Source organism: Canis lupus, chromosome 3, assembly GCF_011100685.1.
Source record: "Canis lupus familiaris isolate Mischka breed German Shepherd chromosome 3, alternate assembly UU_Cfam_GSD_1.0, whole genome shotgun sequence".
In the NCBI taxonomy this organism is placed as follows: Eukaryota; Metazoa; Chordata; class Mammalia; order Carnivora; family Canidae; genus Canis; species Canis lupus.
In genome coordinates this window covers 83831085-83892032 of record NC_049224.1, presented here as the reverse complement: position 1 = coordinate 83892032, position 60948 = coordinate 83831085, and the positions used below count along the sequence as shown (strand labels likewise).

The 60948-nt window shown below is 40.9% G+C and overlaps 2 long non-coding RNA genes across 2 annotated transcripts; one reads left to right on the top strand and one right to left on the bottom strand.

Moving 5' to 3' along the window:
• Positions 1 to 2910: 2910 nt before the first annotated feature.
• LOC111095304 lies at positions 2911 to 30664 on the top strand. Its single transcript, XR_005356447.1, has 5 exons — positions 2911 to 3315; positions 12828 to 12972; positions 15920 to 15969; positions 28941 to 29725; positions 30593 to 30664. It is a non-coding gene; the product is annotated as an uncharacterized LOC111095304 (long non-coding RNA).
• Positions 25539 to 28476, bottom strand: LOC111095305. Its single transcript, XR_005356448.1, has 3 exons — positions 28367 to 28476; positions 26427 to 26592; positions 25539 to 25782 (listed from the first exon to the last, which is right to left on the bottom strand). It is a non-coding gene; the product is annotated as an uncharacterized LOC111095305 (long non-coding RNA).
• Positions 30665 to 60948: the final 30284 nt, after the last annotated feature.

The window sequence follows — 60948 nt, the reverse complement described above, 5'->3', positions numbered from 1 at the left end:
GAGAAAGGAAAAAATACAACACGACCCAACAAAACAAAACACTAGCGCATAGTCGTGAAGGAAATACATAAGCCGAGGGAGAATGAGCAAAGGACTCTAATGCTGGGTTTGGGGTCAGCTCTGTGTTTTAAATTAAAATCTGAAAATAAATTGCCCTCACTTAAGAAGAACTAAATAGCTAGCTCCTTGTGGATTGTCCACAGCTGCTCAGATGCTGATTATCTTCTCTGCAGGCATTTTGGGGAAATACAATAAACCCCACTGTTTGGAAGCTTCCTTTCATACATGCCACCTTGTCTGAAGGGCATGGTCACCTTAGACAGCTTGCTGGAGGGAGGGAATTTAAATATTTGGGCCTTTTACCTGCTGTTTACCGTAGCCATTTCTGAAGGCTGGGATCTCCAGAAGACCCAGGTTTAGGTTGAAGGTTTAGGGTAAGAAGACTCCACAGCTGCCCATGTTCCTTTTGGCCACAAGAGTAAGTTTGATCTGGTCGTGGTGTTTTGTGGCCTTTGAGTTCTAATGAAGCCACTTTGGAACTCATATCTTATTCTAGCATCTATTCTAGAATTAAATCTTCCTGGCTATTTAAGGATCTTGTCCCTCTCAGCTTCATTTGGGATCATTGACTTTGCACTAAGTTGTGGTAGAAATATTTTTTTCGTGGTCCTTGTTCTTTGTCTCTCCTCCCTCCATCACATACCTTTTCAGTCTTGGCTCCTTCAGTATATACTTTCTACTCAGCGTGTCCTGGTTTTTGATGGTGCACCGTGAGATGCCAGCAATTAGGAATGAGCATTGCTCCAGGAATCAGAACAGAAGAATTGGGTTCTAGTCACTAGTATACTATATTCTATCACCTTGGACAACTTCTTTAAATTCAAAGTCTTTAAAAAAAAACTTATCTGTAAAATGAAGCTTATAATCTTCATCACAAGGGTGTTGTGAGGATCAAATATGAATAATTTAAAAACCTATGAAGATAGAAGTCTGCTGTGCAGTTAAAGGATACATCTCTATTGCCTCTGTTTTAACTCAGTTTGGTATTTAAAAGAATAGAGATTTCTTTTATAAACAGATTGGCACTGCTAGGGTTTTGGCTTCTAGTTTCAGGTTTGAACTGAGTTAAAATGGAGGCCATCATTCATCACTAGACTCCAGAAAACTCCCTTGGATCTGTAGTTCTGTGGTGTCCTCCCATTTTCTCCCATTATTTGAGCCAAGTAAAAGAAAGCCATGGACTGAGGCCAATTTTTTATAGAGTGCACTTCAGACAACTCAAAATCAACAGTTTTCCTTGTTGAAGGCACCCAGGAAAGCAAAACACAAGGAATCATAGGGCTTTACTATTGCCTTTTGAGGCCGATGGTAAACTTTATGGTATCCTCATAAAATGCATGGTTGAGTACAACTGAAATTGTATTTCATTATAGTTTATCATTGTCTGATGGTGGATAACACTGCCTTTTGTAACACTTGACATTTAGTATATCTGTGGTTGAATAACTGAACTCTGTTTCCCTCCTCCTGGTGGTTTAGGATTTATAGGCAGCTAGAGAACCTGAGGGTGGAGTTGATGAAGGATGTAAGACTATGTGAAGGTGGCCATGGCTTTTCAGAAACCCAAAGGATCCAGAAAAAAAAATGTTTTTAATGATAAACCCGTTGCTCAGAATGCACTTCACATAAAGATTGGTGGTAATATCAATAATAATAGTAAAAATAGTAGTAATAATAATATGAATAATAACTAATGCATATTTATGGCACACTTAGAATAGCTCAGGCTTTGAGTTTATCATTTTATGTGTATTTTCTCACCTGAGCCTCACCTCACATTCTCCCTGTGAGTTGAGCAAGGTTATTATCCCCATTTTACCAGGAAGGAAGTTGAGTGTGAGAAACAAACTGACTTAACCAAGCTTTGCCCATCTATTGGGGCAATCTTGTTTCAGTCAAGGGGCAGAAGATAACTAGCCACTCATCAAACCCATTTTTGCTTCTTCTTGATCTCACAGGTACGCTGCATTTCCTAGCTTCAATGCAGTTGGGTGTGGCCATGTGACTGACTTCTAGCCAATGGGAAGTGCTGTGCAGAAGCCCTACCAGAATTGACCTATACAACCACACATAATCCATCCTTCATGCTCTTTTCCTGCTTGATGTCTGGATTTAGGGCACTTCTGACCTCAAAGGGACGGCAGAGACACAAGACTGAAGAAACCTGGGACCCTGAGTGACCCCATGGGGGAGAGTTGTCTGCCAATGGGGAACATAAGCATCTGAAGTTGAACTGTATAACTTAGAAATACATTTCTATTATGTTATTGAAATATTGGTGTTTATTTGTTACATCAGTTTTTTTAGGATTTGTCCTTCGTCCCTCATTAGTATATACCTGGAAAAGATACCTTATTCAATAGCACACTGGTCTGTACTTCCACATATTGTAATAGAAAGAGGTTCACTTGTGAGAAAAAACTAAACCAACAGATCTTACATCTTCAGTGCACATGTGACTAAGAATCCCATGATGTCTTAGTCTGTTGGAGCTCAACATGTTTTCCTGTGACATACCTTCAGTCTTTGGTTCCATCTTTCTTTTCCCCCTCCTTTCTTCTCTTCTGTTCTATTAAGTGCCAGTTGTGTTCTGTTTGGGGATGCAAAAACTAAAATGCTGTTTGGGGATGCAAAAACTAAAATAAATAAATGTAGTCCCTGCCATGCTGTTTGGGGATGCAAAAACTAAAATAAATAAATGTAGTCCCTGTCTTTAAGGAGCTTAGAGCCAAAGTGTGAGTCAAGATATATAAATATATATCTTATTACACGCTGTATACTACAGTGTGGTAAGGACAGGACACCTGTACTATGAGATCACAGAGGAGGGATACTTGACCTGATCAGGGAGGACTAAGAAGGGCTTGGAGAAGGTGAAGACTTACAGGGAATTTTCTGGGATGTGGGACTTTCAGCATAAACCGTAGAAATTCTCAGGTAACTCTAGATGAGTTAGTCATCCTTGATGACTGTCATTATCTCTTCTCAAAGGATGACTAGGAGTTTGGGGAAGACCATTCTAGATCAAAGGGCAACATGAACAAAAGCAAGGAGGAGAGAAACAGCATGAGAGGTTCTAGGAGAACTGGAAGCAATGTAGAGTTGCTGGAGGACACAGTATGTGACAGTGCTGGGGAAAATGAGGCAGAGGGTCAGACAAGAGGCAGACTGGGAAGAGTTTTGAAAATCATCTTAAGGAGCATGGGAGCCTTTTAGGCAACTGAGCAACTGATGGCAAAGACTGAAAGCCACAAGGTAAGTAAGGAAGTCGCTGTGGAAGTCTAACCAGAGCCAGAGGAGAGAGGAGAGGCAGTGTTGAGAAGTATTTAGAAGACAAAAGTCTCTAGTACTTGGTGGTGATGGGATAGAGGGATCTAGAGAGAAGAGAGAGAGCAGAGCCTGGATGACATGCAGGATTTCCCAGTTACTAGAAATTCAGCAGAGAAGCTTCTTTTCTCCAAGCCTGTGTGTCGAGCTGTCTGCCAGCTTATTGCCCCATGGCCACTCCCTCCCACAGACCCCCTCTGGGAGAGCTGCCCTCCCTTTGCTTTCTCTGCAGGGGGTTTTCTACAGCCCTCTGGCACCATGGTGCTAGTGTGCAGTGACCACTGAGCTCACTCAGTGAAGAGGCTGTGCAGCTACCTTAGAAAAGGGGGCTGGTGCTAAGAAAATGAAAAAGAGCAGAGTAAAAGAGAAATTGAAATTTAGAGTAGAAATTTATCAAGAGCTTGGCTTCAGGAAAAGGAAACTATTTTGCCTCTTGCTTTGTTCTCCCAACGCCTTCACATGGAAAAGAAAACCCCCAGGACCTCTTCTCTCCAGACTCTGTTACATTCACAGTGACCTGCCACCCATTTCCACCCATCACTTGGGAAAAGTTGTCTCTTCTCAGGCCTCCAAGTGTCTGCACTGGGGGCCTGATCCCCATCATCTCTGTCGGGACCGGTAGAGTGCTTACACTGCACCGGGCTTTGGACTTTACCATTTTTCACTCATGATCTCATCTGAGCTTCCTCTCACATCTTTCTTGTAAGGTTGATGCTATCACAGGCAATTGGAATCACTAACAATGCAATGCTTAAAGCAATTAAAGATTTTCTTTACCTGATTATGAGTTACTTGAGGTCAGGGACTGTATTACTCACTTTCACATCCAACATAGTTTCCAGCCAATATTAGATGCCTTAGGAATGTTTGTAGGATTGGTGGGAGGACTGGTTCCTTGAGGGAAGAATAAAGCTAAGGGCAAGAAAAAAATGCAGCCTTGGTCACCAGGTGCCTAATAACATCTTAAGGATTCTGGTGGTGGAGAAACTAAAAAGCTCTCTCCCCAAATTTCTGTATTTTCCAGTATTTGACTGAAGAGCTACTGTAATCCATTACATTCTCTGTTTGGAAAAAATAACATATTTGCACAGTAAAGTACTGTTGTTAGATCTAGTTCAGGGCAGAAAAGAAAAAAAAAGTACACTCAAGTGCAAAGAAAACTGAATAGGAATTGATTGCTAAAAGTTATGTGTCTAGTTACATGACCAAATTAACCCAAAAGCTTGTTATTGTGTTATTTGCTATGGCTGTGACTGAGGTCTGTCCTGACTAGATCTATGGATCTAACGAGTCTGGAACATAAATGACAATATTCCGTATAAGTTTAGTCATTCAGTTGTTTAATAAAAAATTATTGAATGCCTATTGTATTTATAAAAATATGTTAAAAGGGAATCAGAGAAACAAGACAAATATCTTGTGGATACTGACCTTGAGAAATACATATTTCAGTTGGGATTTTAAAGAATGCAATGTATTTATTTAAAAAATGATTTCTCTTCATTTGTCTTTTATTTTGAAATAAACTTTAAGGGACAATTCACATATTTTATGGCTGTTTGTTTTGCTGTATACCACTACATTATGCAGTCGTGGTGATCAAGGTACTTTTAAGCACACCAAGTACAATGAGGAGATGGAGATATGGAGAAAATTGGTGGTTTATCCAAAATATGTGTTAGAACAGAGGCCAGAATTTCTTTTGTGCGAATCTAGCTTTTCCTCAAAGTCCAGTCTTAGCAGGCAAACCCTGACTAGTGTTGAAAGTGCTGGAGCCTGATGAAATGTTTGTAATCAAGAAGTGTTTATTAACATCATTTTTCTTGCATTATTATTAGTCCTTTGCACAGTCTTACAAGTGAAAAGAAAAAAAATGTTTTTGTCAATTTCAGCTTCTTTCTGACTTAACAGAAGCGCATGTGTTAGTGTTCATAGCCATTGTGAGGTTATACCCTACTTTGAGGTAAAAAACATAATAATAATAAAAAGCAACCCTACACTATCAGAACTGAAGCAAAATGAAACAAAACAGAACAAAAACCAACCTGAAAGTAAATCACTATGACGTTTGCCAATTGTAGGCTCTTCCTTTGGATATATGTAATTTTGGTGGCAGTAATCTCATTGATTTGTACCTAAAATGCAAATATAACACTGGCTGTGTACTTGGGAGATGCAAATTAATCAGTAAGACAAGTTTTAAATGGGAAATTTCTCTAAATGTAGTTGGTTGCAAAGGTGTAAATTGCTAATTTGAGGTCAGTTTAGATTGACTGGAGTAATAATGAGATCAGGGGAAAAATCGACACAGGAAAATGCTGCAGGTGAATTAGTGGATACATTTGTTGGCCCAAGTGGGAACCTCGGAGCCCTTGAAATTCCCTCCTTGTCCAGGAAAATGATAACAGAGCCATACCCTAGGTGTAACCTGTTGCAGGGATAGTGCCACTCCCCACTTTCTATTCATCTCAAACTCGGTCTTTCTCTTTCCAAAGGAGTAGCAGTCCATGCAGTGGACGTGTGATTAGTGTAAAACTAGTTTCAATCAGTTTCAAAGGCTATTTGTGCCTTTGAAAAAAAAACATTCTTTGGGTCTCAGTGATTTGCACAAAGTATCCGGTTAGATGAAAGCTTACATGGGCCAAGAGAATACAAGACCCAGGATAACTGATGGGGAGAGCTGGAAACCTCATACTTTTACAGTGGAAAGGAGAAGGTGCCTCAAATAGCAGAGGCAGTAAACTCCTACTATAGCATCAGCAAGACACTAGGGGGCCCTTGGGTTTACAGGGGTCATGGTCCACCATAACCAAAGGGTCATGACATCCTGTAATAGTCCTTTGTGGTTCTTATTCTTTTCTTTCTTTATTTTCTAAAAGGATTTTCTTTTCTTTCTTTCTTTCTTTCTTTCTTTCTTTCTTTCTTTCTTTCTTTCTTTCTTTCTTTCTTTCAGAGAGATAGGGAGAGAGAGAGAGAGAGAACATAAGTATGAACAGGAGGAGGCAGAGGGAGAAGCTTGCTCCCTGCTGAGCAAGGGGCCCCATTGTGGTGCTGCATCCCAGGATCCTGGGATCATGATCTGAGCCAAAGGCAGATGCTTAACCAACTGAGCCACCCAGGTGCCCCTCCTTTGTGGTTCTGTGTTTAATATCTACCCCAGTCCACATTATTATGACTGTGTTTTCTCAGTCATTCCTTTCCCTTTCCAGCCTAACAGCTTCTTGAGATCTCAGCCTCTCATTTTGCCTTTCTATAAAGCCAGTCTCATAGCTACCTGGGTGATGTTTTTTAAAAATGGGCATTTGAGCATACCGCAATCCTACACAGTATACTTCAGCATACTGGTGTGGCACAGGAAGTTCTTCACAAAATGATCCCCAGTCACCTTACAGGTCTCTCTCTCTTTTTTTTTTTAATCATTTCCTTTCTCTCACACAAGATCTGGCTATTTCATCTACCTCAATGTGTATCATAAAGTTGTCAACACTAGTTATCGTCTTCTTTTCCACCCAGAAAATTGTTCACTTCTGGGATGCTTTCCCATCAGAGGTAAACTCTTCTTCTCACAGGTCTTATCACACCACACCTCTCTGGGTTGGGGATGGCCTCACAGCAGGAATTCCATGACCTCCTGCTCTGAGCTGATGCTAAGGAGCAGCCAAGGGGACAAAGTAGACGTCACAATGGTGTTATATGGTGACAGACGGTATTTACGCTTGAGGTGAGCATAGCATAACATATAAAGAAGTTGAATTACTATGTCATACACATGAAAGTAATGTAACATTGTGCATCAACTCTATTCAAATACAAAAATAAAGGAAAACCATAAAATCAAGAAACCCTCAAAGGGACAAATTAGAAAACTCACACCACATGGGAACCAGAGCTTTAACGGTTTCACTTGGAAAAATCTAATCGTCGCACATGTAAGTGCCAAGTAAGGCCTTTTGTCATCATCATCATCACCATCATCTTCATCATGACGATCATCCTCACCACTTGCTTACTAATGATGAGGCGCTGAGCCAAGTGTTTTTACATGGACCATCTCCTTTAATTTTCACAATACCATTATCTCGTTATTATTATTACCTCCATTTTATAGATGATGGAAATGTGGTTTGGAGAACTTGTATGACTTGTCCAAGGTTACATGGCTAGTAAGTAGGGGAATAGAAGTTGACCCCTTGTTGTTCAATTGTCCTCTTAATATGCAGTGTAGCTTTTTATTTTGATCTATCTTTAGGGCAGGAGGATTGAGTAGGTTGTGTTCCTTATAATGGGAAAATATCTGCCTTTTCTCTTTAAGTTTATAGATTATGTCTCTTTCATACTTATATTCCTGGCACCTATCACTGTCCCCTAGCATATATGAGTCAACACTTAATTGACTTATGAATGCATTCTGGCCAACATGGCTATTCTGCTGTTTTAGAGTGGGTGGGGTTACAGATATGTAGTACAATTATCTTAAACATAAAAAGTTTTCTATCTTGAGACAAGAAACCTGGACAAGATGGTGTAGGGCCCAAAGGGCTTATTTATTTATTGAATCCTAATTTGGTTTTTGGTTCCATTTTTGTCTTGAGATTTGTCAAAAGAATCAACATCCAAACAAACCCAATGTTCACAGGTATCCTCAGTATACACCAAAAACTTCTAGGAAATGATGATTTTTTTTTTTTCTTGAAAGGCCCAAAAAAAAAAAAAATAAAAAAAAAAAAAGAAAGGCCCAAGATTTTAAGTTTACTTTTAGTATTTCACTTAAAACTGCACCTAAACTTGCTGGAGTGATTCGATCAAGGAAATGTCACACTGTGGTTCCATCTACCAAATTACTTGCTAACATTGCAGCCCACTTAACAGTGTGGACATGGTACAGGGGGAGAAAAAGGCCCACCAAGATCCGAGAGCTCTTCAGTGGCAGGAGCACTTCTTTGAGGAGAGTGGCTTTGAGTGCTCTGTCCTGTAATATAAAATATCACTCGGCAAGCTGCACTCTCTGATAATTTTTATAGCAAAACATAACGTGCTTTTCCAGGAAGGTCAAAAATGTCAATAAAACGGTACAAATGGACTTGCCTGTGATTCTCCATTCTGAAAACAGTCCGATCTCTTTAGTGCATTGGTGCTGAGGCTTGAAAAGCAAGTATATTTTCAAAGGGACTCTTGAGGTTGCCCTAGTCTTTTAACCAGGGCACCCACCTGTGTGGCAGGATGTCCTTTGGGGGATAAGTAGTACTTTGACCTTGAGTCAGGGTATGTGGGCACATAGGAAAGAGTAGATTACATGGCTGCCCCTGGTTTCACCTTTGTAGTGGGTTTTACAGTGGTAAAAAGAGGTTTGGGGTAAAAAAAAGAAACTTCACATATTACCAAGGGCCTGAGTTAGTTTTCCACTGATGCATACACAACATATTACCACAAATGCGGCGCCCAAATGCAACACTCGTTTATTGTCTCACAGCTCTGTAGGTCAGGAGTTGGGGCTCAGTTGGCGAGGTTCTTTGCTTAGAGTCTTATAAAGCTGAAATCAAGATGGTGGCCAAGCTGTGCTCTCGTCTGGAGGGTGTGAAGAAGAATCCACTTCTAAGCTCATTTCGGTTGCTGGAAGAATCAATTCCTTGGAGCATAGGCTCTTTGGGATGTAGGAATCATTTCTTGCTGGCTGCCAGGTGGGGGTCAATGTGGACACCTTCCCCTCCAACTTAAAGGATATCATCAACTCCATGCCGAAACCTTCTCACATCTGGACTTTTTCTGACTTACTCTTCTTTGACCATCAGAGAACATTTTCCAAATTTTAAAGGGCTTGTGTGATTAGATGAGGCCCATTCAGACTATCCCTGTGTTTTCAGGTCAACTGAGTTGGGACTTTAATTACATCAGCAAAATCCCTTTATAGCAGGATTTGGATTAGTATTTGATTGAATAACTGGGTTCAGAAACCCTGAAAGGCCATTTCAGAATTCTGTCTACCACAGGACCAATGTGAATCATTTGCCCTGCAGATGCTGTTTAATTTAAACCTTTTAACCGGCTCTGACACAAGTTAGTTGCCTAATACACTCTCCCAGGAAGTGATGAAGCTGGCTCTTGATCTCAGCCTCTTCTGACTCTAAAACTGATGCTGTTCCATAGTAATAATAACAATATTAGTTATGAACAGCACTCTGTATGTGCCAGTACTGATTTTTCCCTTTTCATATATGAACTCATTTAATCCTCACAACAACCCTGTAAGCAGGTACTGTTATTGGTCTCATTTTGTGGATGAAGAAGCCATGGAGGAGCCGGTCAGGCTCTCATTAGTATAATTTAACCAACTACTCTAGTTAATCTCAACTTCTTTCTTCTAGGTTTCTTTTTTTTTTTTTTTTCCAGTGTGGTATGTAGGAATTCAGAGGGAAGTGCTCATGGAGTTCCTCGCTTGATACTTTTCTCTCAGTTGTGTTTTCCTGCACAACAGGATAGGAGGCCTTTTAAGACTTCCATTTTGTTAAAAGTAAAACTTGCACTGGTCAACGTTTAACAGGCAAGGAAGACTTTATTCCATACTACTCTAATAGGAAAGAGAGGCCAGAACTCAGTGACAGCTCATTTCTGCTGAAACAAAGTCTGGGAGAATTTTTGGGAGTTGGGATGAGGGGATTACAGACCATCAGTTTGCTAATTGCATTCACCGAAAGGAAAAGGAAACTTCCTTATATCTTCATGACAGGAAGTTAGGCTGTCAAAGTGAAGCTCCTACCCTTCCACAGAAACTGGGAGATTTCCTTCCTCCGTGATTACATTTCCAATGGGTGGCTCCCAGGTCCTTGAGAAATTCTTGGGCTGTAAAGCTGGCAAGAAGCTTTTAAAAAGATTTACATCTCAAAGGAGCAGAGAGAGAATTTACAATGACAAGTTTTCTAAAGCAAAGGCTTTTAGAAGAGGGAGGTCAGAACCTAGAGTCAGGAAGAAATCTGTCTAAAGTTTAGTCAACTGAGGGGAACTGTAAGAGCATCTTGGCCAATTGTGGAGACTAAATATTTTAATGTAAACTATCACACTTTCTAATCTGAAAAGTAATATTCAAGTGTTGTTTCCTCCAGGAAGCTCTCCTTGCCCCCATAAATTTAGATTCTGAGTTTTCCTCTCTGATTCCAGAGTTCTTGATTCATCCTCCATCATATGTAATATTATGTAAAGCTGCCAATTAGCCTATGTGCTCACCAATAACACTATAAACAGATGTATAAATAAATACATAAATAGCGTATGTGTAGACTCTAAATAGGAGCATAAATAGACAGGGTACTTTATTTACACAAATGCTATAGACTATGTTGAAGAAGAAATTTAATAACTTGGAAAAATGTCCACAGCACATTGTTATATTAAACACAAAAATTATAAAACACTATGAAACATAGGTTCCCAATTAAGTCATATGACAAATAGACAAAACCCCCTGAAAGGATATACACCAAATTAATGTATTAATCTGTGAATAATGGGATTCTAAGTGACTTTCTGTTTTCTTCTTTGTGCTTTAGCATCTTTTGGATTTTCCTCAATGAAAATATATTACTCTGTCACCAGGATTAAAAACACAATTTTACACAAGAAACTGTGGACAAAAAAAACAAAAAAAAACAAAAAAAAAAGCTACAAAGACATTTTTTTTTTATGATTCCCCAGCTGTAATCCAATAGAGGCAGACCTAGTGCTTTGTAGTATTTCCTGAGTGATTTCTTGTCTTTCTTTTGATGTGCTATCCTTCCAGTGGTCCAAATCTAAGCAGACAGCAAGGTGACAAAAAGGATTCTGCTCCTCCCAATCCAGTGGTGTGTGCGTGGGCTGCCAACGTGTAGGGGAGAGGGGTTGGGAAGGTTGTAAAATAGAATTGTGATCAGCCTTTCTTTCTTTGGTTATATCTGCATCCTCAGCCTTGACTTAATGCTATTAATTGATTCATTAATCGATGGGAGCACTTATTTCTACCTATGTACCTGGCTGAGAAGAGTGATTCAGAAATGGCATGAGCTACATTGTGAGATAAGGAGTTTGCTGTCGTAAGAGGTAATCAAGCAGAGTCTGAATGTCACCTAGGCGAAGGACTGTAATGGAGAGACTTTCAGCCTCCTATAAACAGTGAGTTACCTTTGTTAGTTCTGAGACACTCCCTCAAACTTCTTCAAGAAGAGGGGGCTTTCAGCAGGATCCTTGTCCTGGAACAGAATAGGAAGCACAGCTAGGCTTCTAGGAACTGCATTGGGGGTGTTGGTAAAGTCATTGAGAGCCTAGGCGGTCACTCTGTCGGGGGTTGTGAAGTTTCTCTGTTCCCTGCTTTCTTCTGCACTTGCATTTTGTATAATCTTTGAGAGCCCCATCTTTAAGGCACAGACTCTGTCCTCCAACAAACTATTGGAGTCAGTGCACCTAGGTAAAAAGAGAAGGAAAGAGAGAAAGAGCTGGAGAGACAGAGACAGAGGTAGAGATCGATTCCCATTCAATCATGCATTTGTGGTGAGGGGGAGGAAGGATTGACAGCATTATCAACGGCAATTTGAAGTAATGAGAAATTGGGGAGCCTGGGTGGTGCAGTCTGACTCCTGATTTCAGCTCAGGTTATGGTCTCAGGGTCGTGAGATTGAGCCCTGTGTCGGGCTCTGAGCTCAGCATGGAGTCTGCTTAAGATTTTCTCCCTCTCTCTCTGCTTGCCTCCTCACTGCTCATATGTGCATTCTCTCTCTTTCTCTCAAATAAATAAATAAATCTTTAAAAAATCAAGTAATGAGAAATACATTGATTGGTAGTCATGCTCAAACCTTCCAAAAGGATGTACCTCTATATGAGGCAAATTTTCACACTAGTTACTGTTTACTGAAATCTACTCCATCGCCTCTCTTCTGGAAGCTGGTAACTTGAGAATTCTCTCCACGCCCCTGCATAGCTGATCAAGAAAGCATTCTGAAGTTGTCACTCTGAAATGTTTTTCAAATTATGCTATCTGGAATCCAAATGGCCTGTCTGACTGTTTCAGCTCAACTGTTCTGACTATAGGTGCAAACTTGTGTTCTTAAGTTAATCTGAAGCCCTTTCCTGTATTTATTCAGTGGACAGAGTCAGCTACCTGGGGAATCGAAGACATCTTTGAACCTTTAAAAATCAGTAACAAATAAAAAAAACAAAACAAAACAAAAAAAAACACTGGGAGTACAATTCCCGTCCTTTGTGTCACAGTGAGGCCCCGGCTTACAGCTGCAGGTTCTTTCTATAACCTTTAACAAGACCCAGCCTCCTTCATCGGTTGCCTTTTGCCTGGAGCAGCTAGCATTTCCTTAATAATTTATGCCACCTTTTTCATTTCCGTTCACTTCATCACTTAATCAGCAGAGTTGTAATTCCTGTTCCCCCAGTACATCTTCATTTTCGACCCGTTCCCTTTACAGGCTCCGAAGGCTCCCCCGTTCTTGGCATGGTGTGTCTGTTCTCCAGGCGCTCTCCTGGGTCTCTGGCAATCTGCTCTCTGCTAATTGGTGCAGATGGGAGTAGGAAGGTGAACAGAGCACACGGGGGAGGAAGCAGATTCTCCCGGTAAGTAAGAGGCCCTTGGGGACCAAGTACTTTGGGGAAACTGCTTTAACACTGTCAGGCACAGTGAAAGAGCCATCTATGGAGTCCTGTTTCATGACATTTTTCTTATCCTTCAAAGGGGTACATCCAAAGGCTACTCTGGTGTTCACTCACCCTCTTGAGGTCTACACCTGAGTAAGCTCAGAGGGATAATGATAAATATTGCTCGTTGCCCCTGAAATAATGCTAAGCACTTTGTACATATTAATTCTTTATTCATCACAAGAAATCTCTGAGTTATGTATTATTATTCCTGCTTCACAGATGAAGAAACCGAGCCTCAGAGACAGCAGACAATTAGCCATGTGTCTTAATCTACTTGGGCTGCTGTAACAGAATGCTGTAGACTGGGTGACTCATGAACAACAGCAAGTTAGTTATTTCTTGCAGTTCTGGGGGTTGAGAAATGTAAGATCAGGGTGCTGGCAGTTTCATTTTCTGGTGACCCACTTCCGGATTCGCAGATGGCTGTATTCTTGCTGTGTCCTCACATGGTGGGAGGGCCGAGGGAGATCTCTGGGGTCTCTTTATTAAGGGTACTAATCCCTTTCACCAAAGTTCTACCTTCATGACCTTAATCGCCTCCCAAAGGCCCCACTTCTAGATTTTTTTGGGAGGGCATAAACATTCAGTTCATAGCACCAACTTGGGTGCTGAGCTAGGATGAGACCTCAAGTCGATCTGGCTTCAAGTGTTCCCATGTATTCACCCAACTGCCACAGAAAGGTACAGTTTGTCTTTAGATCCTTCTTCTATCCCTTCGTGTGCCCTCTTTTCTCATTTCTGGTACCCATTGTCTCCATCAACTTTCCAAGGGCCTGTGCTGTGTTATGTGATTCCTTGTCAATGGTCGTCATGGAAAATATCTGGTGGACTAATGCTTACTGGAGTAGTAAGATGGTACCCCTAATGTGTGTATTCAACCAGAATTCACTCTTGCGAACCAAAAGCTAATGTCATAATTTTTCATCACCACTTCTGCAAGCAGGGGAATTAGTCTGGGGCCAGACATCCTGTATCAGATTGGTGGTAGTGCCTGTTTTGCTGATATAATGACAAGCGCATCGACGGTGCCTCGTAAATGCTTATTGAATTGCCTTTCAGTGAAATCTCAAGTCTTGGAAACACTTCAACATTTTGGTATGCATGGAATCAAGTGCATCATGGTAGACTTCTGGACATCTAGGTTGCAGATCATCAGAGTTTGGGCAAGTTCTAGATCTCCTAAGATTTTGATTTGGGACCTACTCAGACCAAGCCGAGGACATGCTTCAAAAAAGATCCAGCCTACTTTAGTGACCCAGGGGTTCTGTTGGGTGCATGTAGGGGGCTGGTGGGGGCTTGGGGTAATGGGACATGGGTGCAAGAAAGGCTAGCAAGAAGAACATAGGAATCTGGTTCAAATTCACTCATTTCTGCATCAGTTCTACAAATATTTATTAAGAGTCTAATAATAATTAGGTACTGTTCTGACCATTGGAAATAAGGTAGCAAATCAAGCAGATAAGGCCATTGCCCACATGGATTTTGCATTCTGGTATGGGGGACTGGTCATAAACAAGTAAACAATTAAGCATGGTGTTTTCAGATATTGGTAAGTGCTGTGGAGGCAAACAGATGAGGTGACGAAAACAGACTGCTGCTTCTGACAGGGCAGTCAGAAAGGGCTCCCAGAGGAGATGATAAGACCCCAGAACTGAGCGACTAATGGGAGTCTCCAATTAGGACAGGCTTTACAGGGGCCAAGGCAGCTCACTTTTATGTGGATATTGCTCTGTTATTAGTCATATCCTTGTGGGCCCCTCCACAATGATAGTCTGTGATATGGGGGGGGTCGCATTTTCCATCCATGAGAGGTTTACTCCTGGCTAGGTTCAGGATAGCCCATAGGAGGGAAACAGGAGGAAGAAGAAAGAGCTGGGTTTGGAAGCCAGAAAAAGACATCAGCAGGTCGCTGAGGAATCTTGGGCAAATTATTTTCAGTTTTAAGGATCTCAGATCACACATCTATTAATGGGTAGGGTGGGCTGGGAGGGCAGTGGACACTGCAAGGAAAACATGCTACTTCATCTTTATGGTTTATCTGTGAGTTTCCCCCTTTGATTTACCCATTAAAAATATCCCATAGCTATTTACATTTATAAACATAACTAAAGCCTCCAAACCATATACCTTTTATGTACCCTCCTAGCTGTCACAGCAATTTTACAAAGTAGCTATCTTTATCATCTCCATTTTATAGATAAAGAAACTGAGTCCAGACAGAATAGGAAAAGGAGAGGAGTCTAGCATTTTTTTTTTTTAAAGATTTGGTTTATTTATTCATGAGAGACAGAGAGAGGCAGAGATACAGGCAGAGGGAGAAGCAGGCTCCATGCAGGGAGGGGCATGTGGGACTTGATCCGGGGACCCCAGGACCACGCCCTGGGCTGAAGTCAGGTGTTAAACCTCTGAGCCACCCAGGGATCCCGAGGTCTAGCATTTGGTGACTTGAAGGCACGCTCTTGTTTGATCATCATACCAAATGCCTGCTGGATCTCCTAAAGTCTCTTTACAAGTATGGAAACTGAGGCTTAGTGATGTTGTATGATTAGCTCAAAGGATGCAAGGAAAGGGACAGAGCCAAGATCTGACCCCAGCACTGTGCTGCGACAAATGTCCCTTCTTTTTCCCACACATCACGTGTAGCTGGCAGATGGGTGTTGATGCTTTACCAAGAGGGAAGACTGTGGACTCCTCTCTGCTCTAGTCGATACATCATTCCTAGAAGACTCTTGACATATTTCCAATTATAACGCTGGACTTTGTAACTGTCACATGAGTTATGGGACTACCATGTCTAATTGTACCCATCAATATCACCAGTGAGGAAATAGTACCAACCTCATAGATTTTTTTTTTTTTTCAGGAAGACTGAATGACATGATAGATCTAAAATACCTCATCCATGGATACAAGGTAAGAAGGTAACTGATAAGTGGTCCCATTGTCATTATTGGGAAAGATGACTTTTTTTTTTCTTTTGTCTTCAGGCCTGAGCTCAGCAGCTGACAAGTACTTAAATAAAAAAAAAAAATATGTGTTTGATGAATAAACAAATGAGGGAAGGAAAGCCACAATTGGTTAACTTCCTGGAGTCTGGGGACCTGACTTCTAGTCCAGCCTCTGCTGTCAAGCCTATGAGACCACCCAAAGGTCACTTATCATTTCTGGTTCTGAGTTTCCTCTCTTGTCTCAGGGAGAGTGGCCTCAAATTGTCTCTATAATGCCTTCTAATCGGGGATTGATTCTTATATTATTTAATTTGGATCCAATAAAACCTGAGTTTATTCCCTGACTTTTGTCACTCCTTAACAACCCCATCTGATGCCTCATTTGATATCAAATATACCTGCTTTCTTGCTGTCCAGGTGGAGTTCTTTGTGTGTAGGCTCAGTTTCACATTTGGGGCTTTAGGACAGGAGGGGATATCCCTCCTTTCATTTTGTTTTATGTTACTGGTTCTCAACTGGGGCCCCTCCTGGCATTTGACGGTGTCTGTAGACATTTGTAGTTGTTACAGCTCGGAGTGAGGTGCTTGTGGCATTGAGTGGGTAGAGACCAGAGATGCTGCTGGACGTTCTACAATGTCCAGGATAGTCCCCCACAGCAAAGTATTATCCAACTCAAAATGTGAATAGGATTGGGAATAAAGAGCACTGTTTTATGTGGAAAATATATTTGCAAGGGATGAGACTCTCCTAACACTGAGTTTAAGTGCACCACATCCTGTCATCTGCCCTGGAAGCAGGATGTCGGCAAGTGGAAGTCTGGGCTTAGTGATTAAATGTACATATAAAAATCCCCTGGTGTTTTGCAGGATTCAAAGACACATTGAGGGAGGCCATTACTGTGCGTCAGACTCCTATATAGTGCAAACACATTATCTACCTGTAATGAAGGATTTCTAAGAAGATATGGGCTGTAGCCTCTACAGGGGAATGTCTTAGCTGGGGGCATGTGGATTTTAGCTGCATGAATAATATCAGCATTAATGGGAATCATTACGCTGCCCTGCACTGAAAATCTACCCCTGAATGGGTAGCAATATCCCACAGACAGAGGCCATTGAAAATCTGTTTCACTGGCAGGATATGTGGAGGTCTGTGTGGGAAGCAGCATTGGTTGCCAGCTCCTGAGTGGCTTTAGGCTGACTGATCTGTGTAGAGAGAGAGTAGGGCAAAGAGGGCAATGTTATCCAGCGACAGCGTGAGCCTGGGGTGACACTGGGACAGGCCAGTGGTCTCTGGCTCATCCCCTTTCTGCTCATGTCAGAATGTTCTGGCTCCCGTCACTTCCCTAGGCCTATAGCCATCCTTCCATCCTCAGGAAGGTAGGCTAATAAACTCACTCTCTCTAAGCTGTCAAGGACTCAGGGGTTACCTTCTGCAAGGTAATTTGTGGTTTAAAGGAATGCATTCAATGAAATACGAGGCACCAGGGCATAGATCGTTGTTTTTCTGGAGTGTCTGCAAGGATGTCCCCAAGGATATAATCTATTCCTGCATGACTCCTTCAGATCTTGATTTAAACTGCTATAGAGTCATTTCTTGAACATCACAATTTCTGGAAGCTTGCTATGTAAAGCAGTGAAGAAATGGAGATGCAATGTTGGAAGTGGGTGGGGAATCTGGGAGCCAGGCCCCTGGGTTTCTCCCTCATACCCTACCACTGGCTCCTGAGGCACCTCTCTAGAATCACTTGGGCTCCGTGGAGCAGTGCTCCCTAAGCTTTTCCCCATCGTGGCCCACATAGACAGAGATACTGTTGATTTGGAATCCGGAGTATCATCCTGGGGAATGATGCTCTAGGCTGGAAGTGAAGACCCAGCAGATCAGTTCTGTGCACTGTCTGGCCTGGGAAGCTGTGCTGGGGAGCACGGCTTAAGAATCACTGTCCTTGGGTGACCTTGACAAAGCCTGGCCACTCTAAAACCTCGAGACTGAAAGAAGTAGAAGCTTTCAGTCACAGTGTTAACAGGTACTATGCAAGAGTCAATGGGATTGAATTCATTCTTGAATACATTAAGTAAATATTCATGGGTATTCAGTAAATATTCACCTACTCTGTGCCAGCTACTCCTCTAGCTCCTGGAGAGACAGGGATTGAGAAATGCCTATCTTAAGGAATTTATATTCCATTGGGATGAGGGTGGGGAATAAGTAACCAATAAAAATATATAATGAGTGGATTTCATAAAATATTGCAGGATGAGTATGAGTATGAGTGTGTGTGTGTGTGTGTGTGTGTGTGCGAGCGTGTGTGGTTAACTAAAATAGAATGGTCAGAAGAGGTCCTTCTAAGAAAATGGTCTTTTTTCTTTTTTAAGATTTTTAAAATTTATTTGAGAGAGAGAGAGAGAGAAAGAGAGCACGATGGAGCGGGGTGGGGAGAAGCAGAGAGAGAAGGACAAGCAGACTCTGCACCAAGAGCAGAGCCCAACCTGGGGTTTATCCCACGACCCTGAAGTCCTGAACTGAGCTGAAATTGAGAGTTGGACTCTCAAAAAAAAAAAAAAAAAAAAAAAAAAAAAGGGTTGGACTCTCAAATGATCAGGGGCCCACAAAAATGTCTTTGAGTTGAAACCAACCATGTGAGGTGCTGGTGGAAAAGAATTCTAGATACGCAGCACAGCAGCTGGGTCAAGGTCCGATGTGAAACTATGACCGGCATGCTCAAGAAACAGCAAGAAGCCTAATTTTTATCTTTGAAAACTTTTACCACCTCCACCAGGTTTTCATCGATTTTAATAATTTCAATAGCTTTTTGCATTTGATCCTTACCCAAAGCCTCTGTGGCTTGTTCTATTCTATCATTAGCTATTTTTAGACACATGGAAATGAGGTTTGGGGAAGTGAAATAACTTGGCCAGGCCATGCTGCTGGAACGTGTCAGAGTGGCAGGGCTAACCCTAGACTTGCTGGTGATTTTGTTAACTCCTATTTACCTAGAAACCAAAGATTATATGAAGATTTATAGACAGACAACATTTTGATTTATATTCAAAATGTTTAAAGGAAAGATTTGATTTATTCTTTGTCTCAACCCCATGTGGTAGATACTATTAGGATTCCCATTTTATCGATGAGAAAACTCAGACACATAAAATGCTAAATCCTTGAACAAAGTTATGACTAGCAAATAGCACAGGTGGGGTTCAAACATCAGGCAGACTGAGTCCTAGGCCCACAGTCTGTTATTTTTAAAAATGTTTTATTCAAATTTAATTTAGTTCACATATGGTGAATTATTAGTTTCAGGGGTAGAGTTTAGTGAGTCATCAGTCCATATAACACCCAGTGCTCATTCCATCAAATACCCTCCTACCCTCCTTAGTGCCTATCACCCAGTTACCCCATCTGCCCACCCACCTCCCCTCCAGCAACTCTGTTTGTTCCTTAGAGTTGAGTCTCTTATGATTTATCTCCCTCTCTATTTTCACCTTATTTTATTTTTCCTTCCCTTCCCCTATGTTCATCTGTTTTGTTTCTTAAATTCCACATATGAGTGAAATCATGTGGCATTTGTCTTTCTCTGACTCATTTATTTCACTTAACATAATATCCTCTAGTTCCATCCATGTCATTGCAAATAACAAGATTTCATTCTTTTTTATGGCTGAGTAATATTCCATTGTGTATATAGACCACATCTTTCTTATCCATTCGTCTGTTGATGGACATCTGAGCTCTTTCCATATTTTGACTATTGTGGACATTGCTGCTATAAACATTGGAGTGTCTGTGCTCCTTTGAATCACTATGTTTGTATGCTCTGGATAAATACCTAGTAGTGCAATCACTGGATCTTAAGGTAGCTCTATTTTTAACTTTTTGAGGAACCTCCATACTGTTTTCCAGAGTGGCTGCACCAGTTTGCATTCCCACCAACAGCGTGAGAGAGCTCTCCTTTCCCTGCATCCTCACCAACACCTGTTGTTTCCTGAATTGTTAATCTTAGCCTTTCTGACTGGTGTGAGGTGGTATCTCATTGGGATTTTGATTTCTATTTCCCCAATGCAGAATGATATTGAATGTTTTTTCATGTGTCTGTTATAGGCCCATATTCTGAAGATGACCTGGATCTCCATGCCAGTGTGTTCAAGGCTTTTAAGGGATGGGGTAGGGTGATGGAGCCTTTTCTCACTTGAAAGTCACAGATTTCACTGGAGCTGCTAGTGGTCTTGCTTAATTCTGGCTGGGATCTGTCAAAGCCTTCAGGATGCAGTGCTTTTTTGTATTTAAACACAAGACTCTATGTCTATTTTCACTGTGAGGCAGGCTTTTCTGCCAGCTGGTAGGGAAGTCCCAATCTTCACTACTTGGAATATCACTCAAACAATTCTCTACCCACCATGTCTATTTATTGAGATGTGTGAACAACAGAGGAGAAAGAGACTTAAATTTTAAAACACTGGATTTCTCCAGCCTCCTTTGAGTGTGGCCTGCTAAGCCCCTGATACAAATTAGGAGCATTTTGTAAATGCAGAAGTTACGATCTCACATTCTGCAATGACCTTTCATAATCGCTTCTTCATTGTGTTATAACAGTGACAAATCCCAGCCTTGTGATGCCCAACCTCCAATTCAGAAAAGCTACAGATTTCCCAAGTCTTGACCTCCTGAGGCATAAGAGAAGAAACTTCTTTCAGCCATTTTCACCCCTCACTTGTAGGTGATCTAAGCTGAAGTTCAGACAAAGTTTCCTGTATCTCTAGTGGCTAAACTCTGTACGAGGACCCCAGGTTCATGGCATTGAAGAGATACACCATTATAGCTGTATCTATATCAAAACACACAATATCAACTGAAAAAGGGCTCACTTTTCAGAAGAGACAACATATGGACTTGGTCTCCTAAATCAAGTGAATTTACTTAATAATCCAACCTTGCAAATTATAACTCTAGAGAAGAGGCCTTTGGGGCTCTCCATGGGTAGTTTTCACCAGGTGATGGTGATGCCCACATATGCTTGGGTACCTCCACATAGTTCTTACCAGAACATAGAGAGAATATACTAGCTACCATTCAGCCACCTATGCCCTGTCTCCTAAAAGCTGCATGGCCTTGTGAAGGTGACTGGCTATCCCAAAGCTTCAATTTCCTTAATTATATAATAGGAATACATATATATATATATATATATATATATATATATATATATATATATATATATATAAAACCCATGCCATAGGAAAGATTGCTGTAAGGTGGTTCCATCAGCATTCAGGAGTTGGAAGCAATTCTGGTTGAGTTACAGGAGCAGGAGTGATTGAAAGAATCACCTGACATGATGGAGAACCAGACATGGAGTCTGAAAGAACAATAGCCAAAGTCAAGACCCAGGCTGGTGTGGGAGGGGCATTGTCATAGGTAGTGGTGGTATTGTTGCTTCTTTCTCTCACTGATTCCTTGTTCCAACTCTCAGGCCAGACATAATTGGATGCGTATTGGAGCATGTTCTTGACTTTGGGAGCTGCCTCCCTTACAAAGTCTCAGTTGTCCCTGACTTTGTAAGGGAGGCAGCTTCCAAGTAAGAGTCAGGCTCAGCCTCCTGGCGAGACTCATTAGGGGGAGAATTACATAAACATAGGAGGAGAAATCAATTGATGGAAAGCCAAAAGTAAATACAAATGTTCACCGTCTGAAGATTCCCAGACAGTACCCAGCACACAGTTGGCTGTGAACAAATGTGAATTCCATTTTTACCTCTTTTGGATCAATATCTTTACTGTTGATGGTCATATTAATGGAATTTATAAAGCACATTCAAGTGATTTGTAGCACTCACTCGCTCATTTAATGTTTCTTTGCTTGTTTTTTTTTTTTTTTTTTTTTTTTTTTTTAACAACTAGGAGAACTGTGCCTTAGGCCTCTAAAACAGTAAATATTTGAAAGACTATAAAAAACAGTTCATGCAGAACTCAAAAAATGTCAGTTTATTTCATTTACATGTTATGTAGACTTTGCTATAAGTTCAGAAACTCTCCCTCATTCTTTTCTGTTTGCTATGTAAAAACTCAACTTACGCTTTCAGCACTTTGGATATGACAGGGCTTTAAATATGAGCCTTATGAGTGCTGATCAGTGGACAAGGATACTTTGGAACATGATTTGTGTGTCTAGAGCTACTCTGCTTGTTTTCTTCCTTAATGACTAAGTCACTCCCTGGAAATAAATGAGTCATTTGCAGAGACACATGTGGACTCCCAGGCCCTTGGGGCGCTCTTTGAGCGACTGGAGAAAAATAGACTAAATGTGTTGATGCTGAGTCCAGTTCAATTCATCTGCTTTGAGTTTGCCTTTGGCTATTCAAGTTACTAAGAAGCAGGATGACTTATTATTACAAGAGCAGAACTGAGTTCAAACTCTTTTTTTTATCACTCACTAGCTGTGTGACCTCAGGCAAGTTATTTAACCTCTCTGAACCTCAGTTGTCTTATCAGAGGGTAAGTCTGGGAGTTTTGTAAAATACTGTCTATAAAGTGTCTGGTAGAGTGCCTGGTTCATAATTTATTCTTAACCAATGGATGGCACAGAGACCACTGAGGATAAATCTATGTTCTGTTCTACCAAAGCTATTGTATTTTCTTTCTACTAAAGACATAGAATAACAGCATCATAATGACAAAAACCAAACTCTTTAAGAGCAGGGATAGTGTTTAATTAATTTGCCCTCCTAGGGTTAGTAGAGTGCGTTGCGCAGAAAACAAAATCTGTGCACTTTTGTAAATAAAGATTTTATTTATTTATTTATTTATTTATTTATTTATTTGAGAGAGAGAGAGAGAGAGTTAGCGTACCTGGGGGAGGGGCAGAGGGAGAGGGAAAGGGAGAAGCAGACCCTCTCAAAGCAGGGAGCCCTATGTAGCCGATCCCAGAACCCAATCTTAGGACCCCAGGATCATGACCTGAGCCAAAGGCAGATGCTTAACTGACTGAGCCCCCTAGGTGCGCTCAAATCTGTGCATTTTTAATGATTGATGATATGACCAGAACTCGTAGATGGGTCTTTAGGTTTGATTGGAAAAAATTCTGAAGGTAGACGTTTGTGCAACAGGCTCCAGACAAATTGTACCACATAACAGGGTATAGTTAAGGAACAGGCTTTATATGGGAGATTTATAAAACAAGGGTTAGCAAGAAAAGAAAGTACACTGTCCCCAAAACCCTCATTATCCCCTAAGGGAGTCAATCTGGGGATAGGATACTCTGCTGAATAAACTGTGGGGATAAATTTCAGGGCAGGAAACATGTCCCTTATTACTATTGTTTATTATGGGACGCGATGTCTGAATGCTTGTGTGTCTCCTCCACCACCTCAATTTGTATGTTGAAAACCGTGCCCAGTATGATGATGTTAGGATGTAGGCCTTTAGATGATGCTTAGGTCCTGAGGCTGGAGACCTTTGAATGGGATTAGTGTCTTATAAAGAGCTCCTTCACCCTTTCTACCATGTGAGGACACATATGTATCAGGGAGAGGGCTTTCACCAGCGCCTGACTGTGCTGGTGCTTTGAGTTGGACTTCCAGCCTCTGTAACTGTGAGAAGTAAATGTGTGTTGTCTGTAAGTTACCCAGTCTGCAGTCTTTTGTTAACAGCAGCCCAAACAGATGAAGACAGGAAATCTAACATGGGAAAGTAGCCTTATCAAGTGATTGTGCTGTAGATGGAAAAGATGAATAAGCTACTTGGAATCCAGATACTCTGGATTTGGGTGCTATTGTTTACAGAGGTTGTTTAGGAAAACTAGCTTCCTAGTACCTATAGATGTTGGGACCTGTGTGCCATTGCACACCCTCCTGCTATGGGAGGAAGCCCCTAGTCCCATGAGCAGCTGGATTATGGGGAAGCTGCTTGCTTGGGGAAGGAGCAACCCCATAACTAGCTAGTTCATTGTCCAAACAATTCAGAAAGAACCCCTGAATCATTTTTAGACAGTCTTGTTTATAATACTACATAGAACTATATGCAGACGCCCTATTTTGACTCTACCAATGAGATAGTTTAATAATAATACTAGTATTATTGTTGCTTGATAATATTAATATTTTACGTTTCTTCTCAAGTGCTTCTGTTTAAGTGTTTCTTTCATTTTTCTCTAAATTTTTTTACCAATAGCTATTATATCCCAAGGTCCTACTTTATATCAGTGAGGTGACATAACATCCTCCCAAGAACCCTAGAAGTTAGACATGATTACGTCCATTTTGCAGATGATGAAATGAGTAGCGCATAATAGAAATGATTTTCTAAAGTCCTTAGAGCTAGTACCTGGTCAGATTGGCTCTCCTTCCAGAGGTTGGGCTTTGTCTGTCTGCTAGTTGCTTCCCTAGAGATCCTGATGGGTTGAGAAGGATTGTGCTTTTGCTTTAGCAAGGGAAAGCACCATAATGCAGTGGTTTTCTCTTACCTTTGTAAGAGAAAGAAAACCTTGGTAAGGCTCAGAAGAGAGGGGATCCTCCATACACTGGGTGGTGAACACCAGAATGCCAGTGAACTGGCATGCCCAAAGGGGCAATTATGTCCATCTACTGTGTCCTTAGGCCACACAGACCAGCAAGAATTATGGGCTGGAACGTCATGGATAGCTGCCAAAATTATCCATACATATCTACAGGTCTGCTAGTAATTCACTACCAGTCAATTGGATTCAGTTGGTCAACCAAATTAACCTAAACATGCTCTCTGGCACACTGGCTTCCTTAGTCATTAATGAGAAACATTGACAAGAATTAGGTACCCAGAGAGAGCATGCCAAAAAAAAAAAAAAAAAAAAAAAAAAGTGAGCATGACCATTTTAACTTCGCATAAACATTGTCATAAAGAATGTCTATTGTTTCAGCCCAATCTATTTCCCCTGTGGAACTTCGAACTGTATCTTTAACTGGACATTTATCATGTCTTAAGATATTGGACATCCTACCTGAAATCTTGAAATTGTTGCAAAGCCTCAGCCTGACACTTAAATGAGAACCTTTAGCTGATGGGGAGAGGAAAAAGCAAGGTGACCAAAAGACACATTCTGGGCTTCAAAAGAATTACACATTAGCAAAACTCCATTCTGTTCCAACTAATTATTGTGATACAGAAGAGAGAGAGAGAGACAGAGACAGAGACAGAGAAATGTAGTTTCATCGATATTTCTGAGACATTTGAACATGCAAAGGCAGAGATAAGAAACTCTTAGTCTCTCAGTCGGTAACTTATTGATTACATGAGTTGTTCACTAATGAGCCAACCGCAAGAAGGCCAGCTCCGAAAAGCTTCTATCCCCAAACGTGCTGATGTGTTTAAAATGGAATGTGTGTTTGCAAGAACACCTACCCGTGTATAAAATGAGGGATAAACCTCTTTAGAACCTTTGACTTATTTCTTAGGCTCACAACCATATATTATTCATGGTGATAATTAATTGTAAGGTCTATTCACATCACAAACACAAAAGAGACAGAGTTCAAAAGGATGATGGAAGTTCATTGCCACAAGTGTTTTTCTAAGGGGAGAAGTTTGTTGCTTGGTTTTTCTGACTTGTGCTCTGCCTGGGAATGAGATGGGCAAGGGATTTCCTTAGAGACTAAGAGCTTCACAAGATCATTGTGATGGAAATTTTTAGAGAAACAGGTCACCGCCTTTCTTGGACTATGGATTGAAGCCCTGAGTTGGCAATACAAAGATGGTAGCTGCCACACGAAAGAACATCTTGATTCTTTAGGGTGGAAAAGGTGAAGCTGTAATGTACACACAGACACATACATATTAATGAGTCACTCACATAGTGGGGCACCATTTGGAATCTATATGCAATTCTCCAAGCTGAGGAAGTAAACCCTTTTATCCACCCCACTGTTTGGGGCTCCCCCAGATTCCTTGTGTGCTGGGCCTTGGAGTAAGGAGGTCTCCCAACTTGAGAATGTTTCCCAAGTGAAGTTTGCCATAAATCACATTTTAACTTGCATTTCTAATTAATGTCTCATAAAATGGCACGTGATTATATAGATATTAGAATGCCGGACACTGATCTAATCATTTTATATTTACACACTAATTTAGTCCTCACAATAGCCGGTGAGGGAGGTACGATCCCAGTTTCACAAATGTGAAGACTGGATCACAAAGGGGGCGCTTGCTTCCTTGCTCAATCATAACCCTGCTGCAGCATTTCTGGGAATGCTCAGCCCACTTTTTTCTACTTTAATTTCAGCTCTCCCTCCAGAACCTCCTACTTGGCTAACACTGCCTCCAGAGCAGCACCAAAATTCCATCGCTGAATTAGGGCTTTTCTGGTTTCAAGTGAGACATTACGTAGAAATGGGATTTTTTTCCTCCCCTTCAACTCATAAGCCGAAATGTCCAGGCATAGAGTCTGGCCTACTTTTAGACTCATCTATTTCCAGATGCCCCAAAGATATTGTCACGATACTGTCTCCAGCCCTGAGAGCCACCTTCTTCTGTCTTGGCTTCAGCATCAGGCAGGGTTTTTTTCAGAGCTGGTGGGTAATGTCTTGCATTCAGCTAGCTGAGCAATGCTGGCAGACGGGCTGCAAATAGAAGTTGTCTTAATAGCTCCTTCACCCATGACCCCAACTGAAGTCGGGATAGGAACCTAAGACTAGAAGCCTGGTTGAGGTCATTGTATTCTGAAAGTTGACTTATAGAAATCCCTTCAAATTCAGCCCTTTAGTTTGCTGCTGGTGAAATTAAAACCAGAAGAAGAGGCTTGGTAGAGTGGAAACTATATCGGATTTGGGGGTCAGAATAGTTTTAAGCCTCATTTTTATAGATGTTACTTTAGAGAAGTCTTGCTCTATAAACGGAGTCCTAAGAGATGGGTCATACTGGGTGATCCCTCAGGTCCTGTGCAGCTTTCAGCATCCATGACTCTATACAAGATGGCATGATGCTAGGGGACCTTTTAATGAGAACATTTTAACTGTCACCCAGACCTCCTGGCTTCCAATTCCACATGAGATACAGAATCTCAGGCACTCTTTCCAGTTAAGAATAACAAAAAGGCTACCACTGGGCTTTAGAAGGGGCTAAAGCCAGGAGTTTTCTCTCTAGGGTTGAAAAGTATTATGACTCAGTTTAGGGGGGAGGTGAAGAAAAAGCAACAAAACAGTGAGACATTGGGATCTCAGTCTCATTTGTTACCTTTACTGCTTCTTGCCTAAAGGCTTCCATTCTCTGATCGATTCCTATGGGGTTAAGCAGGGTGGGGAATTGTCCTGGATGCTGCATAGATGTAAGGGGTCTCGATCCTAATTGTGTACTATAGACCTACACGGGAGGGGTAAGAATAATCTAAGCCATGTGATCAGTCTGAAGCTGTAGGAATCACCCACCTGGAGGGGCTTGGTGGGAAGTGGGGACTGTGGTGTGAAGGAGGGGACGGTGGGAAATCAAGGATGCCAAGAGGCTGGCACAGCACAACAGGGGGGAACTGGAAAAGCCATCCTTAGGCAAGTTCAGGCCTAAGCTATTCAGATATATTTTGTTATTTTTATTTTTATTGTTTGTCCAGTATTTCCTATAAACAGAGATTCAGATAATTTACATTAGACAAACTTACAAGCAAGAAAGTATCAACTGGCATGCCATTTTGAGTGATTTACCAAAATAAATTTAATTACCAATATAACTAGACTAGAATGCTAGCAAATCTATTCTGGAAATGAATTGAAGATTGGAAGGTTGCCTGGTGAACACAGAACTAAAACACAGAGTTAGTTTTAGGATATAAATGTTTAATGACAATGAACTAAGATAGCCTGGAGTATCTCTCCATAGGAGGGACACACAGGGATTGGAGGGCTCAAGGCCACTGAGCCAAGGCCCCTCTCTTCTGCCAACACTGGGCTTTCACTCTGCTTTCCTAAGCTCCAATGGGCCCCTTCCCTGTTCTGTCTCCTTGACTCCCTCATTCTTCAGATAAGCCAGTTCCTTCTATTGTGTTCTGTCCATTTTGATTTGCTTACCTGTTTACCCCCAACCATTTTGTCTCTAAGGCATCTTTCTCATGTTTGGCATCTCTTAGTGTTGCCTTCATAGTCAAAGTCTCAGAATTTGGGCTATATGTTGTGGTCACCCCTATTTCTGTCACTTATAAAGAAATTTTGGTCACCAGTTTCCTCTAAGAGTTTGTGATTGTTCCATGGAAAGAAAAAAAATTAACCTGCATTCATCTTAACACTATTTCTCCCTGTTGCCAACTTGCTGAAGAGAATTTTACAGCTTGCTTTTAATCCCCACTCTTTGAGGTAGGTTCTGCTATTGCCAGATTTGTTCCTCAGGTTGCTATGGGGCTTAAATCACCTTTGGAGTCCCGGACATCCTTGTTAGACTTTGCTCCTTGATTGGCAAAGTGAGACTGGAAGCCAAGGGATCCAAGAAGTTTTTTCTCCTAGTTTCTGTAGTTCTTCTCTGGGTTTTGTGACATCATGGGGGTTGGATTTGTAATAGAAGGTTGGCAGTGACCTTTTAATGGGTCATGAAGGGAATGAGAGGGACTCATTCTCATAATCAGTACCACATACTCTTCTAAAAATGTATGGAGCTGCAGCTACCCTGCACGAGGGGAGCATGTGTGTGTATTGGAGGTGGTGGGGTCTGGGGTGATACAAGACAAAGTGTCAGCTGAGAGTTCATGAGAGCTGCATTTCTTTCTTCTGATTACCTTTTGTAGCCATGCTCTGATAAACTCCAGCCTCATAAATAGAATGATGGCAGTGATTTTTCCTGAAATGGGTGGGCACACTCTCAGAGGCTGCAAAGAGTGACACTAAAGTAATGGGAATGGAACTGTGTGAACAGTTAATTAAAACAAAACAAAACAAATCTCCCACCTACATGGGAAAATTTACTAATATTTATATTTCTTTTCTATTAGAGAATTTTTATAGCTTCCCCTGGAAGACAATTAACAGGATTTAAAAGGACGCATGGAAACCCTACAGTAACAGATGCACCCACAAAGCCATGATAAACACACTAGTTTAAAATGATGCTGGAAGAGTTTTAGGTTAATTCCACAATGGCTGTAGCATCCTCTGCCCAGGAAGAGGAAATGCCAGCTCCAAGAATTACTGCTGCTGATTACAACATGGAAGAAACTTAAACTGTCAAGTGACAAGAAAGCTATACATCAAAGGATGGTATTGAGAATAAACTTTGACAGCAATACAAGAAAGGACATTCATTCAAAGGAACACCTATGGTTTCTTCATCGCATAACATAGAAGTAGGAGAACTCAAAATCCGATCCAAAAGCCACAGAGGCAGTCTGAGCTTAGTGAAGGGCCAGACATGGTCGGGCTCCTTTGTTTCTCCATAAGGTTCTGGCCAGGAACCATCAAACTAGTGGCTTCCTATCCTTGCTCTTCAATTTCCCCATTTATAGCGCTGGACCCAAGGGGTCCTCTCCTTGCATTGAAAACCTAAAAGGCTTACTTGATCTTTCCAGAGCCCTATGGCATCCTCGGATGCAACACATCATAGACAGTGGTCAGTATTATCACTTCAGGTGTGCAGCTCCAATGGCCTTGACACTCAGGATGCTTTGCAGAGTTGTGTGTTGACAGGTATGGGAGCAAGTCAAGTACAAAGTGATCTGAGACACCCCAGTGAGATGGGCAATGTCCATGTGTCCATCCTCCTGATAGAAGCCAGAATGAGGTGGGATGCATTTAAAGATTTCATTTATTTATTTTGAGAGAGAGAGAGAGAGAGAGAGAGAGAGAGAGATTAACCATGCGTGGGCATCCAAGCAGGGGGAGGCGCAGAGGGAGAGGGAAAGAAAATCCCAAATCAACTCCATGCTAAGGGTGGAGCCTTGCTCGGGGCTTAATCCCACAACCCTGAGTTCATGACCTGAGCCAAAATCAAGAGTCAGATGCTTAACCGACTGAGCCACCCAGGTGCCCCAAAGATACATTTAGACTTTATTCTCTGTCTGCAGCTCTGAGACTGCTTTTTAGAGGCCACTTGCCTTTAGGTAAATATTTTGAAGGTTTACGATTGTTGTTTAAATTTTTTTGGTTATAAGGGAGCACAGGGCTTAATGATATTCACCTCATATCTCATTCGTTCAGTAAAGGGTGGGGGATCTACATTCCACAGAGACCTATTAAGGGAAGTAATTTTATTAAAATTCTAATTATTATTTTAAGACATATAAATTAATATTCTTATTTGTGAAGTGTTCCCTCTCCCTGCTTAGGATGCTGCATCTACAATTAAAATATAATAAAGATGATTAATAATGAATAAACATAAAATTAAAATATCATAAAATACGCAATTAAAAAACACTAAAAATCCTAGCTGAGCAGAATCATTAGAAAAGGCTAATCATGACTACAGGAGAAGTGCTTCTGGAAGATGATGTTGCTAAGCATTATTTAACCAGTGAGAGTTAAAAAAAATGCTTAATTCATGACTTATCACTGATAATGATGTGAATCTTGTTAGAGCCTTGATGCCCTAGATGAGCAAACCAAAATGGCCCTGGGTCATACTCTGATGTATCTTTTGACCTTCCAGTTGCTTCTGTGTCATAAGAAGGCCCGTCTCAAACTTGAAGGATGGTGGCCAGGTGTGCTGTCAAGGGTGTACCACTGGTAATCATAAATTTCACTGCTATTTTATTAAATTTAATTCTGTTTATTGACATGCATGCATTATTCAGAATAGCTCTCTAAAAACTGGACTCTGCTTCAAAATTCTACCCTGTACCTGAAAATAGGGGCCTGTGGTGTGACAGAGGAGCACCGAACAAAGATACCAAAACAAAACAAAACAAAACAAAAAAACAAAAACAAAGATACCTGGCTGGGTCTGATGGTTTCCTATTTCAAGGCCTCAGTTTTCTTATCTGTAAAACAGGGAGGGTAACCTCCTTCTCACTGGATTGCTGGTGCTGGGAGAAACACATAAAAAAGGTATGTGAAGTATAAAAAGTATAAATTCCCAGAAACACTATCAATACTTCTGCCATAGTTAATACAATACTCCGTTCCAGGTCTGATGTTTGGGCCCCATAACTCTGGATGATCTTTTGGAAGAGTGTGTTGATTCCCTTTTCTTCATGATTTGTAATCTTCTGTTTCTTTTCTTTAATTGATCTCACATGGTATGTTGCCTTTGTTTCTTGGCAACCCCACACCCTTTCTGAAAAGAGACAGGATGCAAATAAAGACTTTAAGTATTATTTTCACGGGTTTAGGGAAAGCCTTTGACCCATGAAATATCTTAATCAGGATAATAACCCATTGTGTAGGGAATTTATATCTTTCTCTTAGGAATGGATTCCTTTGTGTCTTTCAAGGTGCATTGATTTCCGAGATGCTACTGGTAAAATGCCCCGGGAGGGAAAAACATGTAAATTCTTGCCTGTACCTTTTATGCACCAGAGAAGGGAGTTTTACTTTCTTTCTTTCTTTCTTTCTTTCTTTCTTTCTTTCTTTCTTTCTTTCTTTCTTTCTTTCTTTCTTTCTTTTTTTTTGGGGGGGGAGTTTTACTCTCTAACTAGTCAGGTGGCTGAGAGAGTGAGGCTTTGATAGTGGTCAAAATAATAACCACTATGCCAGATGTTGTGTGAGGTGCTCTGCATGACCTGTCCATGGCCTTCACCACAATCCCAGAACATGGGCATTGTTCGTCCTCTTGGACACATGGGCAAGTAGAGGCACAGAGAAGTTAAGTTACTCGGTTTACATGGTTGTAAGATCACACAGCACGTGAGCCTGGAAGCTGGGATCCAGAGTGGAATCTTAGGGAGAGGACAAAGACAGGCAGTGGCCAAATCTCTACCCCAAGCTTGCCTCGGAGCACTACTATGGTCTGATCCAGATGCACTGGGCTCGCAGACTTGGGGAAATACATGTTTTTATTGGGTTGTGTCTCATGACGTATATTATGTGATATTTGTACTCATCTCTTATCATGGTGCCATTTGCTGCTTCATCCAAGAAGCAGGATAAAATAGTTTGTTACTCCTTATTTTTTTAACCATTACCTCTAGTTTTAACGCATACAGTAAGAGCACAGCATTTTTACTTCAGTTGTCTCCTCTGTGAAGTAGAAATAACAGTATCACCTACATACTTGGGGAGTCAAATTTGGCAAACCACGTAAATGCTTAGCCTAGCATCTGGCAAAATCATGCATTCCATAAATGTTGGCTATTACTGACTAATCCTCTCAGCTACTGGGAACAACTAGATGCCCACAACTTGGGGTTTTTATGATCAAACTCACCATATTTCACGAAATGTTTCATATTAGTGCCTATTATGTACTGTTTTTGTGCCTCCACCCCCAAATCCCTACGTTGAAATCCTAACCCCGATTACGATGGTATTAGGAACTGGGGTCTTTGTGGCCATGAAGGTGGAGCCTTCATGAATGGGATTAACGCCTTTCTAAGGAGAGCTGAGAGCTTGCTTGCCTACTCTCTGTTCTTTGCCACGTGAGGATATAATAGAAGATAGTTTTCTACAAGTCAAGGAGTGGGCCTTTGCTAGACACCCGATCTGTTGGCACCTTGCGCTTGGACTTGCCAGCCTCCAGAACTGTAGGAAATAAATTTCTGTTGTTCATAAGCCACTCAACCAGTGATATTATATTATAACAACCAAACAGACTAAGACATGGTGGAAAATGTAATCCTGGGCCACAAAGCTCTATTGCTTTAAAGCTTCGTGTCTTTAGAATTGATATTCAGTGAGATTCAAGACTCTACCCCTTCCTCTCTGCCTCCCCAAGATGGCATCTGAGTTAGTGGGAAGGAGGTTTGCATGTTTGGCTTCTTTCCTGGGTTTCTACAGGGTTTTCCACATCATTGGGTTGGTCCCCATAGTGGGAGTGGTTCAAAGCTGGGTGCAACAAGAGGGGATTGGCAGGTGTCAGGGAGGCATCCCCTCTCTCCATGTGGGCTGGTTTAGGTCTGGGCTTACAGTTGGGATGGTGGTCTTCGGTTATGTGTTGCACACACACACCCCACCCATGCTCCACTAGCATTCAGTTTTACTTCGCTTCATGGTGAGGAGGGGCTGTCATGACCCCTCCCCCCTTAGATTCTGCTAGCCCTAAGTGCCCCTCATCCGGACTGCTGTCCAAAGCAGTGTGTCAGCATGACACCTCCGCTCACCTCTCTGCTTCTCCGCTTGGGGGGGCCCAGAAACACAGAAAGCCCTTCAACGCTCCTTCAGAACATAAGGATGGGGTCCCTTCTTTTGATGAGGCACATTTCCATCTGGTTCCCTTGCACCCCGTTGAGGGGGACTAATCTCTAAGCCTCCCATTTTCAGTCATCTTCAAATGAAAGGTGAATGTCAGTCTCCTTATTTTGAAATCACCCCACACCTCAAGGAGATTCTCTTGCTGCTTCCACATCCTCAGGGAACACTTGGTAGAGAAGCCTCTACTCCTCTGACATTTGCACTCTGCTCTTCCTCAGACTCCCCTCTGCCTTGCCTTTTCTCCTGAAGTGGTTGCAGATATGAGGTACACTGAACTGTTTCTACATTTGGGGTCACAGCCTCTCTGTCTCTATCACTCTGTCTCTACTGCCTGAAGGGTTTATCTAGCTCTAAGAAAGGTGCCCCTTTAAATGTCAAGACTGAAAAGTGGGGTTATTTTCTCATTTTTTTAGCCCGTTACCATTTATTGGATATTGCCACACACCAAGCATTGGGCTCTGTGCCTCATGGACGTCAAATCCTGACAACTTCTCCTGAGAAGTAGGCATGGGAACTCTACTGCTTTTACAGAGGATGGGGATGAGGCTTGGTAAATTGAAGTGACATGGTCAGCTAATTGGTGGTGGGATGGGGACTTTCATCCTGAAAGTAGCTCAATGAATAATTGAGAAGCTGAATATTTCATATGGGACAACACTGGATTGTATATTTACCCAGATCTCTCTCTTTCTCTCTCTCTCATTCTGTTTTCTTTCTGCCTGACATGAAGAAGATTCCATCCTCAAGCCACAATGAATTAATTATCCACTGTTGCTTCCTGCTCCCATGTCTTATTGCATTGTTCTTTCTTGGGTCTTATTCTCTTTATCTGGAAAGCTCCAACTCATTGTTCAGTGCTCACTTGTAAAATGTTACTTCCTCTATCACATCTTCCCCCCACACCTCCTTGGGAAATGAATCATAAACTCATTTTGTGGGAACATAAGGCATTGTGTGGATTATACACCTTATTGTAACCCTTGTGCTGTGTTCGGCAAATCTCTTGTCTTCTGACAGTCTTTTCCTCCAGGTTAGGACACTTCGGAAATTTCTATGTACTTACAATCAATATGTGCATTTAATTTTGCATTTCTTTTTTCTCCCCTCCCCTCTCTGAGTGTCAGTGAGATGTTTTCCCATAATGACGTTTTAGAATTAGGAAAAAGGGCCGTGCTCACCTTTTAATCCTGCCTGCTGTGTTGTGAACTCAGGAGTGCAGGCATAGGTAAAATGATTTTTCATTTTTTTTAGTTCTGAGTACTTGACAATTTGTCTTGTACATAATAAGCTATTGAATAAATGAATGAGTAAACAAGTGAGTAAATGGGGTAGCAAAAAGAATGTGATAATAATAAAATTTATTTAACTTATGGCTTCACTGTGTATCAAGTGTTCACTTGGAAATTTTCTTTCAAAATTCTGTAACTTGAAATTTCTATTCAGGGAACCAGACAAATTTTCAACGATGGTTTGACTTCCCACATATGACTGCTACTTCCTGATTATATAACTCTCTATCTCAGTCAATTGAACCTCAGTTTCCTTATCTGGAAAGATGAGATAATAGTATTTAGCTACCTCAGAGATTCGGAAAGGTTTGTATACTGTTAAGTACTATGCCCATGTAAGATATTTCTTTTAGGATTACTGGAATCTTCATGTGTCTTGGAGCCATTCTAGACTGCCCACATAGCAGTTACCCTTTCTTCCTTCTCCCAGCATAACTTTTTTTTTTTTTGTTTTTTTAAGGTATTCGCTCCTTCTTAGCCACTTGCTTTAGCATGAGCTGGTCACAATTCCTATTAGGGTAGCAAGGGGATTTCTATTTGCCATGTGAGTAATGTACTAGGAAAAGATGTGGAATCCAATCAATGAGATGTGAAGGGAAAAGATTCTGAGAGTTTCTTGGAAAAAGTTTCATTGTTGGTAAAGTAGATCTGCAGGCTCTGACTCTAAGAATTATGTTTGCTCAGGTTCAGGGAGAAAACTGCAGTCAGGGGATTATAAGCCTCATTAATAGTAATAAAGAGCATGCTTTCCTCAAGAATAAATGGACAACACATACATAAATAAAGTCAAGAGAGAACCATAGGGAGTAATTGTCTTTTTTCTTCCCGTGGACATTATTATCTGGATGGGACACTGACTTCAGTCATTGTGCTACCATTCAGAGGTCAGGTTGACAATAAAGATTCTGCAGAGCCATGGATGGGAGGGAATAAGAACCCATATGATATTTTGAGTCTCTGAATCATCAACGCAGAAGTCTATCTACCCTGGACTACCAGTTATGAGAGAAAATATATTATCAGATTATTTCAGTCAGCTAGAGTTCATATTTCTGTTGTTTGCAACCATCAGCATCTGTCTTTACTCTTGCAGACCCCAATTACTATTGTTTTCCCCAAGAAGCAATTTACTTCTTACATCTTTTTTGCTGCTCTGCAATACTAATATTTTCACTATTTTTTGTGGTGTCAATTACTTCTATGCAAACCTCTTTCTTGCTTGGCTTAGCTTGGCTCCCTCTCTAAGGCAGTTCTTGATCTTTCCAGGCAGTTATACTCCAGTGATTCCTCAACTCAGTAGGAGTCTCAGTAGTGAAAAGGCATCGATCCATGGTAAGACACATTGCTGTCCATCACCCAACAGACCCTTAAATTTGGGCTGCATGTTACCTTGGTGAACTTCTTCATTCCTTTGTTAACTTATTTATTTACAAATACATGTAGAACACCTACAGGGGTAGACACTAAGTCAGGCTCTGGGGATCTAACAGCCAAGAGATGGAAAGAAAGATTGTCACTTAGAGGTTAGAGAGAATTGTTTTGGCTGATGATGAAAGAGATGATGTCTGAGAAAGTTTAGGATAAAGGGAGGAATATCACTTGCTCTTGACTGATGCCACCTCAGAAGGAACCAAGAGTTTTCTAATTATGGCTAAAATTAGGAAGAATGGCTTAAGTGAGAAGTCATATTTCTCTAGCTGAAAGCTAAACTCATTTCCTTTTTTCTAAGTCTTCTGGAGAGAACACACCTCTAGTATTAATGCTACTAAACAAATACAGGAACTGGAAGCCAATGGGTGATAAGTATTGTTAGTGTGTTTAATGGCTCAGAGAGAAGAAGTAGGAACACAAGATGAGGGGTTAAGAACTGGGACAGAGGTCTCACAGTTTTCCAACCAGCCAATGCTTTGAGGTAAGTCTTTGATTCTGGGTATTACATCTCGAAGAGCGTAGGACTCGATGTTGCCTAAGCTCCCTCTGACTTCTTGCCATATGAAATTTTATCATTGTAAATAATAAAGTTTAGAACTAACCATGAGACAACAAGTACCCTCAAAATTTACCCTAGGCAAAATAAGGAAAGGATTTAAAAAGATTAAGGAAGGGATTTAATTGATAAATAGAGATATTATTTTTACTTAAAAAGATGAAGATAAATTTGGGCAACATGTTTAAGGTGTCAAAGTTTAGGTTTTTAGCAATGATCACCAAAGCTCATACAGATCCTCAAATAATTGTTCACCTCCTCTATCAGGCAACAACAGCTTGCAAATCAGCACCGACTGGCCCTTTTCCTGTTGTTGAGGAGTTTTCCTTCCATATATCAGGAAGAGAAATGGCTGTAACCAATTAGCGCTTCAGTTATGGGTTCATAAATCCTATTACTTTCTTTGTGCTCAGAACTTGGTATATTTTACTATTTTGAGTCTCTTGAGTATGGCTGTTCAGAGGTAAGGATGAGTGCCATCTTCCCAAGTTCTGCTCATCAAGCCGTGAACCCATATCCATTAACAGTGAGTCCATATTATATATTGCCTAAACTGGGAACACAGTGATGAGTGAATGAGGACACTATTAATAATTTTGCTGGGGAATAAGTATAAAATGGGATTGGCTTGAACATAATGGGCCTTATGTGTACCCTTTCCATCGGATACCAGTTATTCAGAAGTGAGGAGATTATATGTAATATGAAGATAGAGATAGCTACCCACATCACCACTCCCAGCAAGGTGCTATCATCCCACTAGCCAACACAACAGTCTACAAATGCCTCTGTACTACACCACCCACACATGGTGAGGTCTTTATGAACCCCTTTAAATGTTTGATGTATTTACTTTGTTTGAAATAACAAGTGTTGGATGGCTAATTGCTCATAGGAAGTCCCTTCAATTTGTCACTTTGCTAAAAATTAAATAAATAAATGAGTCATCCCAGCTTTATCCTCTATTTGATATAATTAATTCTAATCTTTTGCATTTTCATTTTCTCCGTGTTTAATTCCATCATTTAAAAGACACAAGCAGAAGAGAACTCTTTTAAAATTAGTAGAATAATTGTGCTGCTCATGCTACTCTGTGAAAAGGCTGTTTTAAAAAATACCATGACCCGATCTCAAACAGTAAATGGTTTAGAAGTGAGACCTTCAAAATCAGATTGAAGGGATCACATTGAGAATTGTTTTTATCTTGGCTTATATACTTTCTGATATGTCCTATCTCTCTAGTACAGCTTTTTACTCTTGGAGAATATTAAGCATGGGTTTCTAGTTAATTAGTTAATACTATGGATAGCTTCATTTTTATATTTCCAACTCATTGTTTCTGGCATTGAACAGTATCACAAATAAATTTCAATTTTACAGCAAATAATCAGACTATTGAGATAACCTGAAAAATGCTTCAGTAATTGCCTCTTTGCATACAAGGCTTGTCACTACCATGGAGGAAGAAGAAATTTCAGGGCATTTCAAGGCACCCAAGTTGAAGGAAAGAGTCCTGATTGCCCTGGCTCATAAAATGTAATTTGCAGAATCTGCTTGATCCAAAAATTGTAAGCGCCTTTTATATCCATAAACTCTCTTCTTTCTGAGGGGCTACCACTCCCTGGTGGTAAGGTATTCATAGAGACGTTACAGATAGTAATTATAATAAAAATAGCACTCTAAATTTGCATAGCAGATTATAATTTACAAAGTAGTTTTGCATACTCATTATCTCATATGACTCTCTCTACAACCATTGAAAAAAAGTGTTTTTGGCAGAGAATGCTATGAGTTCATAATACCCTATATTCTTTTCCTCCTGGACAAATGCAAGATATTTTCCAGGTTCCTTTGGAATTAGATATGTCCATGTTTTGGCCAATGGAATGGGAAAAAGTTATATATGTAATTTTTAAGCCCGATCAATTAAAAACTCCCGACCATTCCTCACTCATACTTTGATTTCTCCCCATTAACCAGTTGGTTGCAAGTATCTAGAAAAGGACCTCAAAACATAGGACAGGGGTCTGAGAGACCTACAGCTAGTGGGTCAAATTTGGCCGGCCACCTGTTTTTATATATAAAGTTTTATTGAAACTCAGCCATGTTGCTTCATTTACACTTTGTCAGTGACTGCTTTTGTACTATAATGGCAGAGTTAAGTTGTTGTAACATATGGCCTGTAAAGCCTAAACTATTTGCTGTCAGGCCTTTTACAGACAGTGAAGGAGAAGACAGATCCATGAGATAGAAGGAGCTTGGGTCCTTGAATTACTGTGTGAGACTTTACAGGCTAAATACCTATACTGAACAGTAACATGAACAGGAAATAACCTTGCGTTGTGTTAAGCCACTGAGGTTTTAAGGTGTTTGTCTCAGTCACTATCTTATGTTTAGCAAAATAATTGTCATATTCATTTATTGATAAAGTAATGAGGCTTAAAGAAGGTAAGTTACTTATTTAAGCTCACAGAGTCAGATATTAGTAGCTATAGACAAATAATTTAGAATTTGAACTAACCTAGGTCTTTTGATTCCAATGTCATGTACTTTTGACATTTCAAATGTCACTAGTGAATAAAAACATGTAACATGGGGAACCAGGGTGGCTCAGTTGGTTAAGCATCTTACTCTTGGTTTTGGTTCAGGTCATGATCTCCAGGCTGTGGGATCGAACCCCAATTCATGCTCTGCACTCAGCAGGGGATGTGCTTGTCCCTCTTCCTCTATTCTTCCCCTTCAACTCTCTCTCCCTCTCTTTCTTGTAAATAAATAAAAAAAAATCTTTAAAAAAATCCCATATAACATAATACTATAAAATTGAATACCTAAATGCCTGAGGTGTCATATTTTTCTCATGGTCAAAAATGGTTAATATGTCTCTCAAAGTATCTGATAGGATATAAAAAGCCAAACTGGAAGAAGGAATATTGGAACATCCTTGTTTTGTAAGGCTTATAAAATTGAGACGTGGTGGTCAGTTGACTTCCAAAAATAGTTATATGAAAACTGTGATAGTAAAGTAATATAAAGTGTTGTAAATAATTAAAATAGGTCTTCAAATTTTCTTCAATGTCTCTCTTTCAGGCTGTGTCAACAGAAAACAAATAAATACTTCAAAAAAGAAACCAGCAACAACAAAAAACTTCCTTAGGGTAGGAATAAATAAGGCTATTAAGAAAATCACTCAGCCTTCAACTGCTGGTTGTGTGGATTTCACCATACCGAAGAGAAGTTTGGGAATTTGGATTTAGGTAGCATCTTGGATATTTGTAGTCATATTGCAGTACTATTAATTAAGTGACGGGCACCTTCTGTTGGATAGAATCCTACTAAAAATCTAATCCCAATTATTTGGCTCTTTGTGCATTTGTTCCTCCTCTTGTTTGGAGGAATTCAGAATTGATGCCATTAGGAGATTTTTGAGATGAGGAGAAAGTGAGGACAGTGGAGACATGGACTGTCAGGATGCTATGTAGATAGAGCTAGTAATTAAAATCAGAGATCAAATTATGCAATTACCCTAGCTCTCCACAGGAGGTAGGGTGGACCAATTACATACAAACAATTTATATTACTAATCTTCCTTTGTACACCATGTTGTCATAATCTGAATAAAGCCTGGGGTTCCATGAAGGCTAGTCTAACTGCAGGGTCATAGTTAAATTACTATAGCTCAGCATTCTAAAGGAAATAAAAATTATAACTTTATTTGATTTTTTTGCTGAGCGGTGTCAAAAGTCTCCCCTTCATCATCCATGACAGTATTTCTTAAATTCTTTCCCTACATTCCTCTTCTACTTGCTTGCCACAGTATCTAACCATGACCAACTTTGTTTTCCTTATTGTCTCTGTTTTCTGTGAATGCTTCTCCATATCCATTTCTGTGGACTTCATTTTTCTGCCCCAGTTCCCTTTTTTTGACTACTCTAGAAAATGTTTCCTTAGTGGGTAGATGAGGTCTGGGTTGAGCAAAGAAAAATAGTTATGTATACTCATCATTAATTACTTTTGTCCCTGTCATATTAGAAAGGCAAAAATGGAGAGAAAATATTTTGGGACAAAGTATAAGTAAGTTAGAGAATCTTTGTCTAAAACCAACTAGGCTTTCACTGCATCTTTAGCAAGATCCATGAGCTTTATTGGATTAGGAAACAATAAGCTTTGATCATCTTTACTTTCAGGTACATGGCCTTTGCAAAGACCACTGAAGTTTACATCAGGATAGCTGGAGAGCAGTTATTAAACACCTAATGTTTTTTTTTTTTTTTTTTTTTTGTAAAATGTACTGTGAACAATTATTGGATACATTCTAAAATATCTACCTACCCATCACCTATTTTTTTTTAAGATTTTATTTATTTATTCATTCATGAGGCACACAGAGAAAGAGAGAGAGAGAGAGAGAGAGAGAGGCAGAGACACAAGGCAGAGGGAGAAGAAGGCTCCATGCAGGGAACCTGATGTGGGACTTGATCCTGGGACTCCAGGATCATGCCCCAGGCCAAAGGCAGGTGCTAAACCACTGAGCCACCCGGGATCCCCCCCCCCCCCCCCCCAGGGATCCCCCCCATTACCTATTCTTAACCACCCCCATCAACCTCTGTTGACTCTGGCACAAAGACATTCTAGTCAAATGAGCCAGTTGAGAAAGAACATTTATTCAAGCCAGACATGAAACAAAGTGGTTCAGAACAAATGAATTTGGAACTGCCTTGCCAGTGCCTACTGTCACAAAATACTCATGGGATAAATAAGATCAATACATCCTGGAGGTGATGTTCAGGGACCTTGGCCTTGACAATCACATAAGTACACATGAGGAAGTTGCATGGTTGGAGATAATCCGGTTAAATTCATTGATGTCTGCGGTAGCTAAGAGACCATGAAAAACTCAAGGTAAAGGAAACGGTACATAACAAAAGCTACTCTTTTCTTCTGCCAGCTTTAAAGGGAAGTGGTTTTGAATTTGGGAACCTACTATGATGAATCCCATGTCAGTACTCTTTTTGTGGGTCAAACGTGGTTGGCTATCAAGGGTTTCACATGGTTCAATCTAATGTGCATTTTCCCCTTGGTGGAAATAGTTTGTAAGATAATTTAGAAGTTGCATTTAAATGGCTATGTTTGAAATTCCTCCTTAGAGGAGGAAGCACACTGCTCCAGGCTAGAGCGTCATGTGGATTTGAAACTGTGTTTATGCATTTCTTATTGTGTTACCTTGGAAAAGACATTCCACTTATCTTTGTGTCAGTTTTCATAGCTGTCAAATGGGAATTAAATATTTATAGAGATCAGAGGCTTTGAGGGAAGGAGCCAGTGCAGTAACCTGTGGAAAAAGAGCCTAGCACAGGGGCATCAAACAAGTAAACTTTCCCAGAAATGTGCTACTGAGGTTCACACAAGCTACTGCAGTCAAGTCACATATGGTTCATTAGAAGGAGGTGGATACTGGACATTAGTTAACACCTTCTAGAGCTTACTGGGCATGAATAAGATGATTACCTTGGAGTGACTTCTATGTGCTGGGCATTGTGCTTGGGGCTGCAAATGGAGGCGAGGTCTTTGAGAAACACTGTTCATTCTCAGGGTTTCTCATTAGCTTCAAAGGCATTTGCTGGAATCCTGACATGCACACGATTAATATGGAGGCAGCGGGTATCCAGAAAGCACATTTAAAAAATATTAGCAGAACCTGTTTGATTTGGTTTTAGAAAGAGGCATTGATTTAAATGGGGAAAGCTTTTGTTTCCTGTTTTTTTTTTTTTTTTCTTTCCTCTCTCAAGGTTATGTTTGTGAAATATTAGGCTACAAAGCATGGACACAATGTCATACATTTTACTCATTTATGCATTCCCCAGATGCAGCACCATGTGTGACCTTGCTCAGCTATCCAAACTGTAAAATAAAAGATTACCTAAACACTATCGGATATGTAAAAGAAATTACTTGGCGAGTCAAAGCCGATTTCTCAATGCTTGTTTTTCTCTTTCAGCTGAGCAGACAATTTCCTTTGCCTTGGCCTGAAATCCCCTAGATGGCACTAGAGAATACTATATTTAAGTGGTTTATATAATAATAACTCTATAAGTAGATGAGGAGAAGTAATTTTTATTTTTCTGCAAATAAATGTTAATGAGGAGTTGAACAGGATGGAATGGAATGTGCAGGGTTAGCATTTGTGCATTCTGTAGTTAAAAGGTATGCTAGTTGCTCCTTGAAAGTGAAAAGTGGTCATTGTAACGGTGGATGTCTCAGAATTGGTCTTTGGCATTTTAATTAGAATAAAATTCATTTGGTGCCGACAAGAAGACTTATAGAAAACCCAGAGATCTGGAGCTGATTGTTGACCCAAATGACATTTATTTCAGAGTCACACAACCCAATATCAGCATCTCATAGGACAGGAGGGGATGAGTTTAAATGGGAGTCCTGAGCTCAAATGGCTCAGGAAATGGGCAGGTAAAATGAGTGGAAGGGCGCCTGAGATGCTCAGTCAGTTAAAGTGGCCAACTTCTTCTTTTTTTTTTTTTTAAGATTTTATTTATTTGGGGGGAGGAGCAAGATGGCGGAGGAGTAGGGTCTCCAAATCACCTGTCTCCACCAAACCACCTAGAAAACCTTCAAATTATCCTGAAAATCTATGAATTCGGCCTGAGATTTAAAGAGAGACCAGCTGGAATGCTACAGTGAGAAGAGTTCGCGCATCTATCAAGGTAGGAAGACGGGGAAAAAGAAATAAAGGAACAAAGGCCTCCAAGGGGGAGGGGCCCAGGAGGAGCCGGGCTGAGGCCGGGGCGAGTGTCCCCAGGACAGGAGAGCCCCGTCCCGGAGAAGCAGGAGCTGCACCGACCTTCCCGGGCGGAGAGGGGCTCCCAGGGAGTTGGAGCAGGACCCAGGAGGGCGGGGATGCCCTCGGGCTCCCCGGGACAGTAACAGCAACTGCGCGCCCAGGAGAGTGCGCCGAGCTCCCTAAGGGCTGCAGCGCGCACGGCGGGACCCGGCGGGACCCGGAGCAGCTGAAGGGGCTCGGGCGGCGGCTCCGCGGAGGGGGCTGCGCGGCCCCGGGAGCAGCTCGGAGGGGCTCGGGCAGAGGAAGAGGCTCCGTGCGGAGGGGGCGGCGCGGTTCCAGGAGCAGCTCGGAGGGGCTCGGGCGGCGGCTCCGCGGAGGGGGCTGCGCGGCCCGGGAGCGCGAATCCACCAGCGCAGGCTCCGGAGCACAGGGCGCCGGGACACAGCCCAGGATCCCGCCTCCCCCGGGACAGGCAGAGGCCGGGAGGGCCCAGGACAGCGAGGACGCTCCTGCCCCAGCTGAGCAGATCAGCGGCCCCGCCCCGGAGCCTCCAGGCCCTGCAGACGGAGTTCCTGCCGGAGCTGAATCCAGGTTTCCAGAGCTGCCCCGCCACTGGGGCTGTTCCTCCTGCGGCCTCACGGGGTAAACAACCCCCACTGAGCCCTGCACCAGGCAGGGGCACAGCAGCTCCCCCAACTGCTAACACCTGAAAATCAGCACAACAGGCCCCTCCCCCAGAACACCAGCTAGACGGACAACTTCCAGGAGAAGCCAAGGGACTTAAAGTACACAGAATCAGAAGATACTCCCCGGTGGTTCTTTTTTTTGTTTGTTTTTGTTTTTGTTTTGTTTTGCTTTTTGATTTGTTTCCTTCCCCCACCCCCTTTTTTTCTCCTTTCTTTTTCTTCCTCTTTTTCTTCTTCTTTTTTTTTTTCGTTTTTTTTTTTCTTTTTCTTCCCTTTTTTTTCTCTTTCTCTTTTCTTTCCTTCTTTCTCTCCTCTCTTTTTCTCTTTTTCCCAATACAACTTGCTTTTGGCCACTCTGCACTGAGCAAAATGACTAGAAGGAAAACATCACCTCAAAAGAAAGAATCAGAAACAGTCCTCTCTCCCACAGAGTTACAAAATCTGGATTACAATTCAATGTCAGAAAGCCAATTCAGAAGCACTATTATACAGCTACTGGTGGCTCTAGAAAAAAGTATAAAGGACTCAAGAGACTTCATGACTGCAGAATTTAGAGCTAATCAGGCAGAAATTAAAAATCAATTGAATGAGATGCAATCCAAACTAGAAGTCCTAACGACGAGGGTTAACGAGGTGGAAGAACGAGTGAGTGACCTAGAAGACAAGTTGATAGCAAAGAGGGAAACTGAGGAAAAAAGAGACAAACAATTAAAAGACCATGAAGATAGATTAAGGGAAATAAACGACAGCCTGAGGAAGAAAAACCTACGTTTAATTGGGGTTCCCGAGGGCGCCGAAAGGGACAGAGGGCCAGAATATGTATTTGAACAAATTCTAGCTGAAAACTTTCCTAATCTGGGAAGGGAAACAGGCATTCAGATCCAGGAAATAGAGAGATCCCCCCCTAAAATCAATAAAAACCGTTCAACACCTCGACATTTAATTGTGAAGCTTGCAAATTCCAAAGATAAGGAGAAGATCCTTAAAGCAGCAAGAGACAAGAAATCCCTGACTTTTATGGGGAGGAGTATTAGGGTAACAGCAGACCTCTCCACAGAGACCTGGCAGGCCAGAAAGGGCTGGCAGGATATATTCAGGGTCCTAAATGAGAAGAACATGCAACCAAGAATACTTTATCGAGCAAGGCTCTCATTCAAAATGGAAGGAGAGATAAAGAGCTTCCAAGACAGGCAGCAACTGAAAGAATATGTGACCTCCAAACCAGCTCTGCAAGAAATTTTAAGGGGGACTCTTAAAATTCCCCTTTAAGAAGAAGTTCAGTGGAACAGTCCACAAAAACAAAGACTGAATAGATATCATGATGACACTAAACTCATATCTCTCAATAGTAACTCTGAATGTGAACGGGCTTAATGACCCCATCAAAAGGCGCAGGGTTTCAGACTGGATAAAAAAGCAGGACCCATCTATTTGCTGTCTACAAGAGACTCATTTTAGACAGAAGGACACCTACAGCCTGAAAATAAAAGGTTGGAGAACCATTTACCATTCGAATGGTCCTCAAAAGAAAGCAGGGGTAGCCATCCTTATATCAGATAAACTAAAATTTACCCCAAAGACTGTAGTGAGAGATGAAGAGGGACACTATATCATACTTAAAGGATCTATTCAACAAGAGGACTTAACAATCCTCAATATATATGCTCCGAATGTGGGAGCTGCCAAATATATAAATCAATTATTAACCAAAGTGAAGAAATACTTAGATAATAATACACTTATACTTGGTGACTTCAATCTAGCTCTTTCTATACTCGATAGGTCTTCTAAGCAAAACATCTCCAAAGAAACGAGAGCTTTAAATGATACACTGGACCAGATGGATTTCACAGATATCTACAGAACTTTACATCCAAACTCAACTGAATACACATTCTTCTCAAGCGCACATGGAACTTTCTCCAGAATAGACCACATATTGGGTCACAAATCGGGTCTGAACCGATACCAAAAGATTGGGATTGTCCCCTGCATATTCTCGGACCATAATGCCTTGAAATTAGAACTAAATCACAACAAGAAGTTTGGAAGGACCTCAAACACGTGGAGGTTAAGGACCATCCTGCTAAAAGATAAAAGGGTCAACCAGGAAATTAAGGAAGAATTAAAAAGATTCATGGAAACTAATGAGAATGAAGATACAACCGTTCAAAATCTTTGGGATGCAGCAAAAGCAGTCCTAAGGGGGAAATACATCGCAATACAAGCATCCATTCAAAAACTGGAAAGAACTCAAATACAAAAGCTAACCTTACACATAAAGGAGCTAGAGAAAAAACAGCAAATAGATCCTACACCCAAGAGAAGAAGGGAGTTAATAAAGATTCGAGCAGAACTCAACGAAATCGAGACCAGAAGAACTGTGGAACAGATCAACAGAACCAGGAGTTGGTTCTTTGAAAGAATTAATAAGATAGATAAACCATTAGCCAGCCTTATTAAAAAGAAGAGAGAGAAGACTCAAATTAATAAAATCATGAATGAGAAAGGAGAGTTCACTACCAACACCAAGGAAATACAAACGATTTTAAAAACATATTATGAACAGCTATACGCCAATAAATTAGGCAATCTAGAAGAAATGGACCCTGGAAAGCCACAAACTACCAAAACTGGAACAGGAAGAAATAGAAAACCTGAACAGGCCAATAACCAGGGAGGAAATTGAAGCAGTCATCAAAAACCTCCCAAGACACAAGAGTCCAGGGCCAGATGGCTTCCCAGGAGAATTTTATCAAACGTTTAAAGAAGAAATCATACCTATTCTCCTAAAGCTGTTTGGAAAGATAGAAAGAGATGGAGTACTTCCAAATTCGTTCTATGAAGCCAGCATCACCTTAATTCCAAAGCCAGACAAAGACCCCGCCAAAAAGGAGAATTACAGACCAATATCCCTGATGAACATGGATGCAAAAATTCTCAACAAGATACTGGCCAATAGGATCCAACAGTACATTAAGAAAATTATTCACCATGACCAAGTAGGATTTATCCCTGGGACACAAGGCTGGTTCAACACCCGTAAAACAATCAATGTGATTCATCATATCAGCAAGAGAAAAACCAAGAACCATATGATCCTCTCATTAGATGCAGAGAAAGCATTTGACAAAATACAGCATCCATTCCTGATCAAAACTCTTCAGAGTGTAGGGATAGAGGGAACATTCCTCGACATCTTAAAAGCCATCTATGAAAAGCCCACAGCAAATATCATTCTCAATGGGGAAGCACTGGGAGCGTTTCCCCTAAGATCAGGAACAAGACAGGGATGTCCACTCTCACCACTGCTATTCAACATAGTACTGGAAGTCCTAGCCTCAGCAATCAGACAACAAAAAGACATTAAAGGCATTCAAATTGGCAAAGAAGAAGTCAAACTCTCCCTCTTCGCCGATGACATGATACTCTACATAGAAAACCCAAAAGTCTCCACCCCAAGATTGCTAGAACTCATACAGCAATTCGGTAGCGTGGCAGGATACAAAATCAATGCCCAGAAGTCAGTGGCATTTCTATACACTAACAATGAGACTGAAGAAAGAGAAATTAAGGAGTCAATCCCATTTACAATTGCACCCAAAAGCATAAGATACCTAGGAATAAACCTCACCAAAGATGTAAAGGATCTATACCCTCAAAACTATAGAACACTTCTGAAAGAAATTGAGGAAGACACAAAGAGATGGAAAAATATTCCATGCTCATGGATTGGCAGAATTAATATTGTGAAAATGTCAATGTTACCCAGGGCAATATACACGTTTAATGCAATCCCTATCAATATACCATGGACTTTCTTCAGAGAGTTAGAACAAATTATTTTAAGATTTGTGTGGAATCAGAAAAGACCCCGAATAGCCAGGGGAATTTTAAAAAAGAAAACCATATCTGGGGGCATCACAATGCCAGATTTCAGGTTGTACTACAAAGCTGTGGTCATCAAGACAGTGTGGTACTGGCACAAAAACAGACACATAGATCAGTGGAACAGAATAGAGAATCCAGAAGTGGACCCTGAACTTTATGGGCAACTAATATTCGATAAAGGAGGAAAGACTATCCATTGGAAGAAAGACAGTCTCTTCAATAAATGGTGCTGGGAAAATTGGACATCCTCATGCAGAAGAATGAAACTAGACCACTCTCTTTCACCATACACAAAGATAAACTCAAAATGGATGAAAGATCTAAATGTGAGACAAGATTCCATCAAAATCCTAGAGAAGAACACAGGCAACACCCTTTTTGAACTCGGCCATAGTAACTTCTTGCAAGATACATCCACGAAGGCAAAAGAAACAAAAGCAAAAATGAACTATTGGGACTTCATCAAGATAAGAAGCTTTTGCACAGCAAAGGATACAGTCAACAAAACTCAAAGACAACCTACAGAATGGGAGAAGATATTTGCAAATGACATATCAGATAAAGGGCTAGTTTCCAAGATCTATAAAGAACTTCTTAAACTCAACACCAAAGAAACAAACAATCCAATCATGAAATGGGCAAAAGACATGAACAGAAATCTCACAGAGGAAGACATAGACATGGCCAACATGCATATGAGAAAATGCTCTGCATCACTTGCCATCAGGGAAATACAAATCAAAACTACAATGAGATACCACCTCACACCAGTGAGAATGGGGAAAATTAACAAGGCAGGAAACAACAAATGTTGGAGAGGATGCGGAGAAAAGGGAACCCTCTTACACTGTTGGTGGGAATGTGAACTGGTGCAGCCACTCTGGAAAACTGTGTGGAGGTTCCTCAAACAGTTAAAAATATACCTGCCCTACGACCCAGCAATTGCACTGTTGGGGATTTACCCCAAAGATACAAATGCAATGAAACGCCGGGACACCTGCACCCCGATGTTTCTAGCAGCAATGGCCACTATAGCCAAACTGTGGAAGGAGCCTCGGTGTCCAACGAAAGATGAATGGATAAAGAAGATGTGGTTTATGTATACAATGGAATATTACTCAGCTATTAGAAATGACAAATACCCACCATTTGCTTCAACGTGGATGGAACTGGAGGGTATTATGCTGAGTGAAGTAAGTCAGTCGGAGAAGGACAAACATTATATGTTCTCATTCATTTGGGGAATATAAATAATAGTGAAAGGGAAAATAAGGGAAGGGAGAAGAAATGGGTGGGAGGTATCAGAAAGGGAGACAGAACGTAAAGACTGCTAACTCTGGGAAACGAACTAGGGGTGGTGGAAGGGGAGGAGGGCGGGGGGTGGGAGTGAATGGGTGACGGGCACTGGGTGTTATTCTGTATGTTAGTAAATTGAACACCAATAAAAAAAAAATTAAGAAAAAAAAAAAAAGATTTTATTTATTTATTTATGAAAGACACAGAGAGAGAGAGAGGCAGAGACACAGGCAGAGGGAGAAGCAGACTCCCTGCAAGGAGCCTGACTTGGGACTTGATCCTGGGTCTCCAGGATCACACCCTGGGCCAAAGGAGGTGCTAAACAGCTGAGCCACCCAGGCTGCCCATAAAGTGGCCAACTTTTGAGTTCAGCTCAGGTCATGACCTCAGGGAGGGTGAGATTGACTGCCAACAAGGAGCCTGCCTGGATTCTCTCTCCCTCTCCCTTTCCCTCTGCCCCTTTCCCTACTCGTGTACTGTCTCTCTCTTTCTAAAATGAATAGATCTTAAAAAAGAAGAAAGTAGATGAAGAAGAAGAAGAAGAAGAAGAAGAAGAAGAAGAAGAAGAAGAAGAAGGAGGAGGAGGAGGAGGAGGAGGAGGAGGAGGAGGAGGAGGAGGAGGAGGAGGAGGAGGAGGAGGAGGAGGAGAAGGAGGAGAAGGAGGAGAAGAAGAAAAAGAAATGAGTAGAGAAGCCTGGATGTAAGGCAATGGGATGTGATGGCATTTGTAGCAGAACTGCAACTGCCAGGCACATGTGTGCCAGGGGAGAAAAGCACGCCGGCAGGTCCAGTGTGGCCCACAGGCTGTGAGCTAATTTTTGCAAAAGTAATCCTCATTATGTTTAGGACAGGAATCTGAAGCTGAACTAGTGTGTCCTACCCAAGGTCACAGAGTTATTGAGTGATAGTTAGGCCTTCATTTCCATTTCTCAGATTCCATTTTCTCTCCATTTTAATTGTACCATATTGTACCATTTTTCTTTCTGGGACTTCCTTTCCAAAGTCCAGTGTCCTTTTGCCATGTGACAGCTTGGGTGGGCTGAGCTGCAAGTGGCCTGAGTGCTCCCTGCTCAAGAGTCCTAAGCAACAAGTGATTACGTACCTTCCCAAAGGAAATCTGAGCTAGAGCAGCTCCAGGGTTTGCTACTCAGCAGCTCGGGGATATTAGCACAAGCCCAGGATGTTTCCATCTCCCTTTACGCTCAGTTTTCACTGCTGTGGGTGAAAAGTAGCTAGCGCAGCTCCAGGCATCCCATACAGACACAACTATATCTGGTGGAGGAAGAGGAACCGTTCCCTCCTTGGGTCTCTTTTGCAGTGTGAAGAAACCTTTCTCAGAAGCCCCCAGCAAACTTTTGCTCACATCTCACTGGCCTGAACGGGTGCCCTTGTCCACCAAACCAGTGACTGTTAAGGTTAAGAGACAGGTGTCCTCCCCCAGTGGAAGGATTTGGAAACGTACAAGGATATTTGTGGTTTACCAAGAGACTTCACATCTACGTGAGGTATTTAGGACCCAGGGCATAGGAACAAGGAGTGTCCTGCAATATTCAGATCAGTCCCTTCGAATGAAGAATCGTCTTGCCCCCGTGACAATGTTGTCCTTGTTGAGAATCACCGGAGCCCAGTCAGGACTTGCTACCAAGTCACAGGAAAGGACTCAACCACTGAACCAAGTAGGACTCTGGCAACGGGAGGGTAACTAATGAGTAACAATCTGCAACCCTTTCTCCCAGTTACCACTTCCAGAATTCCTCCCAAGTCGCCTTATGGCCAAATGCTCTAGGAAGGCCAGCCTTCCTGGACCTTCTGGTAATAGACTACAATAAAAGAAAATAACATGATAATCATCAGGAGTTTGCTTGGATAACATGATTGAGGAAAGAGCTATTACTCTTCTTCAAAGCTCAAAACAAAACAAAAGGAAAGGAAATTCAGCTGTTATTTGCCCCTGGGGTGAGGACAGGAAGGAGTAGATACTTGGTGAGGGTGGATGGGTTTATGTGTTGGTTTTTGCATGAGTGGGGGAGTTAGGAGGCCACCTGGAGCTAGAGAAAGGCCCTGGAGTTCTTGTAGGTTTCCTAAGTGTCATGGGAAAGAATGAACACAGCTGAGGCATAGGCATCCTTTTATGGAAAGAACCCAACCTTTGATGCTATAGAGATCATGGACAACACATCCAGGCTTGTTGTGAAATGTAAGACCTAGGAAAGTGACCGAAGGTCTCTGAGGCACAATTGTGGTCCTTTGAAATATGGTCAACAACAATATCTACCTAGCAAATTGTTGCCACAATTATATGGGGGAGCAGAAGGCAAGTCCTTAGCATGGTGCTCAGTAACCCACAGAGAGTTGCAGGGTTTAGCACATAAAAATACAGGACTCCCAGTTAAATATAAAGTACTCCCATAGTACATGGGATATACTTACTCTAACAAATTATTTGTTGTTTATCTGGACTTTATATTTAATTAACTGGGTATCCTGCATTTTATCTGGTTATGCTATCCCCACACTCCCTCTCTACTCTAGGTTCTCTCCAGCCAAGGAAAAAACCAAAAGAAGTCAAAATTAAATCATTCTCCCGTTCCCATGGTTGAACCTTAGTGGGAACCTGAAGCACCTATACCTTCCTGTAGGGAACAGGCACCCTTCAATCTCAGGACAGGGGTAGCATTGTGTTCCGACTGGGACAGGAACAGGTCTCAAAAGCCATCTTCATCTTAGGAACTTTGGGCTCTCTCTTCTTCCAGAGAGTTTTTCCCGCAGTTGGCTGTTCCATGTCTGCACAGATCTGCAGTAAATACTGTACTGCACTGCTGAAAAGGGAGGAAAAACATTACCATCTGCATCTACAGCTTGCAAATTACAGCTTGCAATCACCTGCTATTAAATAAAGACACTTTAACAATATTTTGGGTTTTAAATTAGCAATTTACATCACAAGACTCTGAAAATACTAGTCTTTTAATACTGCAATTTTCTTTCCTTTTAACCAGGCATCAACATGTATTGAATGTTTTAAAAAAGCAATACAGAGTAATGTTTATTTAAACAATAGCCACCAATGGTATGAGACACTCGGATGGAAATCCAGTAGTTCCTCACACAGCGGGCGGCTTCATCGGAGGACCCTGATGGAGAGGCAACTCTCTCATTTACATCATGGGGGGAAATTGAGGCATTGCCTTTTTTTCTTTCTTTCTTTTTTTTTTTTTAAACTACTAGGCCACACCAGGCTCTGCGTCATGTAAGAAAGTGGCCTCAAGCCGGGAATTAGAGGCAAAGTCTTTGTTTGAAGGAGACTTGAAGCGAAAAGGCTGGAAGGGAAAGAGTTCAAGTGGGAGTATTTCTTTTTGTCACTTGACATCAAGGCTGAATTGGAGGGGATTGGCATTTGTACAAAGCACACTGGATGCAAAACGAGATGGGATTTGGAAACACACAAAGAGAGAAAGATGAAACAGCTTTGTGCCTCACGGACACTACTTACATTGACAGAGGGTTGTATCTATATCTAAATATAGTGGTTTCTCTTCAAGTTCTTATTATTGGACCTTTATTCCTCCTTTCTCTTGACATCTGAGTTAGGGAATGGGAACACGCCAGGAGCTGGCACGAGTTGCAAGGAGATAAGTATAAGCTCTGCAGTGTGAATCACTGGGTTGTAAATTCCTCCACACAAACAAAAAGCATTCTGGAGCATTAGAACTATTAGCAGGCAGCCTGCTCGCCTGTGTATCCCCGGCCCTTGCATGCATTCAGCTGCCCTTGACAAACAGCTGCTTCTCACAGCTTTACCAGCTTCAGGGTGGCTTTCGGGACCGGTTTCTCTTTAATCCTAAAAGTGGATACTATGCTTGTCTTTGTTGTTCACATCTTGCCATTTTGCTCTTTGAAACCCAAGACACTTGTGTACATCTGAAATTCTTGCCTTTTCACACTCTATTGAGCTTTGATTTCTACATGTGATATGTGCTCAATAAGTCCTAGGTATCATCAACATCATCATCATCAGTAGTAGTAGTAGTAGTAGTAGTGGTATTAAAGGTTTAATGCCATGCCACACAAAATTCTAGTTTGAAAGGGAAAGAGCGTTGGAGGCAAACACTTAGATGTCTGCTCATTCCATGAGCAGGCAATAGGTGATTGGTCTAGAGGTGTGGGCAGTGCTAGTTCCTTCCCAGGTTCCATTAATTACACTGTTGAGCTTGGCAGGTTCAGCCATGAGTCAAACCCAACACGGCTCCAACAGAGCCAGCTCCTGACGGTTAGTGATTTACTTGGAAAGCAGCAAATTGAATGGCTCTTAGACTTTTCCAGTCCTCTTAGGCTTATTGGTCACCTCTGATGCCATTTATCACAGTATCTTGTTATCTCTGTTAGGGTCTGATGTTAGTTCCTCTGTTTAAGGATTAAATTGGTTTCAATCTAATCTCCTAAATAGAATTCAGATGATTTGGGGCCCAGATCCACTCTTCCCTGGCCAGAAGGCTTTGTTCAGGTCCTTTTATTAGGTGCTATTTATAGTACCATTGGCTGATAGAATCAGAGGATAATGGATAGATTTTATTTCGCGTTGATTACATACACGTTCTTTTTAAAGGCTTTTAGAAACTAAATGTACAACTTATCGCCAACGTGTCACACTGGAGTCACTCTCATTTGCTTAAATAGAACCTGTAAAGGATCCAATTCTCCGTTGAAAAGTACATAAACATTCTTGAGTGACAGAAAAGCTTTGAATGTGTATTCCTAGGTGTTTGGGGTTCTTGACCTACCTCATGCCTTTTAATGAATATCCTAAGTGTGGATAGCACTTAGAGGTAATCATTGTCTCAAACAACAAAAAAAAAATCACCAGCATCTTTGGATAGTTAGACTTTGAATGCTTTCTCGGTGGTGTGTGTTGTTTTCTATCTGTGTGTCGGGCACAGATGCTGTGGTGTGAGGAATACAGTTCATCCTCAAATTTTGCCCTGCCTGGTCCAAAATTTGGACCTCCTCTAGCGGAGTGAGGATAGAACAAGATTGTCATGAGAACCTTTTGCGAACTTGAACTACACAGTGGAAATTCATCCTTGTGTTGATGTCAGGGAAAGACCAACACCTGTCTTTGCTAGTCTTATAGCAGGATATTAGTCTGTTGTGTGTGTATATGTGTGCGTACGTGCGGGTACACGTACATGCATGTATTGTCAGGTTTGTTTTAAATGCTTTTGTTGAATTTTCCTCGTACATAATGTTTTCCGAAATACCTACAGTAATTTTTTTTCAATGACGAGTCTTGCTAATTTCTTGCTTCTATGAGATGTTCTTGAATCATTGTGAGGGAGGGAGGGAGGGAGAGGGAACAATCTAGTTGAGAGAGCGATCAACTAACCTTTATTAAGACTTCAAAACATTTGTATGTACACTTCCTTAAAACTCAATAGTTCACTGGTCCTGACATTTTACAAATCCTTGGATACTTGTTAACATTCTTCATATCCCTTTTTTATGATCTCTCTGCTGGAGAGAAGACAGTTTACCTGTCTTAACTATCTTTAAACCGTTAGCTAATTAAGTAAAGATAATTTCATATGATGGTCTTTGCAATTGCGTTTACATTTTAAAGAGTCTCAATCTAACCACTGACTCAGGCTCTACATAATGAATTTGGCACTATAGGACTGTAGCTGAGAAAAGCACATTTCAGAGCCGTAGTAAATGGGAAGATGCAGAATGTTTCAATCCCCAATGCTTAGTTTTACTAATGCCGTCAACATTTTTAGCCCATCTATCTCTCTCAAGAATTGCTCTCAGATTGCCAAATTGATTGGCTTTTCTTTCACCTTTTAAAATTTTCCTCCTGCCTCCTCTTTTGGGGCTGGTAATGATCACAGAACCATAGAATTTCAATCTTAGAAGGTATTTTAAATGTCATAAAAATCCAATAGTTCATCCCATGCTTGAATCTTTTATACTGCCTTCCTACCAAAGGGCTAGCAAGGATCCTCTTGAATTCCTTTAGCCATGGGATACTCACTACCTCTCAAGGGAATCTAGCTCATTTCTACACAGCGCTAGTGGTCAGAAAATTATTTTTTATGTTGAGAAGAAATTCCTCTACTGACTTTTGCCCTGTTCTCAGTGGATAGACAAAATGCATGCAATCCTTTTCTTCCCCATATATTTGAAGCCAACTGTATGCTACTGTATGCCAATTATTTCTTCTTTGTTTGTTTTTAAATGATTTCTGATAATACCAGTCCTTATAGAATGTTATTTTGAGTCTAGATGTTCTGGATTCCTCAGCTCTACACATGCCATAGTTTACTGATAAGAGGAAGAATGATAATAAAAGCTATCATATTGAACTTTTAATAGGTACCAGGTATCTTACGAGCATTACCTTTATTTATTTATTTTTAAGATTTTATGTATTTATTCATGAGAGACACACAGAGAGAGAGGCAGAGACATAGGCAGAGAAAGAAGCAGGCTCCATGCAGGGAGCCCGACGGGGGACTCGATCCTGGGACTCCAGGATCACACCCTGGGCGGAAGGCAGACGCTCAACCGCTGAGCCACCTAGGCGTCCCAAGCATTACCTTTAATATCCACAATGATTTGAGTTAGGTATTATCATCCTCATTCTATAGACAAAGAAACCAATGGTAAACAAAAGTTGAGTATTTTCCTAAGGCTGCATATCTAGTAGTTGGCAGAGCCAGAATTTGAACTAATGTCTTCACGCATTCCAGAATGCATGTTCTTAAGCATACATTATAGTCCCCTTTGTAAAATGTGGTAACAACTCCCTTGCCTAAGCCATGAAGTAGGCTCAATGTTCGTTGTCTGGTTTGAACAACTCAGAGTGGAGAAAAGTTGTTGACGTGGGAAATGAAGGCAAAAGAAAAATTTCCTTGCTACCTATAGCCCATTGACAAGTCCTTGAAATAGGCAGAGTGACATTCCTCTAGGAACTCAGCTGCCTTGATGTTACTACTTTGCTAAGGGAAAAAGGCAATCTTAGCCTGACCCTCCAGGATCCTGTATGTCTATCTGATCATATAAAAATTCCTTTGGAAACTTCCTTTATATCTATCCCCCAAGATATATGTTGGCAGTCATCCCCCAAGGATGTAACCTACCAGTATACAACCGAAGGTCCTTATGACTAAGATTTTACTACACAGTAATAAATGACCTTTTTCTAAAAATGGCTAGCCCCTTCCAGGTCCTGGAAACCTTGCTTCCAAAATTCCTTAGACTTATGCTATTCCTAACTATCTCCCAACTTGAATGGGCCACTCCTCATGACCCCAGTGCAAGTCTTTCTGCCACGGGTCCTACATACGTAATGGCTGAAGTAGAAGCTTGGCAGGTAAAAAGCACAGAAACATGGATGCTGTTGTACAAATCCCCAGTGTAGGCTCCAATCAGAAAGCCAGCTCTAAAAAACACATTCTTTGGCAGCATTTTTGAGGACCGAGCTGTAGTGCCTTATGAGCTGCTTACTGCCTTTGGGATGAGAACAATGAAGGCTGTGGGGGCCAACACCAGCACTAGACATCTTGCCTGCCTGTCAGTATGTTGGCCTCCTAGAGAGCCATCAAGCTTTATGTAAGTTGACTTTAGAGGGAGGGTGTGACTGTAAAAAAATAATCGCTGAAATTAGACATTTTCTGCTTTTCCAGGAAAATAGGGCCCTGAAAGTGAAAAAGAAACCCATGCACATTAACAAATGTCCTTAGCAAACAAAATTAATTCAAGATTAAAGAAAATCAAAAGGGAAAGTCCTAGTGTCTTTTAATTATTTCTTAATGGATGCTAGGAGAAGATATTATTGCCAAAAGTACTAAAGGGATGGTTTTGTTAAAACTCCCATTTTATATATGAAGAAACTGAGGTCCAGAAAAGAGAAAGGTCTTGCCCAGTGATTTATATCGAGATGGTGACTGAGAAGAGTGTTCGAGGTAGGTCTTCTGATCATAAGACCTGGACTCTTTTTTTACTATACTTTCTTAGAGTAATATTTCCTTGATGAAACATATAAGTTCTATTGAAATGCACTGATATAATGAACAGTCACAAGGTAGAAGCTTACAGTAGGAGCTTGCTGTGTAATGTGATACAGAGTTCAGTGTTGGGTGCATCTTTCATGGGGATGATTGCTGAAATACCAAGGAGGGATTTGTGGCAACATTATTCTTGCTAGCATCGTGGTTTTCTATATCTTATGGCATTGTTTATGGTGAATCTGATTCCATTTAGTGTTGTAACCTTGAAATCTGAATCGTGGGGGTGGGGGATGTATGCATAAAAAAAAGCAAAAAAAAAAAAAAAAGCAAAAAATAAAAATAAAAATAAAAAAATGCAGATGCTTGGGCTTACCAGCAGACCACATCAGAATTTGAGGGAGTGTAGTTTAGAAATTAGTATTTGACAAACATCCCAGATAAAGATTATGCATACTCAAGTTGAAGAAATTCTTGTATTAGTCCAACAGTATCAATTTCCAAAGGTGCCGTAATAAATTACCACAAACTCAGTGACAACACATATTTATTGTCTTACAACTATGGGGTCAGAAGTCCAAAGGGGAGATCAAAAATTTGAAACTAATGGTTTCAATGGACCAAAAACAAAGTTTCAGCAGGACTCTATTTCTTTATGGAGGCTCTAGAGGAGATGTATTTCTTAGTTTTTCCAGCTCCTAGAGACATCCACATCTCTTGGCTCATGCCCCCTTCCATCACTTGGTCCCTGCCTCTGCCATCACATCTTTCTAACTCTCACATTCCTGCTTTCCTCTTTCCCTTATAAGGACCTTTGTGATTACATTATCTGAGAGAAACTCCTGTCTCAAAATCCTTAAGTTAATCACGTCAGTAAAGTCACTTTTGTCATGTAAGGTAACATGTTCACAGGAGCTGGGGTTTAAGAGGTGGGCATCTTTGGGGAGGCATTAAATTGCTTATCACAATTGGTTTTAAAATATTTCAAAGACATGGAAAGGAGTCAAGAAGGGAACATGAGGCATCAGTAGGGTCTCCTTCCCTCTCCAGGAGTTCCCCTGAGATGTCTCTAGGAAACCTGAGGACTCTGAAGAGCACGGTTTAAGAAAAGCAATCCTAACATATTTGCTTACTGAAGAGTCCATATGAATGAATCTACCAGTCTTCACTTAGTATACCTTGCATGACTTTCCAAGACTTAATTTGCAACTACCACTCGGCTTTCCCATTGTCAATATTCTGACAAAATCCATTCACACTCTGCAGAAAACAAATAAAACATGACCTTGCTTTACTAGGATCAAATCACTGCTTTAGCTGATTTAAGAGAAAATGTCTGTCAGGAAGGGTAGGGGGCTTCCAGTTAACTTTTTGTTCCTCAGCATTTTCCAAAGTTGTTCTATGAAAAAGAAAATAAACAAGTAATTAGTGGAGTTTTTTAAGGCATCTTTTTCTTTTGTGTATCTGTACAGCTCTAGTTCTTTTCATAATGTGCCTCTCCCTTTACCCAGAATACACTTCTGTCCTTGGACTAATATTGGCATTGGCTGTGCAAGTTTAATTCTTTTTGCAATAATTTTCCTTTGAGAAACTATTTGGGCTCTGATAACTCTGTAGGCATCTCTGAGTTAATCTAAGAAAAAAATGGCCCTGGGTTATATATTTTAATTAATATATAACAGCACTAAAGTTATCTAATGGGAAATTAACCAAAGGCAAAGAATTATTATTATTTTTTTCTTAAAAGGTATCTTTGTATGTCATAGTATAGGAGACCCTTGGTCATCTGTTCTATGACAATCCTTGGAAAGAGATGGATTTAATAGTTGTTCTCATATGACTAATAATGTCTATATTTGTCAGCTTGGTCTGTCATAACAAAATACCACAGATTGGGTGGTTTTAACAACAGAAATTAATTTCTCACAATTTTGGAGGCAGAGAAATTCAAGATTAAAGTACACACAAAGCATGTTGTATTCTGAAGTGTCTTCTCTTGGCTTGTAGATGGCTGCCTTCTTGCTGTGTGCTCATATTGTAGAAAGAGAGAGAGCCAGAGCTCTGGTGGCACGAGCCCTACAGGATGAGGGCGCTATGCTTACGTTGCAAAGGAGTAAGGGTGACTAATTCCTTTAGACAAAGAGCAAGATGTAAGTTAAAAAAATCTGTGCTTCTACTTTTTCTCTTATCATAATCATATAAACCATTTTAAGAATAATGAGATGGCCAAAGTCTTTCAGGACTCAAGAAACACTTGTGAGACTTTGGAGATGGACTATGCACTGAATCGTACCCTCCAAAAATTTATGTGTTTAAGCAACAGCTCTCCATGTAACTGTATTGTTATTAGGGCCTTTAAAGAAGTGATTAAGAAATCCCTAAAATAATTATATGTAACATTATTCTATCATCTATCTATCTATCTATCTATCTATCTATCTATCTATCTATCATCTATCTATCTATCAACTTATTCTTATAAGTACTTCTCTATTGCAAGGAGGGAATGAGATGTCATGCTTGAAAGAGAAGGAAATGGCTTTATATCAGTCAAAAAATCTGCTTCCCAGCCTGAATTTTGCACATCTCCAAGGAAACTCTTATACTACAAAGAAGTAATGGAATTTACCTGAAAACTATCAAATGAAACTAAATCACTTGCATTGAAGAAATAAACAAATTGTTTTTTTTTTTTGAGAGGGGTACAATTCCTGTTCAAACTTTTTAATTTTAAAATATCCTTCCCTTTATGTATCTATATTGGCCTCTAAACTTGTCCCCATCACACACATAACACATAAAGGGAATGAAACCGAATCTCCTTGCTTCTCCTACTCTAAGCAGATAAACAAGCATATCTGTTCTCATCTCTACTTTTGGTTAAGAGGAACAGATTGACACATTAAATGATACAAATAAAAATGTTAAATGATACATAAATAACCAAACAACAAATATAATAATATATAAATATAATAAAGAATGAATGGATAAATAAAATTTGATAATATGTTTTTAGTATAGGTAGAAAGAAATGAGTCAGGTAGGGAAATAATTAATTTATAAATTTAAAAACTGTCACAATTCCAAAATTGGAAAATCATGGGTCGATTTCCAGGGGGTAATATGGTTGACTTAATAATCTGCAAGTCTTAGCCTAACACTCTGAGAAAGAGCCCAAAGAACCATTTCTAAAGATGCCAAGTGCCTAATGGCTAGCTCCTATAAGAAATGTGGACATCTATCTATGTTGTGGAAAGAACACAAGTCAGAAGATAAGTTGGAGTCTGACTCTGCCACTAACCAGCCTTTCCTCCTGAACATCTCACCTCACTTCCTTAGACTCAGTTTTCTCATTCTCTTGGTGAGATTAAATATCCCTAAATCCCCTAGCAGTCTGGAAACTCCATGAAACTCAACTGATGAGAGTAGGCTCTTGTTATAGTGGGCTGTAGGAGAGCCCTGGAGATTTTGGTGGGACATTGTATAAAGAAAGAAGCCAGCTAAGGATGACGTGGACAAAGGAGAAAATTGACCTACTTGGGGAAATATTGCAAAAAGCTGCCTAGAGAATCTCAAAATGATTTTCAAATAACACCCAAGTATTCCCAGGGATGCTTGGAGCAAGACAATGCTCTGCTATTTCAGAAAAGAAAATATGTACTTGTGTTCTATGAACTTGAATACAGTCAAGGACATACATCATAATTGT